The sequence below is a fragment of the Nomascus leucogenys genome, chromosome 19 (genome assembly GCF_006542625.1).
Source record: "Nomascus leucogenys isolate Asia chromosome 19, Asia_NLE_v1, whole genome shotgun sequence".
Lineage (NCBI taxonomy): Eukaryota > Metazoa > Chordata > Mammalia > Primates > Hylobatidae > Nomascus > Nomascus leucogenys.
The window spans coordinates 69,047,570-69,118,507 of record NC_044399.1 but is presented as its reverse complement, the minus strand read 5'-3'; the positions used below and the strand labels follow the sequence as shown (position 1 = coordinate 69,118,507).

The window sequence follows — 70,938 nt, the reverse complement described above, 5'->3', positions numbered from 1 at the left end:
GGCCACCATATACAGAAGTTCTGGCTATCCTGCTAGAGAGAGAGGTCACAGAAGGGACAACTGACGTGCCCCAGCTGACAGCTAGCCCCACAGCCTGAGTCAACTGAGTAAGGCCATTTTGATCCTCCAGCCCCAACCAGGGCTAACACTGCAGCATAGAGATGAGCTGTTTCCACTAAGCCCTGAGTTTCTGAACCCCCAAATTGTGAACAAATAAAATTGCTGTTTCAAGCCACTCAGTTTTGGGGTAGATTGTTATGTAGCAATAGATAATTGAAACAGACTCCTCGCCTACAAAATGGGGATAATAATGGTCTCCAGCCTCACAGAAGGACTGGGAGGATTAAGTGAGTCAATCTATGAAAAGCTCTTAGAATAATGTCTACACATGGCAAGATCGCAATAAACACTAACTCCTCACGACCTCAAAGTAACTTGTTTAATTTTTTTCTTGTTTCTTGTTCATCCCTAAATGCCTCTCACAGCAGTGCCTGGCATACAATAGGTACTCGGCAAACACAATTGGATATCAAACGTCCCCTTCCTTAAGCCTTCTCTGATGACATTCCATCAGCTTGCCACCACCCCTCCCTCTCCTGATTCCCACTGCACTTTATCGACTCTTCCCACAATGTAGGTTACATTCAGCCTGGAGCCCTGGCTGGTATGTCTCCTCGGTAGATGGTGAGCTTCTTGAAGACAATGACATTATTCATAATATATAAACAATAATGAATGAATTAATTAAAAATGGGAACAAGGCCAGGTGCAGTGGCTCATGCCTATAATCCCAGCACTTTGGGAGGCCGAGGTCAGCGGATCATGAGGTCAAGAGATCGAGACCAAACTGGCCAACATGGTGAAACTCGGTCTCTACTAAAAATATAAAAATTAGCTGGGCGTGGTGATGTGCGCCTGTAGTCCCAGCTACTCGGGAGGCTGAGGCAGGAGAATCTCTTGAACCCGGGAGGCGGAGGTTGCAGTGAGCCGAGATCGCGTCACTGCACTCCAGCCTGGAGACAGCCAGACTCCGTCAAAAAAAAAAAAACAAAAAGCAAAAAACAGTGTCACCTCCCATACCAGCATAACCAGGTTGTTTGTTTTTTGAGACAGAGTCTGGCTCTGTCACCCAGGCGATCTTGGCTCACTACAACCTCCGCCTCCTGGGTTCAAGTGATTCTCTTGCCTCAGCCTCCCGAGTAGCTGGGATTACAGGTGTGCGCCACCATGCCTGGCTAATTTTTGTATTTTTAGTAGAGACGGGGTTTCACTATGTTGACCAGGCTGGTCTCAAACTCTTGACTTCAGGTGATCCGCCTGCCTTGGCCTCCCAAAGTGCTGGGATTACAGGTGTGTGCCACTGCGCGCGACCCCAGGTTTGTAATTCAGAAGAGGTGATGAATGACTCAGGCGCCCTGACATGCCTTCCAGAGCATATCTAATTGTAGATCGTGGCTTCTGTGTCTTTCTGGTCCCATCTGTGTGATCTTTATACTTTAAAGCAGGAAAGAATCCAAACAGGACTCCTGCAGAAAGTCTCCCTATTTCCTGCCCTAAGAGCTGGTTGACCTTGAACTCTGGAAGTACAGAGTGTCACAAACCTAGGAAGGAACTAATGACTCCCAAGTCTGTTCCTATGGCTGACAGATGTCTGAAGTTCCTCCAGTAGATGAAAAACAGCTCATTCCTAAGCCATGATTTCTTCAGAGATCATTTTATCTCTAAGACTTGTGAAGTCCAAAGAGAGAGTAGAATTTGAAAGAATGTTGGATTCCATCTGGTTCAAAGATCTTCAGTGTTAGATATAAACAACTTTACCAGTTTGAAAAACCAAAGATGAGCAAAATCAGATCAGGTGGTAGAGCTTCCTGGGTAGGGGTGTAACATACAACTTAAATCTAGGTGTCCTGGTCTATGTGGCACTTTTTTTTTGAATTATGGGGTCACTGACACAGCAAGATAGATAAGGCAGAGTGATTGTTATGTAATCTCAGGAGAGTGGAGAAGGTACCCCCAAAACTGGAAATGATATTACATTTTCCTTGGTGAGAATCTTTTAACCCCAGGAGGGTTTAAAATTAAGTATAGAAAGTTGAAGGGAATCATGATATTAATGTTTTCATGTAAAAGAATCTATGCATATTTATGTATATATAATGTTTAATAGAATTTAGCCTATTTAGAGCAAAAATCTCAAAATTCCAGTTGAAAATTAATAAGTATTTAATTGATTCAGACTTATGACTTTAAACTGAAAACTTCTAAGCGTATATACAGTATTGGAACATTTAAGAGAACCCTAAGGTTGTCATATTTGCAAGTTTAATTTATCACATGAATAATCTAAATACTTGAAAAGGTTTTAAGTCAGGCCATTAAAGTACATAAAAGGAAACGGAACACAATAAGTGTCTCAATGCAATTTTAAATCTTTAAAAGGAATTTAACCTTATAATTAGAATCACACATCCAAAATCCTTTTAAAAGTGATAGGTAAAATATGTTGGACATCAACAGGGTAAGATTAGAAAGCTGAAGCTTAAAGAACTACGATTTTGAATTGTAATTTCAATAAATTAAATATTAATTGTAAAAGTCAGCTAAACTTCTGTATCATCTATGAAATGAGATTTATGGTAATAATTGCCGTGTAAGATCATTAAGAAGATTAAATGAGACATTAGTTTAAAAGCATCTGGCACTGTGCCTGTCACATGGTAAGCACGATATATGATGGCATTTAGTAATATTATTAAGTCTTCCTTAAAGGAGAGCATAAAGCCAGGCATGGGGATGTACACCTGTACTCCCAGCTACTAGGGAGCCTGAGGCAGGAGGATCACTTGAGCCCAGGAGTTCGAGTCCAGGCTAGGCAACATAGTGAGACTCTGTCTCAATTTAAATCAATCAATCAATAATAAGTAAATAAAAGAGAGTACAAAGATGTTTAGAAATGAGAGGGAATATGGGATAAGATGTGACTCATAGCACAGGTAATCCTGGTGGCAGGGGTGAGATATCCACCAAACACCTTTGCCCCTTAGCCCCTGTCTGGCTAACAAGGCTCGCCTTATCTTGTCTGGGTCTCCCCAAGCTGTGTTCAGCTTCTCCAGCAGGGTGATGTGCAATTTCTTACCATTGCATCACCCATAGCCCTTTGCTAAGATCCATGGGAGGCATTTTTCCTAAATTGCTCATTCTCTCACTCCATCCATCCTACGAACAATTGATGTTTGTACCAAGCACCATTCTAGGCAGTGGGGATAGTGCAGACAACAACAACAAAAAACCCTGCTCTCATGGAGCTTACATTTTTTTTTTTTTTTTTTTTTTTTTTTTTGAGACGGAGTCTCACTCTGTCACCCAGGCTGGAATGCAGTGGCCTGATCTTGGCTCACTGCAAGCTCCGCCTCCTGGGTTCACACCATTCTCCTGCCTCAGCCTCCCGAGTAGCTGGGACTACAGGCACCCGCCACCACGCCCAGCTACTTTTTTGTGTTTTTAGTACAGACGTGGTTTCACCATGTTAGCCAGGATGGTCTCGATCTCCTGACCTCGTGATCCATCTGCCTCGGCCTCCCAAAGTGCTGGGATTACAGGCATGAGCCACCACGCCCAGCCATGGAGCTTACATTCTAATAGTGGAGACAGACATTAAACAAAATCGGCAAGTAAGTTATGCAGTATGTTAGAAGAGGGTATGTTGACAGAGAAAATGCACAGGGCAAAAAGATGGGTGCGGTGGGGTAAGGATTGGAATTTTAGAAAGGGTAGCCACTCTACTGAGAAATTGACATCTCAGCCATTTGAGCCAAGACTTTAAGGAGGTGAGACAGCATTCTGTGCACAGGGAACAGAAAGTGCAAGGACTGTCAGCTGGGAGTGTTCCTCACACATCGGAGGAATGTGGAGGAGGCCCGTGAGACTGGAGAGAACAAGCGGGAGGGTAGGACACGCGATCAGAGAAGCCATCGTGGAACGTCTTGTGGCATTTGTTAGGACTTTGGCTCTTACTCTGAATGAAGTGGGGAGCCATTAGGGCACTTTTGGGACAACTGGGGAAATTCCAACAGGAACTGTATAATATTATTTAATCAGTATTAAAGTTTGTGGATGTGGTAAGTCTCAATAAGTTGAAATAATTTTCCTGGGTGTTGGTATGAACTGAAAGTGTGTGTCTTCCCACCCCCCAAATTCATGTGTTGAAGGCCTAACCTCCAATGTGATGGTATTTGGAGGTGGGCCCCTTGGGAAGTAATTAGGGTTAGGTTAGGTCATGACAGTGGGGCCCCCAGGACAGGATTAGTGCCCTTATCAAAAGATGAAGAGACATTAAATCTTCCTCTCTCCAAGCATACTACAAGATGACAGCCACCTACAAGCCAGGAAGAGGCCTCAGAATTAAACCCACTTTACCAGCACCTTAGTCTTGGGACATCCCAACCTCCCAGCTGACTATGACAGGTGTCACTGTTAGAAGAAACATGCTGAAGTACTTAAAGATGAAGGATCATGATGTCTAGAACTTATTTTCAAGTGACTGGGAAAAAAACGAAAAAAATCTAACCATTTGTCATTGTTACAGATTGTGTGCTCCCCAAAATTTGTATGTTGAAGCCCTAACTTCATGTGACTGTATTTAGACACAGAACCTTTAAGGAAGTTGGGGTTAACTGAGGTCATAAAGATGGGGCCCTAATCCAGTGACTGGTGCCCTTATAAGAAGAGGGAGAGACACCAGGTGTGTGTGCAGAGAAAGGGCCATTTGAGGATACAGTGAGAAGGCAACCATCTGCAAGCCAAGGAGACAGGCTTCAGGATAAACCAAACCTGCCAACACCTTGACTCTGAATTTCCAGCCTCCAGAACGGTCAGAAAATAAGCTTCTGGTGTTTAAGCCACCCAGTCTATGTGCTATTTTGTAATGGCAGCCCTACAAGACTAATCTACTGCACAACAAGTTACCTCAAATGTAGCAGCTTAAAATAGGATTACCATCTCACGTGATTTTTCTTTTTTTTTTGAGATGGAGTCACTGTCTGTTGCCTAGGCTGGAGTGCACTGGCATGGTCTTGGCTCACTGCAACCTCTGCCTCAGCCTCCTGGGTAGCTGGGATTACAGGCATGCACCACACCTGGCTAATTTTTGTATTTTTAGTAGAGACGGGGTTTCACCACATTGGCCAGGCTGGTCTTGAACTCCTGACCTCAGGTGATCTGCCCGCCTCGGCCTCCCAGAGTGCTGGGATTATAGGTGTGAGCCACCACGTGTGGCCAATCTCATGGTTTCCGAGGGTCAGAAATCTGGGAGACGCTCAGCTGCGTGGTTCTGGCTCCAGGTCCATCATAAAGTACAGTCAGTATGTTTTCCCCAGGGCCTCCATCATCTGATGGCTTATCTGACGTAGAAAGCTGCATTTCCAAGATCCACTCACGGCTGGGCCTGATGGCTCACGCCTGTAATCCGAGCACTTTGGGAGGCCGAAGCCGGGTGGATCACCTGAGGTCGAATTTCAAGACCAGCCTGGCCAACATGGTGAAACCCCGTCTCTACTAAAAATACAAAATACTAGCCAGGCCTGGTGGTGGGCGCCTGTAGTCCCAGCTACTCAGGTGCCTGAGGCAGGAGAATGGCGTGAACCCAGGAGGTGGAGCTTGCAGTGAGCCGAGATTGCGCCACTGCACTCCAGCCTGGGCAACAAGGGCGAAAGTCCGTCTCATTAAAAAAAAAGATAAAATAAAAAATAAAAACTCCACTCACGTGGCTGTTGGTGAGAGGTCTCAGTTCTTCACTATGTGGTCTTCCCCATAGGGCTGCTTAAGCGCCGTCCTATCAGGGCACGGTAGTTGGCTTTTCCCAGATTGAATAAACCCAGCAACAGAGCAAGAAGAAAGCCACAAGGCCTTTTACGACCCAGTCTTGTAAGTTGCATACCTTCACTTCTGACATGTTCTAATATCAGTGAATCACTAAGTCCACCCCACACTCAGGAGGAAGGGAGTTAAGCTGTGTCCCGAATTGGTGAGTTCTTGGTCTCACTGACTTAAAGAATGAAGCCACAGACCCTCACGATGAGTGTTACAGTTCTTAAAGGCGATGTACGGAGTTTGTTCCTTCTCCTGTTCAGATGTGTTCTGAGTTTCTCCCTTCTGGTGGGTTTGTGGTCTCACTGGTTCACGAGCGAAGCTGCACATCCCCTCGCGGTGTATTACAGCTCTTAAAACAGCACGTCTAGAGTTGTTCATTCCTGCTGGTGGGTTCTATGACTTCAGAAGTGAAGCTGCAGACCTTCACATGACTGTTACAGCTCATAAAGGTAGTGTGGATCCAAACAATGATCAGCTGCAAGAACAAAGCTTCCACAACGAGCAACAGAACCTAAACCTGCTGCCGCAGCTGGCTCCGGCAGCCTGCTTTTATTCTCTTATCTGGGCCCACCCACATCCTGCTGATTGGTCCATTTTACAGAGAGCCGTTTGGTCTGTTTTACAGAGAGCTGATTGGTCCGTTTTGACAGAGTGCTGATTGGTGTGTTTACAATCCCTGAGCTAAACACAAAAGTTTTGCACGTCCCCACTAGCTTAGCTAGATACAGAGCTAGACACAGAGTGCTGATTGGTGCATTTACAAACCTTGAGCTAGATACAGAGTGCCGATTGGCGTATTCACAATCCCTTAACTAGATATAAAGATTCTCCAAGTCCCCACCAGATGAGCTAGATACAGAGTGCCAATTGGTGCATCCACAAACCCTGAGCTAGATACAGGGTGCTGATTGGTGTGTTTACAAACCTTGAGCTAGATACGGAGTGCTGATTGGTGTAGTTACAATCCCTTAGCTAGACATAAAGGTTCTCCAAGTCCCCACTAGACTCAGGAGCCCAGCTGCCTTCACCCAGTGGGTCCCGCACTGGGGCCGCAGGTGGAGCTGCCTGCCAGTCCGACACGCCATGTGCCCGCACTCCTCAGCCCTTGGGTGGTCGATGGGACCGGGTGCGGTGGAGCAGGAGCGGCTGCTCGTCAGGGAGGCTCGGGCCGTGCAGGAGCCCATGGTGGCGGCATTGGGGGGGAGGCTCAGGCATGGTGGGCTGCAGGTCCCGAGGCCTGCCCCACGGGGAGGCAGCTAAGGCTGGCAAGATATCGAGCGCAGCTTGGTGGGCCGGCACTGCTGGGGGACCCGGCGCAATCTCCGCAGCTGCTTGCCTGGGTGCTAAGCCCCTCACTGCCCGGGGCAGCCGGGCTGGCCGGCAGCTCCCAGTGCAGGCCTCCAAGCCCACGCCCACCCGGAACTCTAGCTGGCCGGCGCGCAGCCCCAGTTCCCGCCGGCACCTCTCCCTCCACACCTCCCAGTAAGCTGAGGGAGCCGGCTCCGGCCTCGGCCAGCCCAGAAAGGGGCTCCCACAGTGCAGCGGTGGGCTGAAGGGCTCCTCAGGCACGGCCACAGTGGGCGCCGAGGCTGAGGAGGCGCTGAGAGTGAGCGAGGGCTGCCAGCATGCTGTCACCTCTCAGCTGCATCTCTTGAAGAGCAAAAAAACTCTTGGTACGTGCTATACAAGATTTGTTATTGTAATTATTATTATTATCAATATATTTAAATCCACAGATACCTCCCCTGGAGGACCTTCCTCTAACACGCCCTCAACCCTCTCTCTGTGATTAGGGGCCTGAGCAAAGCGTGAGAAGGGACACGCAGGACAAATTTGCAGGGAAAGAGAGAAGACTGGGCAAAAATTTGGCATGAGAACAGCCTTTAACCTGTCCCTTCATCACATTTGCTGCCTCGAGAAGGAAGAGGCCGCGAGGAGCTCCTGGTTTCTACTACAGCCTCCAGAGTCTCTAATTCCCTCCCCAAGGATGGTGTGGGCAGCATGGTTGGGGGGCATCCACTGTCTTCAGCGGCCCCACTCTGGAGCCTCCCACACCACACTGTGGGTATTGTGGACGTTCAGTAAGTATGTGATGGTGATGATCTTGAAGGTTCTCAGAGGCTGGCTGATCTTCCTGTCCGTATTCACACTTGTGCTTGTTGATTAGTTAAGGATCAAGGATCCCAATTTTTTTTTTTTTTGGAGATAGGGTCTCACTCTGTTGCCCAGGCTAGAGTGCAGTGACGTGATCTTGGCTCACTGTAACCTCCGCTTCCCAGGTTCCAGTGATTCTCCTGCCTCAGCCTCCCTAATAGCTGAGATTACAGGCATGAGCCACCACACCTGACTAATTTTTGTGTTTTTAGTAGAGATGGGGTTTCACCATGTTGGCCAGGCTGGTCTTGAACTCTTGACCTCAGGTGATCCACCTGCCTCGGCCTCCCAAAATGCTGGGATTACAGCTGTGAGCCACTGTGTCCGGCCAAGGATCCCAATTTTGATGAGAGACTGGTATTATGAGTTCAACCAACCAGCAGGCTTCCGGTGAGCACAGTGAGCCAGAATGATGGCTTGTGGCTTCATTCAACCAGTAGAATCACAGCAATAAAAATACTTAATACATCTCCTATTCCAGGTTCTGTTCTAAATGATATACACACACATTAATTGAGTTAGTCCTCAGAGCAACCCTATGAACTATGAATCTGTCCATTTTACAGATGAGGAAATAGAGGCACAGAGAGATTAAGAAACTTGCCCAAGGTCAGAGTTCAGAGTTTGATTCCAAGAGTATGTGTTTAAAACTGCTATGCTAGATTGTCTCTTAAAAATTGCACAATTCATCCTTAACATTTGAAGATATCTAAATATGAGCAGGAGGTGGTACTTAAATAATAGAAGTAATTAAGAGTAAGATTTAGGGACTAGAAAGTTCAGGTAACATAGAGTGCTAAGCAGGAAGGAACCTGTGAAATACCAGGGCTGTAAGTTTTCAAACTGGATTCTGAAGAGTCCCAGGATTCTTGTGGTATCTCCGGATCTGCTTGTTCAGGAGTGAGGGAAATCTTTGGACTCCACCACCCCAATTCCACCACAGCACCCACGAGGATCTGTTTCACAGGGTGTTCCTGTGCACAAGTCACAAGTCCAAGTTTGCCAGGACCACAGCCTCAGATTGTCAGGGAAGTTTGAAAATGGCTTTGAAGTGGCTGAAAATATTACTGGGCTTCCTTTCCATGATGTTGTCTCTAGAAAACCTTTCGGGGGTTGATTCTATAGGGATTTGTGCCTTTCTTTTTGTTTTTCTTTTTACTATTTTGCAACTCTGAACTCTGTCGAGACAAGAGTTAACTTACGTAGCAAGTGATTTCTGCCCTGTAGGAGACAACATTTTTGTATCTATTAGCAAATTAGTTTCTACGTTCCTGATTGTGTATATGTGTCTCTGTTCTGTGGATTCTTCTTCTAACGCAGTTTTATGTCACACTGGTTATCTCAACTAATGAGTTAGATAAAATCTTTTTTTTTTTCTTTTTTCTTTGAGACAGAGTCTTTCTTTGTCATCCAGGCTAGAGTGCAGTGGCATCATCTTGGCTCACTGAAACCTCTGCTTCCTAGGTTCAAGTGATTCTCCTGCCTCAGCCTCCCCAGTAGCTGGGATTACAGGCGTGCATCACCACGCCTGGCTAATTTTTTTTATATTTTTAGTAGAAATGGGGTTTCACCACATTGACCAGCCTGGTCTCGAACTCCTGACGTTAGGTGATTGGCACCCCTCGGCCTCCCAAAGTGTTGGGATTACAGGTATGAGCTACCACGCCCAGCGAGTTAGATAAAATCTTTGTGACATCTCCATTTATGTTTATATTTATGTGGCAGTCATAATTTTACTGTAAGAAACTTATAACAAGATGGTCTTCCTGCATTCATTCTGGCCTCCTCCTATTCTTGCCCCCTATCCAGTCCATTCTCCACGAAGGAGCTAGAGCCATCTTTTCCAAGAGCAAACCTGATCATACTCCGCCCCGGCTTAAAACTGATACACGGTATTGCCTGCTGACAGCAGTGCAGGCCTCGCTTCTGCTGGGACAACTGGATGCCATCATCCTGAATCGGATACCTCACCTGACATCAAACAGCTGGACAGGGCCCAAGGCAGGTACCCACAATACGCTGATTGATCAGCCCAGATCTCACTAGCAGCACTCACTTGCCTTTCTAATTTGGGACAGAGAAAGTTTGTGAGTTTTGTTTTGTCTTTTTTTTCCTCCAGATTTAAAGATCTATTCCCTTTCCTCTCCCCCAGACCTTATTCCCCAGATCCTAGATTCTGTGCCAAATTGGGTTTCCAAGCCTAGCAGTATAAAACAAAAAACAAATAAACAAACTCCTACCCAGAGCTTAATCTTTGGTCTCTTATTCTTTCTTTTTTTTTCTTTAGTAAAATCTCAGTGCTACCTGGAGCAGTGGCTTCTGCCTATAATCCCAGCATTTTGGGAGGCTGAGGTGGGTCTTGGTGCTAGGTGGAATTGCTTGAGGCCAGGAGTTCAAGACCACCCTGGCCAACATGGCGAAACTCTGTCTGTACTTAAAAAATACAAAAAATTAGCTGGGTGTGGTACGTGTGCTTGTAATCTCAGCTAGTAAGGAGGCTGAGGTGGGAGGATCACCTGAGCTCAGGAAGTTGAGGCTGCACTGAGCCATGATCCCACCACTGTACTCCAAGTGGTGGAGTGACAAGAGTGAGACTGTCAAAAACAAAAAAAAAAACAAAAAACCCTCAGTGCTCTCCAGTCCCCTTAGAATAAAAGCCAAAATCCTGGAAAAGGCCTCCCTGAAAAGTCTCACATGATCTAGCCCCTGCCTGCCTCCGTTCTCACCCTTGCACTCTCTGTTCCAGCTATCCTGACCTTTGGCCCATGCTTTCCAGACCCAGCCTCTTCCCATTTTGTGTTAGGACACTGTGACACCCTCTCTTTCTCCTCCTTCTCGCCATTGTCTGGCGGAAACAAAACAAAACAAAAATAACATGTATTCATTCTTCAAGTCTCTTGCTAAACCTTACCTTGCTGCCTCAACAGCCCCTGGTTGGTTCCCCACCTCCTTCCCTCATAGGATCCCCTGGGACCGGAACTTCCTAACAGCCAGTGCAGTGATGATTATTTAATGATTTAGCTATTTATATCTAGGGGTGGAATGTCTCTCCCAAGAGGCCAAAAGCTCCAAGAGGCAGGACCCAGATCAGTTGTTTACTACTTTGTCCCCTCTGCTTTGCTTGGTGCTTACATATAGGAGGCACTCAATAGAACCATTTTTTTTTTTTTTTTTTTTTTTTTGAGACGGAGTCTCACTCTGTCACCCAGGCTAGAGTGCAATGGCACAATCTCGGCTCACTGCAAGCTCCACCTCCTGGATTCATGCCATTCTCCTACCTCAGCCTCCCGTGTAGCTGGGACTACAGGCACCCACCACCACGCCCGGCTAATTTTTTTTTTTTTTTGTATTTTTAGTAGAGACGGGGTTTCACCATGTTAGCCAGGATGGTCTCCATCTCCTGACCTCATGATCCACCCACCTCGGCCTCCCAAAGTGCTGGGATTACAGGCGTGAGCCACCGCGCCCGGCCAGAACCATTATTTTTTGATTCCCAGAGGGTTCTGAGGTCCAGGTGTGAGGGTGGAGGACGGGGGCCTGAGGTGGGAAGGGGGATGGTGCATGTGGGAGCTCTGAGGCAAACTGTCACCTCATACAGTGAATTATGGGTTGGGCTGAGACGGCTGCCTGGTCTCTAATGCATGGTCAAGGCTCCTCTCCCTTGAAGACTGGCAGCTATAACTGGGGATTGTATTCATCAATTTATTTATTTATTTATTTAATTTGTTTTCAGACAGAGTCTCGCCCTGTTGCCCAGGCTGGAGTGCAGTGGTGTGATCTCAGCTCACTGTAACCTTCGCCTCCCGGGTTCAAGTGATTCTCCTGCCTCAGCCTCCCGAGTAGCTGGGATTATAGGCGCCCACCACCACCTCTGGCTAATTTTTGTATTTTTAGTAGAGACGGGGTTTTACCGTGTTAGCCAGGATGGTCTCGATCTCCTGACCTCGTGATCTGCCCACCTCGGCCTCCCAAAGTGCTGGGATTACAGGCGTGAACCACTGCGCCCGGCCACCAGGCCGATCTTCCTTTGTACTACTTTGCCATTAATCCCTGAAATAGAAATGCTCCTGACGTATCTCAAAATCCCGTCTAGCGGTTCCTCAAAAGGTTAAACATAGAATAACCATAGGACCAATCGATTCCATTCCTAGGTGTTTACACAAGAGAAATGAAAACCTATGTTCACACAAAAACTTGTGTAAGAATGTTCATAGCAGCCTTATTCACCAAAGGCAGAAAGCAGACACTACACAAATGTCCATCCACTGACTATTGGATCAACAAAATATACTGCCTTATATCCATACAATGGAATAGTATTCAGCCCTAAAAAGAAGTCATGTACTGATACATGTTGTAGATATCACATATGAACCTTGAAAATATTATGCTAAGTGAAAACATGCTAAGCCAAACATAAAAGATCATAGATTGGGCCAGGCATGGTGGCTCACGCTTGTAATCCCAGCACTTTGGGAGGCCAAGATGGGCAGATCACAAGGTCAGGAGATCGAGACCATCCTGGCTAACATGGTGAAACTTCATCTCTACTAAAAATACAAAAAATTAGCTGGGTGTGGTGGCGGCGCCTGTAGTCCCAGCTACTCGGGAGGCTGAGGCAGGAGAATGGCGTGAACCCGGGAGGTCGAGCTTGCAGTGAGCAGAGATTGCGCCACTGCACTCCAGCCTGGGCGGCAGAGCGAGACTCCGTCTCAAAAAAAAAAAAAAAGATCATAGATTGTATGACCCCATTCGTGTGAAATATCTAGAACAGGCAAATCCATAGAAACAGAAGGTAGATGAATGGGGCTGGGGGGTTGGGAGGAAATGAGATTAACTATTGGGTCTACTAATGGAACATTTTGGGGGTGATGAAAATGTTCCAAAAATGTGTTGAGAGTTGAACAATTCTGTAAATATGCTAAAAACCATGGACTGTACACTTTAAATGAATGAATTATACAATATGCAAATTATATATCAATAAAGCTGTTAATTATTATTATTGTTTTTTTGAGACAGAGTTTCACTCTGTTGCCCAGGCTGGAGTGCAGTGGCATGATCTCGGCTCACTGCAACCTCCATCTCCCAGGTTCAAGAGATTCTTCTGCCTCAGCCTCCCAAGTTGCTGGGGCTACAGGCGCCCGCCACCACACCCAGCTAATTTTTTGTATTTTTAATAGAGACAGGGTTTCACCATGTTAGCCAGGATGGTCTCGATCTCCTGACCTCGTGATCCGCCTGCCTTGGCCTCCCAAAGTGCTGGGATTACAAGCGTGAGCCACCGCGCCCGGCCTGTTAATTATTTTAAAAAGCAGTAGTTCCTAACCTTGCTGGGTTAAGATTTCTGGGAGAATTGGCTGAAAGCTGTAGAGTTTCTCTTGCTCCACCTCCATCCTCACCCACCTCAGCCGTGACAAATCCACATATGCTTATATATAAAAGTTTCATAAAAAATTAGGTGATTCCCAGTCTGAAGCCCATTTATTGACTCCCTAGAGATCTATAATCCCAGTAGAAACCCGTCTTGATAAAACTATCACTAGTAAATGTTAGCTCAGGTGCACATCTGAAAGAATTTTTTTTTTTTTTTTTTTTGAGACAGGGTCTTGCTCTGTCACCCAGACTGGAGTGCAGTGGTGCGATCATGGCTCACTGCGGCCTCAACCTCCCAGGATCAAGCGATCCTTTTGAGTGGGTTGGACTACAGGCAGGAGCCACAGTGCCCTGCTAATTTTTAAATAGTTTTTGTAAAGACAGGGTCTTGCTATGTTGCCCAGGCTAGTCTTGAACTTCTGGGTTCAAACCATCCACCCACCTTGGCTTCTAGAACTGCTGGGATTATAGGCATGAGCCACCATGCCTAGCCTAAAATGTTTTTTTTTTCCCATCCTTGTCATAGTCACTCTTTGCCCCCCCCTTCTTTCTTCAGAAGCTGTTTTGACATCCTTTCTCCATCAGTGTGGTAGGGTTTTAAGACAGTTCTCATGACCTTCGCCCTCTGGTATTAGGGCAAAAGGAGGAGATTATCTGGGTGAGTCTAATTTAATTGCAGGAGCCCTCTAAAAGCAGATAATTTCTCTAGCTGGTGTTGGAGGAGAGTCAGAGTCAAAGCCTGACGGGGACTCCACATGCCGTTGCTGGCTTTGAAGATGGAAGAGGCCATGCAATGAGGAATGCAGTTGGCCTCTAAGAGCAGAGGGCCCCTGGCTGACAGCCAACAAGGAAATGAGGGCCTTAGCCCTACAACTTCAGGAATTGGATTATGTCAGCAACCTGAAGGAGCTTGAAAGTGGATTCCTCCCCTGAGCCTCCAGGTGATGGCCCAGCCAGTGCATGGCATGGTTGCAGCCTCATGACACCCTGAGCAGAGCCAGGCCAGCCCATGGGGACTCTGAGCTGCTACCATGAAGTAACATGTGAGTGTTGGTTTAGGACCCCAAGTTTGCAGTAATTTGTTAGAAAACTAACACAATCAGCCTCGTATCGCTGCGCAGCTGGCTGTGTTTCTGTTGGATGTTTCTAGAGCCACCTCTTTTCCTCATAAGATTCCTAAAATGGTTATTTGTCCCTCCTCTACTCCCTAAGGGTGACATCACACTCCGGTTGCCTCCGAGCCTGGCTCATCATTCCACACTCCATGGCCTACACTGGGAGCCTCTTCCTGGTGTTTCAAAGGTGAAAGCTAAGGGGAACCTCAGGCCATTGCAGGTGAGGAAGCTATACTGGGCTGGTGTCACAGCTCTCAGCAGCTCTGATCTCCCAAGAGAAGAAGATTGGCCTGAGACAGGGGTCTTGTGGGACTCTGCTTGGCCTCAGCACCCTACTATGCACATGGAAGGCTTCTAGTAAACATTGCTGGGACTGAAATTCCAGGAGCATAGGAGCTCACTCAGATGCCCACGTGATCAACCCTAAGATGGCTTGAAAGGAGAAGCAGAAGGTTCTAGAGCCCTTCCAGCTGACCGAAGGCCTTTTCCGTAATATGTGGGACCCTGGCCTGGAAGCTGGGGAAAGGGCTTTGAGGGTAAAACCTTGTGAGGAGCAGGCTGATCCCAAGGGCTAGTAGCTGATCTCACAGAAGCAGAGGCTCTTCAGCTACTCCAGGGAGACCAGGATCACCTGGAAGGGTGCTCAAAGCTTGGTTCTAATGGAAGGGTGCTCAAAGCTTGGTTCTAATCCCATCCTCAGCAGCAGTTTGGAGGTTGTATGGCAGGGCGTTGTGACAGACATGCAGCTGTCTGCCCACCTGCCTGCCTACAGGCTCAGCTCTTAGTCCCCCAAGCCCCTCTGACCCCCTCTTCTGTCCCTCCCCTACTCCCACCCATTAGGAAGAGCTCACGGGTTTGGAGGGGAACCGAGTGCTCTACACTGAAAGCGAGCTCCCGAAGGGTTCCTTCCTCTTCCATCCCTTTATCCATAAAACACCCAGAGCCCTTCTTCTTGCCTTTGCTGATGAGAACCATTCATTTCTGGAACAAATCAGTTATTTCTGCTCTTGTGAGTTAGTGTCTTTTCTTGCTGGGAAAAACTCCAGTCAGGCCCTTAACTTCATCTTCTTGTTCTTGGAGCGTGATCTCATGCATCTGAGAGTCGGAATCCCTCTTGACTGGGTCGTCTTGGCTTCTTTATGTGGCTATAGGGCCCTGGGTAGCCATGCGGAAGGCCTGAGATGGGGCTGGGGTGGGGTAGGGAAGGAGCGAGGGCCTGCCATTACCCTCACGATGGGAAGACCCCGTCGCTCCGGCGCCTGGGAATCTCTGCACCTTTTGGATTTGTTCTCCCTGTTTCTGTGGGCTTGAGTAGGTTTGCGGATTTGTGGCTTCTCTTGTACTCAAGAAATCTGCCTAGACCCACAGAATTTCTTCTGCCCCAGGGCTGGACCACCCTTTTTAAGCATGAAATATGCAACAATATCAGAGTGAGTTATACACATATATAATACGCACATACTAGTTACACATCTGCAGTATCAGGGTGAGTGTATGCACACTTATAGCATGCACATGCATAGTTACAGGCAATATCAGCGTAAGTTATACACACGTGTAAACACGTGTCTCAGGATGAGCTTATGTGTGATCACAGGAGTTCTGAGTGTGACCCTGAGGAGTGCCTGTTTCAGTCAAGCCCTGGAAACTTGGTGGTGCAGGGTGGTGAAGCCGAGGAGGGAGCGCAGAGGAAGGAGGCAGAGGGAGGGCCTTCAGCTTCTGGCACAGGGCCTTGGGTGGTGCTGTAGGGCTGTAGGGGTGGTGCTGAGGGGGCCTTGCACACTCCAAGAGGAAGTGTGTTCAGGCCGAACAGCCTGGGCTTCTCAAACACCACCTTACAGAGGCAGCAGAAGACGGGGCTGTAGGGGGGAGTGTGTATATTGGGGAGTTGGGGAACTGCCTGTTCTGCGCCTTCTCCCACCTCCCAGGACCCAGTCCAGGAGGCTGAACGTGGGGAAGTTATTTCAGCAGCATATCCTTCACCCACAGCCGTTTCTGGAGAGCCCCAACCCCTCCATGCCCCTCTGAGCACCACCTTAGCACTCGCCATCCTGGGTGTGTGAGGTGACCTCTGCCCTCCATCCGCTAGAGACGCCTGTTTGGCCAGGGCCAGCCGGCAGGACTGCAGCCTCCAGCATCTGTTCCTCTCTTCCGAAGGCAGATTTGCCTCGGTTTCATCACCTGTGAGATGGCGATGACGATAGCATGGAGGCTTCGGGATAAGTCAGCTTGCCTAGACTGAATTGTATTCTCAGAATTCCTTTTCTTGGGTGTGTCCTGTTAGCGTGGGTCACAGAGAGCTTCCCGTAGGGGATTTGGGAGCAGACTCACTCTGATATTGTTGCATTTTTCAGGCTTAAAAAGGGGCCCAGCCCTGGGGCAGAAGAAATTCTGTGGGTCTAGGCAGATTTCTTGAGTACAAGAGAAGCCACAAATCCACAAACTTACTCAATGCCTGCTGACTCGCGGCATTGGTGTGAGGCGGTGGCCAGGCCTGCATTTGCCCACCCTCTCCTGGAACTTCCTTCAGTCTCCTGCCCCTGGGCCAGGCGTATGTGTTCATTTCCAGGACGAAGGATCCTGGCTTTGGCAGGACGCCCACACCACCAATTTCAGAAGCAACAAGAACTGACATGGGTTTCTGTCTGCCTGTCTGTCCTTGGGTCTCCAGCCTGTGCTATGAATTCTGACTCGTCCTTGGTCTCCCCCACTTTATTTCCATGCTTCCTTCCCAACCATCTCCCCTGCGAACTTCAAGCCCCAGCATCAGATGAGAAGACAGCTGCTTTATAGACACTGCTTACCCAGTACCCACGACTGCCTACAGTCAAATCCCTGAAACAAAGCCCTTCACACATACCAGAAGAATCTCTCTCTCTACCATCTATCTATCTATGTATCTATGTATCTATTATCTGTCTACCTATCTCTACTATCTATTGTCTATCTCCTATCTACCATGTATCTTCTATTTACTATTTATCATCTATCCATCTATTGATCTGTATCTGTCATCTATTTACTATGTATTGTCTATCTCCTATCTATCTACATATTATCTTCTATTTGCCATTTATCTCTCATCTATCTATCTAATTTATCATCTACTATATCATCTATCTGCTATCATCTCCTATCTACCTACTATCTATCTTCTGTTTACTATTTATCTATTCTATCTATCTATCATCTATCTATCTATCTATCTATCTATCTATCTATCTATCATCTATCAGTCTACTTACTTCTCTGGCTAAACGCTGACCCAGGTAGACACGTATTGCTTCTTGAGGTAGGAAATGAATGGAGCCCAGATGCTTGAAAGTGTTTGGTCACTGTAGGGCAGTGGTTCTTCAACTTGAGCACGCATCAGAATCGTGTGGAGGGTTTCTTAAAACCCAGAGTGCTGGGTCCCACCCCTGGAGTTTCTGGTTCTCAGGTCTGGAGTGGGGCCTGAGAATTTAACTGGTAAAGTTGCCAGGTGATGCTGACGCTGCTGGTCCGGGGACCACGCCTGAGAACCACTGCTGTAAGGTGTTGTATGTGAAGGTGAGGGGTTACTGCGGCCACGCAGCGATCCTGGCAGGGCAGCTGCAGCAGTGCCTTCCCTGAGGCAACAGGAATCCAGGCAGTCTGAGGGCCCTTTAGGATCACAAGGCCAGTGAGGAGACACGGAGCCTTGTTCAAGTCTGCTCCTCAGCCTGCTTTGGGGACAAAATCACAGGGCCTCTGCCTTCTGGGAGGCAGACTGGCGAGAGGGAGAGACCAGGCTCAGGAAGAGCAGACCCAAGGGTGAATCCTGGCCCTGTTGTCCTGTAACCAGTGTTCCCAGGCAAGCTTCCTGCTCTGTGAGTCAGGATAATGATGCCTCACTGGGTTTTCAAAAGGCGGATACAAATGAAGTCCTTGTTGAATACATGTTACTTCCCCACGGCTTTCTGTCTTGGCTTTTGCTATTGATTTAAAAACGTGCAATTGAATTTTTGAACCTAAGTTTGAGACTTTACATTGACCTCGATTGAGTTGAGTTTGGCTGGTTTTAATCCATCATCCCAGCCTGCTGAGGTGCTCCTGAGCTTCAGCTTGTCATTTGACACATTAGTGATCCCTCCCTAGTTACTGGTGGCCTGCCCAGTAACTAGGGCAGTAACTAGGGCTATTCCTTCCTTAGCGTTGCTGACGCTGGCTTGCATGTTTTAGCGCACACAGTAGGGCAGGGGAGCAGAACTTGCTCCTGAAGTCAGGGAAGAGTGCTCGACTCAGCACTTCTGCAGCTCTGACCTGGGAAGCTGCCTTCGTAGTTTCAAGTGGGTCTTTGCACCCAAATTAGAAACACCTCACGCCTGTAATCTCAGCTACTCGGGAGGCCAAGGCAGGAGAATCGCTTGAACCCAGGAAGCAGGGGTTGCAGTGAGCCGAGATCGTGCCTTGCACTTCAGCCTGGGCAACAAGAGCAAAACTCCGTCTCAAAAATAAAATTAAATTAAAATAAAAAATAAATAAATAAATAAAATAAAATAATAAAAAATTAAAATAAAATAAAAATGTTTGAAGTGGTGGATGAGAGAAGAGTCCTCTGTACTGACCCTACTGGTTTGTTGCCCACCTGAACACTGACTGTGTGTGACCCCAAAGCCAAGGGGACACCAGACCTAAGATGTGGTTTCTAGTTCCCAGGCAGCCCAGGTGACCAGCTTTGAGAGTGAGTGCTCGTTGGGGGGGGTCCCCCGTCGCTACACTCTTCCCCATGAATAAACTACCAAAGGGCTAGAGAGAACTTGAGAACAAACTTCTTAGAACATTCACTGTTTTCAGGGATAGAATGAGGCCCAAGTGGGAAAATAAGCAGGTGTCCCTCAGCAGGAAGGCACAGCGGGCATCAGTCCCGAGCTAGACTGACTGGACCGCAGGCTCACGACTTCTTCTTTTATGACCTCTGTCTCAGGACGTTCTGGAACAAGGCAGCCTCCTTAAATCCGGACTTGCTGTTGTTCCTTCTTTTTCACCTCTGCCCAGATGTCCGATAGGTCTTGGATAAATTGCTGGATCTAGAAAGGCAAGGAGCCTAGCGTTAACTCCGCCCCCCAGAGGCCTCTCCTGTCCCAAGGTGGAGCATCCCAGGCATTCACTTGTAAAGAGTTCATCATTGCTTTCCTGTGACCGACTTCTTTTTAAATTTTTATTTATTTATTTTTTTGATACGAGAGTCTTGCTCTGTCACCCAGGGTGGAGTGCAGTGGCATGATCTAGGCTCACTGCAACCTCCGCTCCCTGGGTTTAAGCGATTCTCGTGTCTCAGCCTCCTGAGTGGCTGGGATTACAGGTACCTGCAACCATACCCGGCTAATTTTTGTGGTTTTAGTAGAGATGGAGTTTCACCACGTTGGCCAGGCTGGCCTCAAACTACTGACCTCAAGTGATCCACCCGCCTCAGCCTCCCAAAAGGCTGGGATTACAGGCCTGAGACACTGTGCCCAGCCATGACTGACTTCTTGAGGAGGCCACTTTCTCTAATTTGACAATGTTTTGAGGTGAAATTGAGTATCGGGTGTAGCCGATTAGCAGCAACAAACAGGGATGGAGTTGGGAACTCCTGGAGGCAGACCTGGTGACGTATGAAGTCCAGGCTGAGAGTCGAGCAGGAGGGAGAAGAAAGAAAGGGTCACAAGCAGGCTAGTGGATGAAAAGGATTTAGCAGACAGGGTCCTGTCAGCGTGGGCAGACTGCCTTCCACAACTTCACCGCCCTCAAGGTGGTCGTGCACTCGAAACCCAGAGCTGATGCTCATCATGATAACCTTGAGTCATGAAAAGGAATGTAAATTCTGTTCACTGGCTTCTGTTTTTTAAAGAGCACGCAGTCAGCACAACACAGAAGTCATGCTCCAGAAGTCAGATGACCTAGCTGGGCCCCCGTTGCAGGTCTGGGGCAATCACTCCATCTTTCTGGGACTCAGTTTCTTCATCTTTAATAAGGAGAGAGGTAGAAACGATTGGCCCAGACAGCCTCTGAGATACCAGTTCTAATGCAAACCAAAACCACAGTGAGATACCGTCTCACATCACTCAGAATGGCTACTATTAAAAAGTCAAAAAATTACAGATGCTGCTGAGGTTGTGGAGAAAAGGGAACGTTCATATACCATTAGTGGAAGTGCAATTAGTTCAACCATTGTGGAAAGCAGTGTGGCGATTCCTCAAAGAGTTAAAATAGAACTACCATTCAACCCAGCAGTTTTATTACTGGGTATATACCCAAAGTAATATAAACCGTTCTATCATAAACACACATGCATGGGGATGTTTACTGAAGCACTATCCACAATAGCAAAGAGAATCAACTTAAATGCCCATCAGTGGTAGACTAGATAAAGAAAATGTGGTACTTATACACCACGGAGTACTATGCAGCCATAAAAAAGAATGAGATCATGTCCTTTGCAGGAACATGGATGGAGGTGGAGGTCACTATCCTTAGCAAACTAACGCAGGAACAGAAAACCAAATACTGAGTGTTCTCACTTATTAGTGGGAGCTAAATGATGAGAATACGTGGACACAAAGAGGGGAACAACACGTACTGGGATCTGCTTGAGGGTGGAGAGTGGGAGGAGGGAGAGAATCAGAAAAAATGACTATTGGATACTCGGCTTAATACCTGAGTGATGAAATAACCTGTACAACAAACCCTTGTGACATGAGTTTACCTATATAACAAACCTGCTCGGCCGGACGCGGTGGCTCACGTCTGCAATCCCAGCACTTTGGGAGGCCAAGCTGGGTGGACCACGAGGTCAGGAGATCCAGACTATCCTGGCTAACACAGCAAAACCCCATCTCTACTAAAAATACAAAAAATTAGCCAGGCATGGTGGCAGGTGCCCGTAGTCCCAGCTACTCAGGAGGCTGAGGCAGGAGAATGGCGTGAACCCGGGAGGCGGAGGATGCAGTGAGCTGAGGTCGCACCACTGCACTCCAGCCTGGGCGACAGAGCGAGACTCCGTCTCAAAAAAAAAAAAAAAAAAAAAACCCACAAAAACAAAAACAAAAAAACCTGCTCATGTACTCCTGAACCTAAAATTAAAAAAAAAAAAAAAAAAGGATTTCAGCTCTAAAACTTCTCCTTTTCAAGGCTGTCTCCAGAGATGGAACTAAACAGACTGTCCAAAGCGCTCAACAACTGTCAGCTGCTGATACTATTACTATTACCGATATCATTCCCATTTTGCAAATGAGAAAACAGAGAGTCAATGAATTAAAGCAGCTTTCCCAAGATGACAGAGAAGACAGGTCAGCATTTCCTGAGCTATGTTCTCATAATAAGTGGTCACATGCCCCAAAGGAATTCTGTGGTCAAGTCAGTTTTAGAAACGCTGCCTGCTGGGAGCATCTCAGGGCACAGAACTATAGCAAAGACTCCAAGCCCTGTTTGTTTTTTTAATCTTATCTTTGTTTAATTTAGAGTTTCTAAATGTATTAGTCTATGGAGTCCTTTTATTCCCCCTAGGAAACAATATCTCAGGATTCAGCTTGGAAAGTGCTTGTTCAGATAGTTTGGCTTTTCTTCAGGGATAACGCCAAACCTTCTATGACACACTCTAAGGAATTCAAATTGACTTGGCCTTCTGCAGAATAGCTTTTCCTAAGCTGTCCTGTGCACCACGTTCCTTGTTCTGTATAAGCAGCTGTCTTTCAAAGCCAGTGCCTGCATTAGTTGCAGGGATGCTGTTGAGAACATTATTCATAGAGTGTCAATGAAGGCTCATCGAGAAATTTCAGTGACAACTAAGTGCCGGGAAAAGGCGCGCTGTCTGGGAGGAAACCTTATTTTTTTCTTATGCTAGTATAAGAGCTACTGGTGGCTTTTCATTCGGGTTACCAGCAAGCTCAGAAACAATTACTGCCCCTGTCTAAGACCCTTAAGAACCAAGGGCAGTCTGTATTTCTCTCCATCCTTGACCTCTGAGTTCAACTTGAACTTTCCCAGGCTCTTAATTTTAAACCTTTAGGCTACTCGGTCATGTGTATTTCCGTGAGTAGGTTCATCTCCTACGGGAATGAAGTGAGATATTTTCAAATAACTTTTTGGGCAATCTGAAATTCTCCTGTAGAGGTGAATCCAAGTTGAGAGGGATTCAGAAACTCAAAATTTGGAGTGGATGGACTAGAAGGTATGGTCTCAGCAGGAGATGCACCTGTGGGAGTGAGCTGCTGGAGGGCAGCATCTCCCACTGAATCTTGAGACGGGGTCTTGCTCTTGTTGCCCAGGCTGGAGTGCAATGGCGCGATCTCGGCTCACTGCAACCTCCGCCTCCCAGGTTCAAGGGATTCTCCCGCCTCAGCTTCCTGGGTAGCTGGGATTACAGGTGCCTGCCACTGCGCCCGGCTAATTTTTGCATTTTTAGTAGAAATGGGGTTTCACCATGTTGGCCAGGCTGGTCTCAAACTCCTGACCTCATGATCCACCTGCCCCAGCCTCCAAAAGTGCTGGGATTACGGGCATGAGCAACCGTGCTGGGCCCTCCCGCTGCATCTTTCTTTACAACAGCTAAGGGCAAGGGCCCAAGGACCTCCGGGAGGCCGAGGGGAGGGGGCCTGAGGATTTCTGGGAGTCTCTGAGGCCCTATTCTGGGGGACAGGGGTTTTTGAGGCCAAAACTGTTTTTACGATAATATTAAAATGTTATTTGCCTTTTTTCGCTCTTACTCTCTCACGAGCACCCAGTGGCATTTCCCGGAGACGAGTTTCCGTGACATATGCTGTCACAACAGAATGAATGCAGGAGTGGACATAAGCACCTGCCTGTCCTCTGTTAAACCAGACATTAAAGGGATTTGTGAGTGTGTCAAACAATGCCACTCATCTCATAAAACACTTTTGAAACTTTTTTCATAAACAATGCTATTTCAGTTAACATAGTTTTATCATTATTTAAAAATGAATGAATGAAACAAATATTTTTAAATTTTCTGTTTTAATTTCTATTATGGCAATTATAAATAGATATAACCCCATAAAGAAAAGCTCTCTGGGAGTCCTCAATAAACTCTAGGAGTATAAAGGCGAAATGTTGAGAATTGCTACTTCCAGAACACACTTGCTTACAAATGCCCTTCTTTGGGCTATAAAATAATTCTGTTCAAACAGGCTTTAAGATGTAGGCTAATTATTTGTTTTAGGGAACTCCCTTTTCCTAGCTGTGTATATTTCATGAATTTCACCTTTTTTTTTTTTTTTTTTTTGTAAAAGTAGGGAAAGTGCCTCCAAGTCAACTGCTGTTTTTTTTTTTTTTGAGGCTGGCCTTGAACTCCCAACCTCAGGTGATCCACCCACCTCGGCCTCCCAAAGTGCTGGGATTACAGATGTGAGCCACCGCACTGGCCCCAATTTCTCTTTTTAACGAAGTGTGGGCCTCAAGCTCAAGCCTTCAGCAAGCCACAGTATCTCACTAGAATAAGGCTGTTTTGCACAACTAATGGATTCAATAGTGGGTCCCTGCTACTGCTCTGTAGACTGGGGCTAAAAAGGGTTTTGGTGCTAATGCAATGGTTCTCAAAGTAGGGAACCCTAAACCACTTGGGAACTTGCTGAAAATGTAAATTCATGGGTTCTCATCTCAGATCCACTGAGTCAGAGACTCTGCAGGTGGGGCCCAGTAATACGCCTCACCCTCCCAGGTGATCCTGATGTTGTTAAATTTTGAGAGTCCCTCCTCCGCTGCCCTGTCGGGTTCCTTCTTTCACCCAACCAACTGGCAACCTCCTCGGCCCAGCTGACCCCATGGGCCCAGTGCCTGTCCCCTCCTCCTACCATGTCCAGCTGCTTGTGGGTGTCCTCCAGTGCCACCTCGGTCACCTCCTTCAGCTGCTTGCTCACGATCTGGAAGAGGTTCAGCGTGGCCATCTTAATGGTGCCCAGCAGAAGGGTCTTCTTGGCTGCGGTGTTCTGGATGTGTGCCCAGCGAGATTCCTGGAGAGTGGATAAGGACGGGGCATGAGCACAGCATGTGGTGTGTGTATGTTTGTGTGTGTGTACGCTCAGGCCCTCACTCACCCAGTGCCCGGGAGCCCCCTGGCCCACCCCGGGCCCCTCACCCAGATGATGACATTGCTGCGGGCACGGTCGAAGCGCATCTGCAGCCTTGCCAGCTCATTGTTTTGCTGCAGGATCTCATCATCCTTTTCCTCCATGTAGCGCGCCAGCCGGGCCTTGGCGCGCTCAATCTTCTCCTGGCCCTCCTGTGCAGACTGCATGAGGTCGTGGTGCATGCTCACCAGCGTCTTGTAGCGCGCAATCACCTCATGGATCTCCTCGAACTGTGGTCAGGGGCTCAGGTCAATGTACAGCCAGCCCCTGGGGCCTGAGGGAGCCACCCAGTCCTGCCAACCCCCAGCCTGGATGCCTGGACACCTGGACACCTGGGCAGGGAGGCCCTTGGCCAGGGTCACAGCCAGAGGCTGTGAGGGACACTGGGGTCCCGCTGCCTCCTTCTCCTGGGTTTGCACGGGCCACGGTCCATTTGTTGGGCGGGGGGATGCACAACTGGGCCAGGGATTTTCGACTTTAACTGCATGTGAGAATCACCTGCAGGGGCTTTAAAAAGGACACCTCCCAGTCTCCACCCCCGGAGATTCAGATGAATAAACAAGTCTTCTGTGGTCTCTGGCATCTGAAGTTTGCAAAAGGTCCGCAGGTGGCTCTAGGCACAGCCAGGGTTGATAATTGCTGATGGAAGGTATTTTGCAACGTCTCCCAAGGCAAGAATTTCCTATTCAACAAGATTGTACCAGGAACCACTTACAAGCCAGGAGCTAAGCTAAATCCTAGGGAAATAGCAGGAGTTAGGAAAACCAGACTCTGCTCTTAGGAAGCTTACAGCTTGGGGGGTGGCACGGAGGGAGGACAGACAGACAAGTAAACAGTTACAACGGCAAGATAAGCCCTATCTATGACTGGGGGATGGGGCTGGACGGGACTCCGGGAAAGCCTTCACGTTGGTGATCTCTGGTATTTGTTCATTTGCTGAGGGAGAAGCAGGGGCTAGAGAGGGTGCTGGTGGGGCAGGTGGCCTGCCAGACTCAGCTCACCTCCCCCAGCCTGGTCCAGAACCATGCCACTCTGGCCCTAACCCTCAGGTCCCATTCAGTGGAACAGAAGCCCTAAAACCCACGCTCTTTAGAAGGCAGCATGAAAGCCAGTTCTGTGATGCCAAGTTGCCTTCCTAGGGGCTTATCAAAGCATGCCTTTCAGCCACCCAGGGGAAACTTCCCGAGCACCTTCTCCATCTCATGGCATCTCCAGTGATGGATGCATGTGCCAGAAAAGGTTTCTTGGGAGAAAGGGTGGCTGAAATAAGACGGGAGGTATATAAATAGAAGATAGCCAGCAAAAGCAGGTGTAGGGAGGTGAGGCAGTGCTACAGGTGAAGGAGACAGCCTGGGCAAAGATGAATGGAATAGGGGGTGGTATGTTCAGGATGCTCAAGGTAGCCTGAGTTCAAGATGGGGAGGGAGAGATTGAGAAGAAGAAGAAAGGAAGAAGAAAGAATAAGGAAGAAGAAAAAAGAAGAAAGAAAGAGGGAAGGAAGAAGGAAGAAGGAGAGGGGGGAGGGAGGAAGGAAGGAAGGAAAAGAAAGAAAAGAAAGGGAAGGAGGGAGGAAGGAAGGGAAAGGAAAAAGAAAAAGGAAAGAAAGAGAAAGAAAGAAGGAAAAAAAGAGCTCAGTAAACCTTGGGAAGGCGTGTGGACTTTATCCGTTGAAGGATTTTAAGAAACAGAGAGACAATTCACGTCTGCATTTCTGAAAGTTCATCTGGCACACAGTGCAACAGCGTACCACAGTTCAAATAAATGGACCACATCACAGCTACTAGGAACACACCTCTAAAACTTAATGCTGATGTCAAAAGGATTTAGGTGCCAAATCGAAACGCCTCCCACTGCCCAAAGATGAGATGATTTGAACATTAGTAAGAATAAGTGCAAACGATTAAAACATATCAAATATGTTAAAAATCCACAAGTTCACAATGATACTAGAAACATCACAGGTCAGTGCTAGAGAACCAATTCATTATTCTGAAAACTAAATAAAGTGTTTAACAAACTTTCTCTGTGAGACCCACATAGTAATCAAATGGTTGATGAAGGAAAGGGTCTCGTTATGAAGTCCTTTTCTTTATGGTAGTGTTCTAGCAAATAAATGAGGAAGGGTTGCTAGTGAGTGTCTTCCCGCGACCGTTGAGGAAACCAATATTCTGACTTCTATCAACAAAGATTAATTTTACCTGTTTTTAAACACGTCAGTGGAATCATAAGATATAACCTCTTTTGCGTCTGGCTTAAGAAGCATACCAACTAAGGGCAGTGTGAGGACCTTATATGGACTCTCATTGGAACAAACCAACTGTACAAAAAGCATCCGTGCAATAATTTGTCTTAAAAGACAGGGTCTCACTCTATTGTTCAGGCTGGACTACAGTGGCATAAACACAGCTCACTGCAGCCCTGACCTTCTGGGCTCACGCAGTCCTCCTGCCTCAGCCTCCCAAGTAGTTGGGACCACAGGTGTGTGCCACCATTCCTGACTGATTTTTATTTTTTAATTTTTTGCAGATTTGTGGGGGGGGCGGGTCTCACTTTGTTGCCCAGGCTGGTCTTGAACTCCTGGGCTCAAGTGATCCTCCCACCTCAGCTTCCGAAAACACTGAGATTACAGGCATAAGCCACCACGCTTGGCCCATTTTGTGCAATGAATGATACTGATATTTGATGTTAAGGAATTACTATCAATTTTATAGTAGGTGTGACAATGGTGTTGTAGTTATTTTAAAAAGAGCTCTCATCTCTTAGAGATACATACTGCAGAGAGACACAAATGGATGAAAATATACTGTTTGCTTCAAAATGGTAGAGGTGGGAAAGTGTGGGGGATGTGACTATGAATTAATAATTATTAGAATCAGGTAATGAGCAACAGGTGTTCTATAGACTATTGTCTTTACTTTTGTGTATGCTTAAAAATTCCGTATAAAAAGTTACAAAACATTAAATGTGACAAAATAATAAAAAGAAGCATGATTTGAGATTTTTTTTTTTTTTTTTTTTTTGAGACGGAGTCTAGCTCTGTCATCCAGGCTGGAGTGCAATGGCATGATCTTGGCTCACTGCAACCTCTGTCTCCCGGGTTCAAGCGATTCTCCTGCCTCAGCCTCTGGAGTAGCTGGGATTACAGGCACCTGCCCCCACGCCCAGCCAATTTTTGTATTTTTAGTAGAGACGGGGCTTCACTGTGTTGGCCAGGCTGGTCTCAAACTCCTGACCTCGTGATCTGCCCACCTCGGCCTCCCCAAAGTGCTGGGATTACAAACGTGAGCCACCGCGCCTGGCTATTTGAGAATTTTTGAAAGCAGAATACTCAAAAAGTTACAAAACGTTAAATGTTACAAAATGTTACAAAATAATAAAAACAAGCATGACTTGATAATTTTTAAAAGGATACTCGTGATGTCTGAGGACAGGTGAAGAAATGTAAGATTTGGAAGGACACAAAGGATTTCATTTACCGGATTTCAATTATCGGTAGCGTTTGATTTAAGACAAAAGAACTGGAGGCAGATGGGGAAAATACGAAGATTTAGCAAAGCTGTGTGATGAGTACTTGGTTGCTGTTATGTGTGTCTCTATACTTTCCAGTATTCTTAAAGTATTTTGAACAAAATAAACAACGAAGAAAAAAGAGAAAGAGAGGGGGGTTGGGGGAAAGCTGAACAGGCTGGCCAGGAACGACGCGGAGTTGAACTCCAGACGTGGTACCACTGGTGGCCTGGATGAGGAAGGGGCAGGGGCTGGATTCCAGAAATACTTCCAAGGCAGAACAGACCAGATCTGCTGATTGATAGCTGTGGCACTGAGCAGGAGGGAGGAGCCAAGGAGGCCCGAGTTCTGGCGGGGCTGTGAGTGGGTGGTCCTGCCTTTAACCAGCACAGGTCGCGCCAGCGGCAGGGCTGTCCTGGGGCTGGCAGGAAGCAGATTAGATGAGTGTGCATGGGATGAGTTAAATGTGGGGGTCTCAAGCTTAGGAGGGAGACACAGGCCAATTTCCTCCATTCTAAGATACATATTTTACCAACTCTGAATTCAAGACACATCTTACAATTATTTTTGGTTTGTTTGTTTTTGAGACGGAGTTTCGCTCTTGTCGCCCAGGCTGGAGTGCAATGGTGCAACCTCGGCTCACTGCAACCTCCGCCTCCTGGGTTCAAGCAGTTCTCCTGCCTCAGCCTTCCAAGTAGCTGGGATTACAGGCGCCTGCCATCACGCCTGGCTAATTTTTGTATTTTTAGTAGAGACGGGGTTTCACCACGTTGGCCACACTGGTGTTGAACTCCTGACCTCAGGTGATCCACCTACCTCGGCCTCCCAAAGTGCTGGGATTACAGGCGTGAGCCACCGTACCTGGCTACATCTTGTAATTCATCTGCAGTTTTAATCTGGTCGTCCCTCCTTACTTCCTGCCCCCCAACAAACCCCAACCGTGAAATGAGCCACTGACCTTATAGTACGTAGCACCTTTGAGTGGAGGAAATAGTGCAGGGTGGGACTCACGCATGAGTAAATTAGGTTAGTGGTTTGATATGGAAATTGTGGGAACTTTAAACAGTTGTGCGTCCTGTCGCCCCTTCCCTCAGAGGACATGGATCCACACCCCTGGAGGGGGTGCCTCCATCTGCCCTAGTGAGGGGATCTCCTGGCTGTTGGTCACATGGGGGAGGATATAATGTGACATGGGTGGCATCCATGGGAGGCCCTGGACATTGCTAAGAAGAAAAGTGGAGGATCGCTCACACCTGTAATTCCAGCACTTTGGGAGGCCAAGGCAAGCGGATCACGAGGTCAGGAGTTCAAGACCAGCCTGACCAACATGGTGAAACCCCGTTTCTACTAGAATTAGCTGGGCATGATGGCGGGCTTCTATAATCCCAGCTACTCGGGAGGCTGAGGCAGGAGAATCACTTGAAAACTGAAGGCAGAGGTTGCAGTGAGCTGAGATTGTGCCACTGCACTGCAGCCTGGGCAGTAAGAGCGAAACTCCATCTCAAAAAAAATAAAAGTGGGGGGAGGATCTGAGACAGAGAACCTGGACCCACCACATAAGAAGGAGCTGGGAAGAGGAGCCCCCGCCCGAGGAGCCTGAGAAGGAAGGGCCAGAGGTAGGAGAGAGAGGGAGGTGCCACTGAGTTGAGGGCAGAGGTGGGTTTCCGGGAGGGGCATCGGCAGTGTCAGATGCTGCAAGAGGTGCGGTGGAGCCAAGAGGTTCCCTGGGCTCCAGCCACAGAGTCTGCAGGGAGAGCCCTTGTCAATGACACTGTGGGGCCTACTGAAGCGTGGCTAAAAGCAAAGGCTCTCCCCACCGATGAGCTGTGAGACTCTGAGCAGGTGGCTTAACTTCTCGGAGCCTCCATTTCCTTCTCTGTAAAAGGATGATCAGCCTGGGTTCACCCTGGAGCTCACCAGCGAACTGAATGAAGTTACCCGTGTGAAGCATCAACCCCGGGGCTCAGCACATATGAAGCACCCCAGTTCTGCAGGAGGTTGAGTGTTTTTCCTACTCCTCTCCCTTACTCTCCCCAATTCACTCTCCAGTCAACAGAAGACACTGAGAGGAGGGGATGCAGGGATAGAGGGAGGCCACGTGCTGACACACATACACACACCCCTTTAGACAGACACAGCCATGGACACACATGTAGACATAGACACGCAACTCATGCAAGATATGTACACAGTTGTGACTCACACAGACACACAAAGACACACCACTAGGCCCCACCCCTTGAGAAACTCATCCAGCCTCACTAGAGGCTTCTTTTAGCTGCTCCCCAGTGCCCCCCCAGGGCTGGCTGCATCTCCTCGGAGCAGGGTGCCCACCCTGCAGAGCTCCTGGGGCCCAGAGGGTCCACAGTCCCCAGCCAGCTGACCCTGAACTCCACCCCATGGCCCCAGGCCCCGGGGAAGAGGAGGTGGGGCTGAGGAAGGTGCCAGGGCCGCCCCCCACCTCTGCCCCTGCTCCTTGAATTCACCTCGGAGTTCTCCACCACCTTCTCTAGGTATTTGCTGAAGATGGAGTAGTCCTTCAGCTTGGCGCTCAGCCGCTGGTGCTCCAGCCGCAGCGCCGCCACCTCCTGCTTGCCCTTGGTCAGCTCCTGCATGTGCTGGCGCTTTAGCTCTCGCTCCTTGTTGGCTTTCTTCATGGCGCGGATCCGTTTCTGGTCGTTCTCCTGGGGCCCGGGGAGGCGGCGCTGGTCAGGAAGCCTCGCCCGGCCCTCCCGGGGCCGAGGCCTTCCTGGGCCTGGTGGTGCCCTCAGACCCCTCTGTCTGCACAAACCATCCTGGCAACAGGCAGAGATTGCTGGGCCACCCATGGGGCAGAAGAGGGGTGAAGGAAAAGGCTCTCCAGGGTTATTTGAAGCTGGCTGAAGAGATTTCTGTGGACTGAGGTGGGGCTCAGGGGACTGTGAGGACAGAGGTTTAATCCAAAGTCAACAGGTGGCCCTGGGGCCGGAGGGGCAGACAGGAAATGGTTCTTTCCTGTGGGACTTGGGCTCTGGACTTCAGAGAGTGGACTGGGAAAGACCTGCATTGCATTGGGCTCAGAGTCTGGAAGAAGTCAACCCCCCGAGAAGACTGAGAAAGTCCAGAAGTGGGAGCAGGAACCCTCCTGACATAGCTTCTGTGGTTTCTGTTCTTAGTGGTGGCCATTTTCCATGGAGCAGAAGGACCCCTCCCGGACCAGAGCTGAGAGGCTGGAATTTTCTCCCGATTCGGTACTCCGTGCCTCCATTTTCCCAGCTGTGGAGATGGGAGGCAGAAGCCCCTCTCCCTTTCACAAGCTGGGGCAACAGGGCTAGAGCTCCAGGAAGATGAGAGAGGAGATGTGCCTGGTGCTGTAGGGCCTGGGGAGTAAGGCCACTGGGAGAGCATGCTCCTAGAAGCTCAGACTGGCATCCCGCTGAGGGAGGAGATGGAACAGGCAGTTCGATGCCCAGAGGACAGAACGAGGCTCAGTTACTGCAGTCAATCCAATCCTGCCTCTTCCTTCTGCAGAGCCCTCGCCTAAGATCAGGGGCAAGCCCACCCCTCGCCCTGTGTGGCTCCTTTCTCCCTTCAGAGGCTCCTGTGATTCCACGTGGACGGGCGTATGTGGTGGTGGCACTTGGAGGCCACTGAGGAAGGTGCATGCAGGATCTATATGCTGCCCCGTAAGCCCAGGAGAGGACTGAAGGGGTCTAAACCAGTGACTTTCAAATCCACTTGGTCATCAGAACTGCCTGGGGAGCTTTTTAAAAAATATAGAAGCCTGACCCCAACCTCAGACGTGCTGAAAGCAACAAGAGAAGCCCCCGGGGTCTGTGTTTATAGCAAACTCTCTGGGAATTGAAGCTACCGACCCTCTGAGAGCCATTTGGAGAATGCCTCACGCCCAAATCTCCTCCTGCCCCAACCACTCCATAAGTGTTTCGCTGGCTGCTAAGAAGAACTGGACCTCTGGAGAATGTGCCCAGTCCAAGGACTTCCTGTCCCACATGGCTTAGGCACAGAGCAGGAAGGAAGGTGCTTGAGAGCGGGGCTTCTTTGTGGCCGATGGCAATCATTACCCACTCCCGGAGCTGGACCAGGCCCTTCAGGGCTGCATAAGTGCTAACTGGAGTGGGTCTGGATAAATCTGGATTTTTAAGATGATTGAATTGCTCCACTAAAGACTGAAGTGAGAGAGGATGTCTTGGAATGGATTCTGGTGCCTGGTCCTTCAATCATCCCCTGCCTGGACCTTCAGTGCAAGGACAAGGATGGAGGCATGGGGTGGGTGGAGGGACTAAAACTCTGTCTCATTCATCATTGCATTCCCCAAGTGTTTAGTCCTGACTGTAGCACCTTCATTCATTCATCCATGCATTCATTTACTGGATAAACTGTACATCCTAGGTACTAGAAAAGAAATAGGAAACAACCATCTAGAGGGAGCAGAGACTGATAGGTAAATGGAAAATTACAAACAGAGACAGGTGGGGGACATAAAGGATGCCTAGGGAAGTGCCAGGCAATGTTGGAGCACTAAGGATGCTTTTAACTCAGGGCGAGGAGTCAGCAGAAGCAAGGAGGAGGAGCGGCAGTTTGCCCATCTGCCGAGTATGGATCTCCGGCTACTGCGGCCGCCCACACCCCTTCAAACCTGGATGAACTGCTCAAACTTCTGGATGTGAGCCTTCAGCTGGGCTTCCTTAACGCCCAGTTCTTCCCAGCGCAGGTTCAGGGTTTCCATTCTGCGCTGAAACATCTTTGGGGTGGGGGTGGGGGAGCAGAGAGGTCAGGAGGGCTCCTGACATGAGTACCAAGAAAGACCCCAGCATCCCTGCCCCAGAGGCTCCATCCCCAAGCCCAAGAGGGTCCATAGGAACCTCCCACTTTCTACCCCATGCCTGGCTCGGAGCAGAGCATCCCTGGACAGTGGTACCCCCAAGACCCAGATCCTTTCTGTTCTCCCCAAAGAGACCAGACCACCATAGAGGACTCCTGGCTCTAGCCACCCCACCCAGACAATGGAGGGCTGTCCACAGGCTCTCCCAGAGCCCCAGCCCACCCTCTTCCTTTCCTGCCCCTCTGCACTCCATCCCCGAGTCCCCACCTTCTTCTTCTGCATCATAGTTTGATGCATCATTTTCATCTCCTTTTTCTTCTCCAGTAGCCGGATGGATGGGGACTCCGACGCCCCCTCAACATTGGGGAGTTTCCTGTGCAAAATGTGAACACGAGAGGGCTGTGTTTCTGAGACGGCGTAGGCTGGGGCTGGGAGTAACCCGTGGAGACAGATACCCATGGGGAAGGAGAGGGGCCTCTCTCCCTTTCCGAGGGAAAGGAATGTTGTGTTGAGAAGCATAGAGGGCCATGCAGGAATGAGCTGGGGGAGGGTGACGGGGTGGAGACCAGCATGATGGGGTGGACTGGTGCCAGGGTTATTTGGGGCACTCGGTTACAGGAGAGGAGGGGACAGACAGGTTGGGAGATGAGGTATGGGGTGGGTGTGAGTGGTCCCAGGCACAGAGGGGTGGGCAAGCCAGGCCTCAGACACTCACTGGAGCATCTGCAGCAGCCGCTCCCCATACTGCAGCCGGAAGTACTCGGCCAGGTCTTCCTCTTCCATGATGCCCAGACTCATGGTGGCAGTGACCTCACGGCCCAGGCAGCTGACTCTTCACAGTGAAATTGTGGGTAGCAGAGCCACAGGTGGCTCAGGGGTGGTGGCTGTGCTCTTGTTTCTCCCTTTGGCCTTCAGGGTCCCACAGATGATGGTGTTTGCGACTCCACAGAAGGAGGCTGGAGACAGGATGGGCGGCTCAGGACGATGTGCTGGGGCAGTGATGGGAGATGTGGTTACCTAGCAACAGGCTGCCTGGTTCTGTGGCCGGCACGTGGAGTCCAGGCGCTGCCCTCTGCCCCCTGCCCCCATTGGTCCTCCCCTTGCTGGGGTCGTGCTCTCTGCTCCTGCCCTTTGCCCTCAGGAACTCTGGGAAGGCATTAGGCCTGGTTAGATGCTGGTTGCCATGGAGCCCAGGGCCAGGAGGCAGCTTCTGGAGAGTGTGGCTGAGAAGGGGCATCGGGTGGAGGAGCGGCCTTGTGCGGGCGCCCTGCTCTTGGGGCCTCCCTGGGGTTCAGGTGTGGGTGAGAGTGAGGGAGGGGCTGGGCCTTGGTCGGAAGGCCGTGAAGAAGAGCAGAGAAAGGAAGGAGGCGCTTATCGGCGGCAGGGGTGGAGTCGCGAGGAGGCGGGAGGTTAGAAGCTAGGTGGCAGGCCCAGCACGCGGTGGGGTGGAGTGGGGAAGGGGGGACGGGCGGGGGGTGCGCGTGGACAGGCACAGGAGGAGGGCCCAGGCCAGGCCCCTAAGAAGAAGAGACTCGGGGCCTGCGCCAGTATTTTTTGTTTTGTTTTGTTTTGTTTTTTGTTTGTTTTTGTTTTTGTTTTGAGACAGCGTCTCGCTCTGTCGCCCAGGCTAGAGTGCAATGGTGGGATCTCAGCTCACTGCAAACTCTGCCTCCCGGGTTCAAGCGATTCTCTTGCCTCAGCCTCCCGAGTAGAGTAGCTGGGACTACAAACGCCTGCCACAACGCCCGGCTAATTTTTGTATTTTTAGTAGAGATGGGGTTTCTCCATGTTGGCCAGGCTGGTCTCGAAATCCTGACCTCAGGTGATCCACCCGCCCCCGCCTCTCAAAGTGCTGGGATTACAGGCATGAGCCACCGCGCCCGGCCCTGCGCGTTTTTGTTTTCATAAACTTAAAATCGGAAGAAATGCCAAAACACGGTAACGGAAATGACCCTATTTAAAGTGTTGACTCCGTGGTGGCCTCCTTCTTTGATCCCGTCAGGCTGAGCGCATGAACTCATCTGGCTGGAGGTCGGACGTCTTCGCGTGGGACGGCGGGTGTGCGGCGGACGCTCTGGGGTCTCTGGCTGGACTCTGGCCGTGACCTTGAGCTCGCTCCCACCAGGCGCAGGCTCGCTCTGCTCTCCGCCTCCCTCCCTCCCACGCCTGCCACGCCGCCCGTTCCACTCCTCTCTGTCTGGGAGGGGGAGAGGGGTGGGGTGCGTGGGCTGCGGTGGGCTAGGGGTCTGGGGCGGGGGCGTGTCCCGAGCGCTGCCAGCCCGCTCCGCCGCATTGCCGGTCGTCTGGCGCCTCCTGCTGGCCGTCCGCCGCACCCTCCATCCCGACCCACCCCAGTCCTGCTCCGCTCCTACGCTCCGCCGGAGCCTCCCCTCCAGAGCGGACCATCACACACACCTGTCGCTTCTAGCCAGCCCAGTGGGCTCAGCGAGAAAGCAAGACAGCCCCCACCCCACGCAGAACACACCCACACAGTGCCCACCCCACCCCTAAACAAGAAGTGGTTCTCCACCGGAATCCCGGAGGAACAGGCCCAGCAGGGCGACAATAAGACCGCCAAGAACGATGCAAGCTCCTCGGAGGGGCATGCTTCCTTGTTTATCCAGAGAGGCTGGCACAATCAATCTGGGGTTCCCCTCCCTTTCTTTGAGGTCGTAACTCAGCCTGGGAGCTGTGCAACGCCAGCCCTTGAGGGGGAAGCCATCTGTTTCTGGAATCACCCCTCCCCGCCACGTATATGATACATATCCTTGATTGTCCGTGAAATCAGGTGGTCCAGGGCCAGGTTGGTCCATAGTGGTAGCTGTAAGACATCCTCTGCTCCTGCCCAGGGATCTCCTCGTATCTGGAAGCTCTTTCTGCTGCTTGGTTTGGTGCCTATCATGGGAGTTTTCGTAAACCTCGCACACCGCCATCCCTCTCTGGAGTCTCACTGCCCTCCCAGGGACCCTGAACAAGACGCAGGGCTGTCTCGGATTTACAGAGGTCTGTCCTATCCCCATCTTTTCCCTTCCCTTCCCTTCCCTTCCCTTCCCTTCCCTCCCCTCCCCTCCCCTCCCCTTCCCCTTCCCTTCCCCTTCCCTTCCGCTCCCCTCCCCTCTCCTCCCCTCCCCTGCCCTCCCCTCCCCTGCTCTGCCCTGCCCTCCCCCTCTCCTCCCCCTCCCCTCCCCCTCCCCTCCCCCTCCCCTTTCCCCTCCCCGCCTCCTCTCCCTCCCCCTCTCGCATTCCCACCCCCCTCTCCTCCCCTTCCCCCTCCTGAGGATATATAAGAACTGAACAGAGACTTACAAAATGTCTAAATGATGGTTCAATATGGTAAAGCTGTAAATTCCATCCAAATGAATTTAGGAATTTAATGCGATTGCAATAAAAATTTCAGAGAGTTTTTTTCCCCACAGATGTTGACAAAACAATGTAAAAGTTCATCTAGAGAACTGAGTACTTAAGGAACTATCAAAAAAGAATGAGAGGGAATGTCCACTGCCAGACACCAAAATGTGTTCTAAGGTGAAAGTGTTAAAACAGCATGTTGCTAGTGTCACTCCAGGCAAAAAACCTCAAGTGCTCTAAGGGCTTGGGCAAGTACCTTGCTCTAAGCTAGCTCTGACTTTGTGAGCTGCCTAAAGGCATGAAAATTCACAATTTTCAAACACACTTCTGACCAAAACCAAAACAAGATAAAAAACACATCTGGAGCCCTGAAATGGGGTACAAGGCCCCAGTTTATGATCCTTGATACAATAAACAGAATAGAAAATGCAGAAAGAGTCCCAAGTTTCTATAGGAATGCATTATATGCTATCATGGCATATCCCAGTGGGGAAAGTATAGATTATACCACAAATGGTGCTGGGATAACTAGCTAATTATTTGGAAAGAAGAAACACATATACAAATCAAATTCCAGATGGGTTTATTTAAATGGGAAATTAAATGTTCAATGTGAAAATTCATTATGTAGCAGAATATTCAATGGAAATGATACTTTTCTGGTTTTTTTGCCGATGGTGAGAGAGCTGCCAGAACAGAGCCGTGATCTCGCAAGTCATATGTGAGTCTCTGAAGACTTTACAAGTCTAATTTACAAGTTTAAATTCCAACCCAAAGCGTAGAGAGTCATTTTCCTGCATCCTCACTGCTGTGAACTGAATCTGTGCCCCCCTCAAAATTCATGTGTTGAAACCCTGTCTTAGTCCATTTTCATGCTGCTGATAAAGACATATTCAAGTCTGGGAAGAAAAAGAGGTTTAATTGGACTTACAGTTCCACATGGCTGGGAGGCCTGAGTCATGGCAGGAGGAGACAGGCACTTCTTAACATGGCAGCGGCAGGAGAAAATGAAAGGGAAGCAAAAGCGGAAACCCCTGATAAACCCATCAGATCTCCTGAGACTTATTCACTATCAGGAGAATAGCACAGGAAAGACCGGCCCCTACAATTCAGTTACCTCTGCCTGGGTCCCTCTCATGACATGTGGGAATTCTGTGAGATACAATTCAAGTTGAGATTTGAATGGGGACACAGACAAACCATATCAAACCCTAATCTCCAATATAATTGTACCTGGATATAGAGCCTTTGGGATGTATTAGTTCCTAAGGGTGGTACCCTCATGATAACTTTAGTGCCCTTTTAACAAAAGAGACAGCTTGCTTTCTCTCTCTTTGCTCTCTGCCATGTGAGGGAGCAACAGGAAGACAGCCATCTGCAAACCAGCAAGCTGACCTTCAGCAGATGCTGCTTCTCCTGGCACCTTGATCTTGGACTTCCTAGCCTCCAGAACTATGAGAAAGAAATGTTTAAGATTTCCAGTCTGCAAACCAGCAAATGGGCACTCACCAGACACTGCCTGTCCTGGCATCTTGATCTTGCACTTCCCAGCCTCCAGAAATGTGAGAAAGAAATGTTTTAAGTTTCCCAGTCTATGAGAATTTGCTAGAAGAGCCCAAACTGACTAAGACACTCACTAACATGGTATGTTACCAATCTCTTCTATTTTGCCAGTCTGTTAGGTGAAATTACTCATCTGCATACAGCCATTTCTTCTTCTGTGAGTCTCCTGTTCATGTTTCATGTGCATTTTAAACATTAAGTTGCTTTGCATTTTTATTGATTTATAGAAGGTCTTTATGTATTCTGGAAAGTAATCCTGTATTTTTGATGCTCACTTCTACTCATCCTAATACTTTTGAGTGGATTGGTTGGACCCTCATTGGATGCAGCAAGAGACAGAAAGGCAACTCAGGCAGCAATCCATGGCAGGCTGACCAATAGCCAGTCACACAGGCAGATTCACCATGTCAGCAGAAGAATTAGCTTTCCCTCCTTCTAAGCTTGGGATTCTCTAACGGCAGAGATGGCACTAAACAGGAGATTTGGGCAATATTTGGTCTGTTTACCCTGTGACTACATCATTGGGAGATAGATACAACAGACCTGCAGTCCCCAAGAATATTTTGAATTTTTTTTTTTTGAGAGAGGGTCTTGCTGTGTTGCCCAGGCTGGAGTGCAGTGGTATGATCATGGCTCATGCAGCCTTGACCTCCCAGGCCCAAGCAATCCTCCCACCTCAGCCTCCTGGGTAGCTGGGACTACAGGTGTGCACCACCACACCTGGCTAAGTTTTGTATTTTTTTTTTTTTTTTGAGACGGAGTCTCGCTCTGTCACACCTAGGCTGGAGTGCAGTGGCGTGATCTAGGCTCACTGCCACCTCCACCTCCCAGGTTCAAGTGATTCTCCTGCCTCAGCCTCCCGAGTAGCTGGAACTACAGGCACATGCCAGTATGCCCGGCTAATTTTTTTGTATTTTTTTTTAGTAGAGATGGGGTTTCACCATGTTAGCCAGGATGGTTTCGATCTCCTGACCTCATGATCTGCCCGCCTCGGCCTCCCAAAGTGCTGGGATTACAGGCGTGAGCCACCGCACCAGGCCCAGTTTTGTATTTTTATAGAGGTATGTTTCGCCATGTTGCCCAGGCTGGTCTTGAACTCCTGGGCTCAAACCATCTGCCCACCTGGGCCTCCCAGAGTGCTGAAATGACAGGCATGAGCAACTGCATGCGGCCATCCCAAGAATGTTTTGAGTGCTCAGGCTCAGTGCAGACCCTTGTTAACTCCCTAAGTTCATCCCATTATAAGTTCACCCATGGACGTTGCACAAACACTTCTCAAATTCCTCCCAGATCTTACTTGCCTCATTTGCATGTGGTTTATGGTATTGGAGACACGAGGGTCCTAGAATGAAGGTAATCTGTAACAATAGCTTCACGGTTCCATATGCTGGAATAGTAACTGCGTTCTAGGCTCAGCCACGCTTGTGGTTACGCAAACATCAACACTTTGCAACCTCCTCCACCTTATCTTGTGTGTCTGTCAAGCATCTCCTCAGAGTTCATCGACTTCAGTGATTTGATTTCTACTAACTAACCCAAGATACTTCCCTCCTCTCATAAATAGTTTTACTGTATGGGCCGAATACAATGCAGTGCCTCATGCCTGTAATCCCAACACTTTGGGTGGCCGAGGGGGATGGATCACCTGAAGTCAGGAGTTCGAGACCAGCCTGGCCAACATGGTGAAATGGTGCCTCTCCTAAAAATACAGAAATTAGCTGGGCATAGTGGCAAGTGCCTGTAATCCAAGCTTCTCAGGAGGCTGAGACAAGAGAATTGCTTGAACCTGGGAGGCGGAGGTTGCAGTGAGCCGAGATTGAGCCACTGCATTTCAGCCTAGGGAATGGGACAAGATCCTTGTCTTAAATAAATCAATCAATAAATAAAATAAAGGGCCGGGGGCGTTGGCTCACGCCTGTAATCCCAGCACTTTGGGAGGCCGAGGCGGACGGATCACGAGGTCAGGAGATTGAGACCATCCTGACTAACACAGTGAAACCCCGTTTCTACAAAAAACACAAAAAATTAGCTGAACGTGGTGGCCTGTGCCTGTAGTCCCAGCTACTTGGGAGGCTGAGGCAGGAGAACGGCGTGAACACAGGAGGTGGAGCTTGCAGTGAGCTGAGATTGCGCCACTGCACTCCAGCCTGGGCGACAGAGTGAGACTCCATCTCAAAAAAAAAAAAAAAAGATTCAGCATTATTTTCCAGGGTTAATAAATTTGTTCAAATAACTAAAACCCCATTAAACAAAAAATGTCACTGGACAACAAATAAGCAATCCAGACCAATATGGTCACAGTCGTTGCGAAGATGAGAAAACTCCATCTTTACTGCATTTTCCCAGGCAGCGCACTGCACTGTCCTCTTTCCAACACACAGCTTCTGTCCTCCTTTCAAACACACGCCCTCTTTAAAGTAACATGCAAACCTTTCAATACAAGCTAACAAATTATGTCTGAATTCTCACAATTCAATAACAAACACTCAACATCAAATAAAAATTTATTTTTACAAGAATTTCGGGGAAATGCCACGTAGCTATAAATATAATAGATATGTTATGTAACTACTCTAGGTAATAACAGTGCTCCCTTCAGCACCACATGTAATAACAGATAAAAAAGATTTAAAAATAAACATTTAGGATAAAAAGAATCCTCTCTTAAAAACGAAAACAGAATTATATTTATGTGTATATAACAGGTGTAACACCCATCACACAACTTGATAAGAACAGTGTCTTTTAAAAAATACTTGTATTTCTAAACTAGTTAAATAAAGGTAGTAATAATGCCATGCCCATCATTTTCAAAATAAACAAATAAAATGTATAGTATATATTGCACATGTTAGTATATATGGAAGGCATGTTAAAAATCACAACTGAATTCTCACAATTCAGTAACAAACACTAAACAGAAAATAAACATTTCTATTTACAAGAATGTAGGGGAACTACCACCTACCTATAAATATAATGCATATATTAGGCCAGTATCATAGATAACAAGAGTGCTCCCTTCAGGAGCACATGTAATAATAGATAAAACGATTTAAAGAGAAAACATTTACGATAAAAATAATCCTCTCTTAAAAACGAAAACTAAATTATATTTATGTGCATATAACACCCATCAGAGAACTGTATAGGAACAGCATGTTTTCAAAACTACAAAAACTCCAAACTATTTCAAATCAACCTAGTAATAATTCTATGGCCAACATTTTAAAAATAAACCAATAAAATGTACAGTAGCTATTAAACTATCTCTTAAAATCCTATGGCAGTAATTTCATATTTTACAAAGAATTCTGTGACAATCTGAGCGCCCGCGCTGTGCCTTCAAATGCTCTGGACTGTGGCAACCAAGTCCATAGGAAACAGGAACTCCAGCTTCCAGCCCAGGGGAGGCTGGGATTCAGCAACGTGAGAAGGGAGGTTTTGCCGCAGGAAGGGGTGGAATCAGAAACACCCCTGCTTTCTCACTTTCCCTCCACTGACTCCTAAAAGTACCTCCATGGCTCCTAGGAGGGAAACCTGGTCACTCTATTTTGCCCCTTCTAGAAGAGTCCAGCTTCTTCTAGATGATCTGCATAGGAGGCTCCTCTCTTCCTTCCTGGTGTCTGGCATTAGCGTCACGATAAACTTCCTGCTGAAAATTCCCATCTCCCCTGGGCCCAGTGTTCTGTAAGTGAGAGAGAGGATGTCACACTTCAAGGAGGGAGATCTCTAGACAGGAAGGTTATTCCCATCCCACGTCAATCCTAACTAGAGTTCAGAGCAATGTATAAATCCGATTTTATCTCTAACCCTTTATTGTAAACCCTGATTCTGAACCATCATTTTTGATTCTGGTACTCACACTTTGGTGAGCTGGACTCCAAAAATCACTTAATACACCCAAGGTCAGCCCCAGTGATCTGCTTCATAGCAAGGACTTTGGGTGGGTCCACCCAGGGAGTGAGCACCCTTGGAGGACGTGGCTTTGGACTTCATCACACTTGGGGCCTTTTATGTTGCTTAAGATCTAAACTTTTAACCACGCTACAAACATGTCTAACACGACAACCTCAGGAACCAGCAGACCAGATTCCTAATCCTGAACTTTAATCTGTCATGTTTAAGTCTAAGGCTTGGTCCTAAATGTGGTTAGCTGCACAAGATGTCAACCAAATCTTCACTGAATCCTTTCCCCAAATCAATAACTCAAGTGTGTCAACCATGAGCCTCCCTGGACCTAGGTAGTATTCTCATTTTTGAGAAAGTGTCACTCTGACGTCCCGGCTGGAGTGCAGTAGCAGAATCACAGCTCACTGCAGCCCCGACCCCCGGGGCTCTGGTGTTCCTCTCGCCTCAGGCTCCTGAGTAGTGGGGACTAGAGGCCTCACCAGGACGCCCGGCTAATTTTTGTATTTTTTGTGGAGATGGGGTGTCGCCATGTTGACCAGGCTTGAAGCCAGATCAAGCAGTTAGGTTCCTCGGATTTTCTTATAGATGAGAATATTCTGCCTTTACCCCGGAGGATACACACGTACCTTCCCTCAGGCCGATGACCTCAGGCCTCCACGTCCCCGGAGCTCTAGGAAATGAGGGTGCGATCTCGGGACCACACCCAGTGCTCTGGGTCATAAGCCTGGATCTGGAAAAACACACACCACTTGAGAAGCCAGGGATTCCCCAGGAAGACCCCTCCCTGCCCTCCTCCAGCCTCCAATCCACCCCATCTCTCCCCACCACCACCTCCTCATATGGCCCCACCTACCTCCTCCATCTCCTCTGGGGAAACCCACGTCCTCCAGCGCATGGAACAGAGGAGCTGGTATCGAAGCTTATGGAACAAGGGTCGCTGGGAGTAGTTCTTCCCATAGAGGAAGGAGAAGATGTCTTGTTTGGGGGCCTGGTTGTCCTCCTCCATGTCACTGGCCAGGTAGCTGGGGAGAGAGATCAGGTTGCTGCTCAGGGGCACCACAAAGAGGGACCCCTGCCTGAGGGCAGCTTCCCAGAGAGAAGTGCAGGGGACCATCCTCAGCTCAGCACCAACACCCATCCTGCAGAGAGCCCTGCCTTCCTCAGGAGGCCTCGCTGGACAGAGACCTCCTAAGGGCGCCTCTCACACCTTCAGGAAGGAGATGATCCAAGTGGTGGCTGGGAGTGGTGGCTGTTGCCTGGAATCCCAGCACTTTGGGAGTCCAGGCAGGAGGATCACTGGAGGCCAGGAGTTAGAGACCAGTCTGGGTAATATGGTAAGATCCCCTCTGAATTTAAAAACAACCCAAGTCTTGTCCTAAGATGTGTCCTGCTATCCTTATACAAGACAGATGACGTCACCTCATCCTAGTCCCCATCCCTGTTCCTCCCAAACCCCCCTTCCTTGTCATGTATGCACACACCTGTCTTCCCCCTCCATCATAAGTGCCTCCAAGGACAGGAACTGACTGGTATGTTTCTGTAAATCATCTCTCACCTACCAAAAGGCCACTAGAGGGCTTTGTTTATCTTGGTGCATTAATTCAACAAGCATTGCTGTGAACTCTCTCTTCCCATCCTTCCTATTCCCTGGCACATATGATGTACTTCATAAGGTTTTGTTGAATAAATGAATACATGAATGAATGAAGGAAGGAAGGAAGGAAAGACTTATCTTATAGGCAAATGCCATATGAATTATTTCATAGAGTCAATATAACACAAGCACTTGCAAAATGAAAAGAATTGCGCTGTTTCAGGAATACTTTGATATTTTGGCTGATTGGGTGGCTCATGTCTATAATACCAGCACTCTGAGAGGCTGAGGTGAGAACCCAGGAGTTCCAGAACAGCCTGGGTGACATAGCAAAACCTCATCTCTACTAAAAATCATAAAAACTCGCTAGATGTGGTGGCATGCACCTGTAGTCCCAGCTACTTAGGAGGCTGAGGTGGGAGGATCACTAGAGCCTGGGAGATGGAGGCTGTGGTGAGCTATGATCTGGCTACAGCACTCCAGCCTGAGGAACAGAGCAAGTCTCTGTCTGGTAAAAACAAAAACAAAAACTTTGATATTTTGACAAGACCCTGCCTTCAACAGGGGTCTAGTCTGATGGGTTTGGGGAAAAGGAGGGCAGATAAATGAATCCAAAATGTCACATTATCCTAGGATGTCACTAAAGTGCTGCGGCCATGCAGAAGCTGGAAGATCAAGGGAGGCATCGCAAAGGCTGTGGGGTTGAACTGACTTGAAGGAATGGGTCATTCCCTTCAGAGCCACATGTGTGCAGGACACCCAGACAGAAAACACAAAATCAAAATGGAGTGGAGGGCATTTGGGAGGAGTGGCGAAAGCAAACAACGAAACATGAAGATGGTGGGCAGGTTTGGTGGTAGAAGGATTGCAGAGAGGGTTGAATTCGCCCTGTGGACCCGGGCCTCCATTTAGAGACAAATCAGCTAAGGAAGTTGTTCAGGTGGGCAGTGAAGGGGTGGGAGCTGTGCTTTGGAAAGCTATTCAGGCAGCACTAGGAAGCCCCCTGGCTTGGGGCGGGACTCGCGGGAAGCCCCAGCAGGGAGTATTTGATGAAGGATCCGTGTTATGCGAGGACGACCTGAATTTCGGCCTCTGTCATGGGAACCTGGAGAAGGATGGAAAATTGCATTTGGTGTTGATATGGGAAGGAGAGAGATGGGAGAACCAGAAATGGCTGTTTGCTTGGGGAGTAGGGTCGTGTCCACGGCTTTCCTTTTCCTTTAGGACGGGTTCATGTTTCCTTTTGTTTGATTCTACTATTTGTCAACTGCATTTGTGTTTGATTTTAGAAAGAACAGACTAAGAATGCCATAGTATAATCTTATCGTTTTTATACACAGAGTCAAGAGGAGAAATAGGGTAAAAAAATAGATGGAAGGTTGGAATCCCACTTCATCCACTGTCCCAGGGTGTTGGATATTGACAGGTGGGAAGAAGCAAACTACTCACAGAGCCAGGAAGAAATGAATGCGTCGGTATTGCCATGAGAAGAGGCCGGCACGGCTAAAATATGCTATGACCATAGCCAGGAGATACTGATGGAGAGAAGGGAATACAGAGAGAGAAAGGTTGGTCACATCCTGGAAGAGGAAGATGGTGGAGATAAGGGAACAGGGGCTGGGGCGCGGTTATCTATCACAGAAGGAACCTCAGTGTTGGGTGACTATGCTCGCTGGGGGCTTGCAGGTGGAGAGTGTTCAAAGTCAGCTGCAAATCCGGGAAGTCGGAGGAAGGGAGGTCTGTGATGCTCCCATGATGATGAGCTCCGATGGGATCATTGGAGGGAGTGTGTCTAGGGCGGCTAATGTCAGAAGGGTCTTAGTGAGCTGGGGCAAAGGACTGTCCCAAAGATCTGAGAGGATAGGGGTAAGGAGTTTCAGGACTGTGGCCCAGGGCCTGGATCCCAAAGGACCCTGAGCAGAGGCAGGGGCCACCCATCCACTATGCAATAGGCCACCAGAGCCCTGAGGGAGATGTTGACAAATTATGAAAAGACCTAGAATAGCTGGGGACCGTGACTCATGCCTGCAGTCCCAGCTATTGGAGAGGCTGAGGCGGGAGGATCACTTGAGCCCAGGAGGCTGAGGCTACAGTGAGCTGTGATGGCACCACTGCATTCCAGCCTGGGCAACAGAACGAGACCCTGTTTCCAAAAAAATAAAAATCAAAACGTGGGCGCCCAAGAGTATGGAATCAGCAGGTGGGAGATGATAGAGGGAGAGAGGAGAGGAACTGTGGGTTTAGACGCTGCACCCTCCCCCAGGACGTGTGTTAAAACAGGAACACGGTTGAGTGGAGAACAAACTTACCTTGTCTGACACCCTCAGATCTTTGTCCCAGGCCAGGAATTTTTGAACAACAGGATCCCCTGTGAAAAGAGAGCCTGTGTCAGGGTGAGAAGCAGAAAAGGGTTGCCGTGGGAGCAACAGAGCAGAGAGGAGAACTGTGCCCCTCTGGGGGAAGTCTCAGGATTGTGACCAAGGGTTAGGTGGATGGGAGAGGAGAGAAGGACTTTCACTGGGCGAGGAGGGAGGCTCCTGCTCTGAGACTCCCCTGAGGAGAGGCTGAAGGAGGCCTTTGGTGTCAGAGTCTACAGGATGAAGAGCTGTGAATAAGCCATGATGTCCTCCCATGAGACACGAAGGGACCACCACAGAAGTCATAATGGAATTCCCATCATTGCTTCCTGAGATAGTCACAGCTGGGTGTGCTCATGGCCTTGTTATCCCCTTCCATGGATGGAGACACTTAGGTTTAGAAAAGTCAGCAAGAGACATAGAGTTTCAGAGGGTACAGCTGAAACCAAGCTTTCTTTTATCTTTTATTTTATTTATTTTATGACAAGGTCTTTCCCTGTCAACCAGGCTGGAGTGCAGTGGTGCAATCATAGCTCATTGCAACTTCAAACTCCTGAGTTCAAGAGATCCTCCCGCCTCAGCCTCCCAAAGCACCGAGATCTCAGGCATGAGCCACTGCACCAGGCCAGAAACCAAGCTTTCTTATTTCAAGTGCAGACCTTTATTAAGACTAGCCTAGTCCTCTATCTCCTAAGCATCCTCCTCCCGCATGGAGCGCTCACCCCCCAAGGAGGGCATATTCTTCTTATTGGGAAAGTGTGACTATTGAAAGGTTCCACTTTTTTAAAAGAACCGGGTTGGAGGTGCTTTTTGGGGTATCCTCCTACCAAGCAGTCTGTTGAAGGCCTCGTGGTGCTCAGGAAGCACGGAGGATGCTCGCTTTCGCTTCAGCTTCATCTTGAGCCCACACAGCGTCTCCACCACCCAGGTGTCCTCGGGCTCAGGGGTGCGCTCCAACTCCAGCTCCTCCTCCGACTCTTCCTCGGATTCATCTGACCATTCCCTCCTCCTTTTCAGGCCAAGGGATTGAGGCCGGGGGCTGGGATCTACCCAAGGGGCTGAGTGAAGAAACCAAGCCATGGTGTCATGTTTCTGCCATTGATCACCTTAGACCCCCGACCCAGAAACCTCAAACTACTCTTCCATCCTCCCCAGACTCGCAGACTGTCGGCTTCTCCAAGCCATGTTTCCACCTTTCTCCTTTGCTGATCTCCATCTGCCTCTCCCTCACCTCCCCATTCTTCCAGCTCTCTGTCCTCAAAACATTTCCTCATCACAGATAAGAACTTTCAATTGGAGAAAAATGGAAACCTTCCCTTGAGTTCTGTCTCTTCTCTCTCTCTCTTTTTTTTTTTTTTTTTTTTTTTTGAGGTGGAGTCTCCCTCTTGTTGCCCAGACTAGAGTGCAGTGGCGGGATCTCGGTTCACTGCAACCTCCGCCTCCTGGGTTCAAATGATTCTCCTGCCTCAGACTCCTGACTAGCTGGGACTACAGGCGTGCGCCACCATGGCCGGATCATTTTTGCATTTTTGGTAGAGGCAGGGTTTCATCGTGTTAACCAGTATAGTCTCGATCTTCTGACCTCGTGATCTGCCCGCCTCGGCCTTCGTCTGTCATCTTTTGAGCGCATCTCCTGACCCCCTTCATTGCTCCTCAGACTTTCTTTCCACGTGGCCATGCTTGGCCGCACTCCCTGCACCCTCCTTCCCAGATCCCTGGCTTTCTGAGTCCCTCCTTTCTTTCCCACACACCCTACTCAGGTGCTCCAGATTCCCAGTAACTGGCCCCCTTCCCTCTCCTCAGCCAATCATCTCCCATCGCTTCTCCCTCCAGTCACCTCACCTGATGGTCCTGGCACTTCGTCATCCACCACCACCTCAGGGGACCACACCGTTGTGCTAGGCTGGGGGCTCTCCTCCTCAAATGGGGGGTGCGCTTGACCACTGGCCATAATCTCTCCCAAACGCTTTGTTTCTGTCCACAGAACCTAGTCCCTGTTCTGTCCAAAGCCTTCTTCCAGACTCCGTTAGGACCCAGAAGAGCGCGTTTCTCTTCTAGAGGCTCAGGAGAAGTTAGGAGTGAAGAGCAGCTCTGAGAAGTTACTGTTGCCCACCTGAGCTCCGAAGCACCCAGGGTCCAATCAGGAAGGTCGGAATCTCTGATGTCATCGGTCTTTCCAACCTGGCAACCAGTTTGAAGAAAAACACATGTAACTGCCAAACTGATCTCTTTTCCTGGAGTTCCGGGGTGAACGGTATCTCCTGGCAATGTCCCAACCTCTGAGCATTGTCCGAAAGCATCCTCAGGGTCTCCGCATTCCTCTTTTCCCTGTCCCAGCAGAGGCTGTGTCCTCTCCACTCTAAACTTGAGGGGTGTTGGGCTCTCCTCCCCGCTGGTCCTTCCCATTTCAGAGTCCAGTCTGGTGGGAGAGGGAGGAAGGGAAGGAAATTTAGGGTATGGGTCACCTAAAGCCTGCCCCTCCAGTTCAGCTAAGGAACTCTGGTCTATATATCAACTATTACAACATATCTATTTTACTTGACCCCCAAATTTTCCTACTATTTATGTATTTTATGAATAAAATATCCTGTGTACAAAAAGACTAAGGGGAAAAATCTCAGCCAGGCCCAGGGGCTCCTGCTCATAATCTCACTCCTTTAGGAGGCCAAGGCAGGAGTGTCACTTGAGGTTAGGAGTTCAAGATTAGTCTGGGCAACATAGCAAAACTCATCTCTACAAAATATAAACGAAGTAATCAGGAATCGTGGCACACACCTGTGGTCCCAGTACTTGGGAGGCCGAGGCAGGAGGATTGCTTCAGCCCAGGTGTTTGAGGCTGCAGTGAGCTATGATTGCACCACTGCACACCAGCGTGGAGGACAGAGTGAGACTCAGTTTCAAAAATATTTTTTTAAGAAAAAGTAAAAATATCAGAGCAGGATAGTATCTCAGATACCATCCAAAAAACCTGTGAGTTCTGGCCCAGCTTCCTAATGGGCTCCTAGGAGTCTCTCACTGATGGGAAAGGCACAACTGAACGAGGACGCAGATCCCGTCGCTGTGGAAGTCCAAATGTCAGGAAGCTCTGCTTACGTTGAGTGGACCTTCACATTCATGATGCTTTCAACCATCAGAACTGGTTGGATCCTTTTACAACAAAACAGAAAATCATCTTTCTCTCCTATTTAATAGGCTTTCAAATATCAGAAGGTCAATATTCTGTTGCCATTAAAATTTCTCTTCTGTACCACGTAAAGTTCTGATTAATCACTCTTCAACCCAGTTTTGCATATTCCTCTGTCTTCTAGGTACCTTCTGTAGACGGGCTACAATAAGACAACCATCTTAAATTATGTCAATACATTGTCCAAAAACGAGCTAAACAGCCCAGGTTTCATCTGATATGCTCAGGGAAAAGCAAAACTATCACTTCTCCCCTTCTCTTTTCCTTCAGTGATGCAGGTTAATACAACAATGGCTGTAGGTATGCACCAAAAATATCATTAGAGTGAAACAGAAGGGCTTTATTGGCTGGGCATGGTGGTTCATGCCTGTCATCCCTACGCTTTGGGAGGCCAAGGCGGGAGAATCACTTGAACCCAGGAGTTGGAGATGAGCCTGGGTAACGTTGTGAGACTCTGTCTCTCCAAAAAAATTTAAAATTAGCCTGGTGTGGTGGTACACACCTGTAGTCCCAGCTAGTTCAGAGGCTGAGTTTGGAGGAAAAGAATTGCTTAGCAAATACCAGCCTTTTAGCCTAAGGATCTCAACTAGGAATATTAAGATACAGATGCCAGGACCCAGCCCCATAGATTCTAATTCCAAAGGACTGAAGTGGGGGCTGATTTAACTTCATCATTGGAGTCCATTCAGATTTGGAACTCTCTGGGTGGGGCAGCGCAATAGAGATCCCAAAGAAAGCAAAATCACTCTCAAATGAAATGAGCAGGAAAGATTTTTTGAGCGAGGTAAATAAGACCTGGTCCTCACATGGGAGGGCTGTCACCAGGCTTTGTATCCTTGGCTTAGTGGGAATTTCTGAAGCAGCCTCCAAGGCCCCTGTATGCTGGTCGACAAGCCCCCTAACATTGGCTCACAACTGTAATTCCGGCACTTTGGGAGGCCAAGGCAGGAGGATTGCTTGAGCGCAGGAGTGCAAGACCAGCCTGTGCAAATTGGCGAAACCCTGTCTCCACCAAAGCATAAAAAGCTAGGAGGGTATGGTGGCACCTGCCTGTACTGCCAGCTACTCGGGAGGCTGAAGTGGGAGGATCATTTGAGCCTGGGAGGTGAAAGCTGCAGTGAGCCGAGTTAGCGCCACTGCACTCAAGCCTGGGTGACAGAGTGAGACCACGTCTCAATTAGAAGAAACACTAAAAATTTTAACTAAGAATATAAAATAACTGAATAGAGACTTACAAAATGTCTAAATGACGTTTCAATATGGTAAAGCTGTACATTCCATCCAAATGAATTTAGGAATTTAATGCGATTGCAATCAAAATCTCAGAGATTTTCCCCCACCCCCCCCCACAGATGTTGACAAAACAATGTAAAAGTTTATGTAGAGAATTGAGTACTTAAGGAACCATTACAAAAGAAGAATGAGAGGGAATGTCCACTGCCAGACACCAAAATGTGTTCTAAGGTGAAAGTGTTAAAACAGCATGTTGCTAGTGTCACTCCAGGCAAAAAACCTCAAGTGCTCTAAGGGCTTGGGCAAGTACCTTGCTCTAAGATAGGCCCGACTTTGTGAGCTGCCTAAAGGCATGAAAATTCACAGTTTTCAAAGACACTTCTGACCAAAAGCAAAACAAGACCAAACACAAATCTGGATCTGGAGGCCTGAAACAGGTTACAGGGTCCCAGTTTATGATCCTCGATACAATAAAGAGAATAGAAAGTTCAGAATAAACCCAAGTTTCTATAGGAATGCATTAAATGCTGTCATGGCATATCCCAGTGGGGAAAGTAGAGAATGTGCCGCAAATCATGCGAACACAACTAGCTCATTATTTGGAAAATAGACATATACAAATCAAATTCCAGATGGATTTATTTAAATGGGAAATTAAATGTTCAACGTGAAAATTCATTCTGTAGCAGGATATCCAACGGAAACGATACTTTTCTGTTTTTTGCCACTGGTGAGACAGCTGCCAGAATACAGCCTTCATCCTCAGAAGTCACAAGGCTCACAGGTCATATCTGAGCCTCTGAAGACTTTACAAGTCTAATTTACAAGTTTAAATTCCAACCCAAAGCGTAAAGAGTCTTTATTTCCCTGCTCCTCACTGCTGTGAACTGAATCTGTGCCTACTTCAAAATTCATATGTTGAAACCCTGTCTTAGTCCGTTTTCACACTGCTGATAAAGACGTACTCAAGACTGGGAAAAGAAAGAGGTTTAAATTGGACCTACAGTTCCACATGCCTGGGGAGGTTTCAGAATCACGACGGGAGGTTAAAGGCACTTCTTACATGGCGGTGGCAAGAGAAAGTGAAAGGGCAGCAAAAGTGGAAACCCCTGATAAACCCTTCAGATCTCCTGAGACTTATTCCCTATCAGGAGACTAGCACGGGAAAGACTGGCCCCCACGACTCAGTTACCTCCCCCTGGGTCCCTCCCATGACACATGGGAATTCTGGGAGATACAATTCAAGTTGAGATTAGAATGGGAACACAGACAAACCATATCAAACCCTAATCTCCAATGTAATGGCACTTGGATATTCAGCCTTTGGGAGGTAATTAGCTCCTAAGGGTGGTGCCCTCACGATGGGTTTAGTGCCCTCTCTCTTAGAAAAGAAAGAGCTTGCTTTCTCTCTCTTTGCTGTCTGCCATGTGAGGGAGCAATAGGATGACAGCCATCTGCAAACCAGCAATCTGACCTTCAGCAGACCCTGCCTCTCCAGGCACCTTGATCTTGGACTTCCCGGCCTCCAGAACTATGAGAAAGAAATGTTTAAGATTCCCAGTCTATGATAATTTGTTAGAGCAGCCCAGACTGACTAAGACACACACCAATATGGTATATTACCAATCTCTTACACTTTTGCCAGTCTGATAGGTGAACTTACACATCTGTATACAGCCATTTCTTCTTCTGTATCTTGTTCATGCTTGATGCATATTTTAAAAATCAAGTTGCTTTGCATTTTTATTGATTTATAGAAGACCTTTCTGTGTTCTCGAATGTAATCCTATATTTTTGATGCTCACTTCTGTTCATCCTAATACTTTTGAATGGACTGGTTGGACCATCATTGGATGCAGCAAGTGACAGGGAAGGCAATCAGTGCAGCAATCCATGGCAGGCTGACCAATAGCAAGGCACCCAGCCTGATTCACCAAGTCAACAGAAGAATTAGCTTTCCCTCCTTCTAAGCTTGGGATTCTCTAAAAGCAGAGAATCCCACTAAATAGGAGAGGTGGTACTAAACAGGAGAGGTGGGGCAACATTTGGTTTGTTTACCCTGTGACTACATCATTGGGAGATAGATACAACATATCTGCAGTCCCCAAGAAATTTTTTTTTTGAGACAGGGTCTTGCTCTGTTGCCCAGGCTGGAGTGCAGTGGTATGATCACGGCTCATGCAGCCTTGACTTCCCAGGCCCAAGCAATCCTCCCACCTCAGCCTCCTTAATAGCTGGGACTATGGGTGTGCATGCCCACACCTGGCTAAGTTTTGTATTTTATAGAGGTGTGGTTTCACCATGTTGCCCAGGCTGGTCTTGAACTCCTGGGCTCAAACCATGTGCCCACCTGGGCCTCCCAAAGTGCTGAGATGACAGGCATGAGCCACTGTGTCTGGCCATCCCAAGAATGTTTGGAGTGTTCAGGGTCAGTGCAGACTCTTGTTAACTCCCTAAGTTCATCCCATTATAAGCTTACCCCTGAACATTGCACAAATGCTTCTCAAGTTCCTCCCAGATCTTACTTGCCTCATTTGCATGTGGTTTATGGTATTAGTGACAGAAGGAAAGGTCCTAGAATGAAGGTAATCTGTAACAATACCTGCACGGCTCCATTTGCTTGAATACTAATCATGTTCTAGGCTCAGCAGTGCTTGTGGTTACACAAACATCAACACTTTGCAACCTCTTCCTCCTTATCTTGTGTGTCTGTCAAGTGTGTCCTGAGAGTTCACTGACTGCAGTAATTTGATTTATACTAACTAAACCAAATATACTTACCTCCTCCCATAAATAGTTCTACTCTATGGCCCAGATGCAGTGGCTAATGCCTGTAATCCCAGCACTTTGGGAGGCCGAGGCTGGTGGATCACCTGCAGAAGGGAGTTCGAGACCAGCCTGGCCAACATAGTGAAACCCTATCTCTACTAAAAATACAAAAAAATTAGCTGGGTGTGGTGGCAGGTGCCTGTAATCCCAACTACTTGGGAGGCTGAGGCCAAAGAATTGCTTGAACCTGGGAAGGGGAGGTTGCAGTGAGCCGAGATTGTGCCACTGCACTCCAGCTTGGGCGACAGAGCAAGGCTCTGTCTCAAGAGAAAAAAAAAGTTTTCCTGTATGATGAACAATGTGCAACATATATATGCAGGTATTTTCTGCCAGCCTGCTGTTTGTATTTTAACTTATGTTGTCTTTTATCATAGAAATGTAAAAAATATATATTTTTTGAGACAGGGTCTTGCTCTGTTGCCCAGGCTGGAGTGCAGTGGTATGATCACGGCTCATGCAGCCTTGACTTCCCAGGCCCAAGCAATCCTCCCACCTCAGCCTCCTTAATAGCTGGGACTATGGGTGTGCACCCCCACACTCTGTCACCTAGGCCGGAGTGCAGTGGCACAATCTCGGCTCACTGCAACCTCTGCCACCCGAGTTCACGCCATTCTCCTGCCTCAGCCTCCCGAGTAGCTGGGACTACAGTCGCCCACCACCCCTCCCAGCTATTTTTTTTGTATTTTTAGTAGAGACGGGGTTTCACCGTGTTAGCCAGGATGGTCTCGATCGCCTGACCTTGTGATCTGCCCGCCTCGGCCTCCCAAAATGCTGGGATTACAGGCATGAGCCACCGCGCCTGGCCAGAAATGTAAAATGTTTATCTAGCTGAATCTGTTGATCATTCTTTTTATCTTCCTGAGTTTTGTGTTTGCTTTAAAACAGTCTCCTGCACTCAAAATTATAAATATATTTACGTTTAGAATTGTATTTTTAAATGTTGTTCATTTTTAATTGTAGTAAAATATACATAACAACAAATTTGCCATCTTAAGCATTTTTAACTGTACTGTTCAGTATTGTTAGGTATTATTCACACGATTGTGCCACCAATGTTTAGAACATTTTTGGCCAGGCGCGGTGGCTCACACCTGTAATCCCAGCACTTTGGGAGGCCGAGGTGGGCGGATCACAAGGTCAGGAGATCAAGACCACCTTGGCTAACACAGTGAAACCCCGTCTCTACTGAAAATACAAAAAAATTAGCTGAGCGTGGTGGCACGCACCTGTGGTCCCAGCTACTTGGGAGGCTGAGGCGGGAGAATGGCGTGAATCTGGGAGGCGGAGGTTGCAGTGAGCTGAGATCATGCCACTGCACTCCAGCCTGGGCAACACAGCGAGACTCCGTCTCAAAAAAAAAAAAAAAAAAACAGGAACATTTTCATCTTGTAAAACTGAAATTCCATTCCCACTGATGAATAACTTTCCATTTTGCTCTTCCCCTGGCCTCTGACAACTACCTTTCTACTTTCTGTCTCTATGAATTTGATTACTCTAGGTACTTCATATAAATGAAATCATACAGTGTTTGTCTTTTTATGACTGGCTTATTTCATTTAGCATAATGTTTTCAGGGCTCATCCACGGGGTAGCCTATGTCAGAATTTCCTTCCTTTTATAGCCTGAATAATATCCCCTTCTAGTAATACTGTATTTTGTTTATCCATTCATCCACTGATGGACATTTGGGTTGATTCCACTTTTTGGCTATTGCAAATAATGCTGCTATGAATGTGGGTGTTCAAATATCTCTTTGAGACTCAGCTTCCATTTTATGGAGTGTATATATTTAGAAGTGGAATTGCTAGATCATATGGTAATTCTATTTTTAATTTCTTGAAGAAACCGTACTGTTTTCCACAGTGGCTGCTCCATTTTATATTTTCACCAACAACGTGCAAGGGCTCCAGTTTCTCCACATTCTCGCCAACACTTGTTATTTCTTTTTTTTTTTTAATAGTAGCCATCCTGATGGATGCGAGGTGATATCTCATTGTAAAATTATGTTATTTTTTAATTACAAAGCTAATAAGTGACTACATTCTCATTATACATCATTCGAACAATAGAAATACATCTGGAACCCTATTTGTCCACCACCCAATCCCATTCCCAGAGGTGACCGTGCATTCAACAAATACTTACGTCGAGTATCTGTGATGGGCCTGATGCTCTTCTGGGCTGGGGATGCATCAGCGAACAACACAAGCTCCTCACCGTTATGGAAGTGGGAGGAGGAAACAACCAATGAACAATGACCATGGGTGGGGAGGCATGAGGAATTGAGACAAAGGAACCAGTCAGTGCCCACAGACACAAGTACATCCCATAAAACCTTCTCACTGGGTTGCTGATCCTCCAGGCCTGTGGGCACAGAGCCTAGGCCCTATGAGCTTCTCGGGAGCCTATACCAATGTTTCCAGCTTGAAAATAATCGCTGGCTCTAAAATGCAAAAAGGAAGCCACAAAATAAAGAATACATGTTTAATTAGATGCTTACAAATGTTAACACACCAGCTTCATGAATTGCTAACTTTAGCATTCATACAACATTTCACACATTTGAAAGTAATCTGTGGATTTAATTTCCTCACTTCTTGAGAATTCTCAATTATGCGCAGATTTTTGGGGGAAAAAAGCAAAGCAAATTGTGAATTAAATGAGTTACTCAGACAAATAATTTCAAAAGCAAAATTAGAAAAATCTTTTTGCCTTTTTTTCTCCCAAATTATTTTTAATGTCGACGAAAGTGAATTTTAATCTGTTTGTTATGGCAGCATTTAGGGCTTAGTTAAGTTTGCTGCAGGGCTGGGTTGTCTAAAGATGGCCCCAGTGGGTTTTCAAGAATACAATGGTGCAAGGCTGGTGGCCTCTGTGAACCCAACCATCTTTTCGTGGAATGATTCTATGATTCCATTTTGGCAGTTTGCTGAGGCTGAGGAAGACAGGATCCCTCAGAGGCAGTTTCAAGGGCCCCTCCCAGGGAAAGGATGAGGCAGAACACTGGTTGTACTTCTCTCACTGGGCAGTCATGCCTAAGTCTGGTCTTGGAGACCGGCCTCAAACCTCAGCCTGTGCTGTGGCTTGTCCCTGACATGTTAAATGGCCTCCTGTTCTGTTTTCATGACCAATTTCCCAATGCTGGGATTACTGAGAAGAGAACGCCCACGGGTCCAAACTAACAGCTCTGCTAGGCAGTAGCTGAAATAATGGCTTTCCTTCTGACCTTGGGTGTTCTGGGAGTGTGGCTCTCTGCCTTCACCAGGAAGCTGACCGATGCTCTATGTCCACATATGGAAGTGACTACTAGTGACCTCTTCACCTGGAAAGACATAAGTGGGTAAAAGGAAGCTTCTCATGCTCTGCCCCTAGTTATTCCATCCATTTTCTTTTTCTCCTTGCCCAGACCCCTTCAGCGAGGACACCTTTCTTTATCTCAAGCATTTCAATAGTCATACTTCTCAGTCTTCAGACATCAAATTTGATTCTCTTTTATTTATTTGTTTGTTCGTTTGTTTGTTTTTTGAGACAGCATCTCTTACTGTTGCCCAGGCTGGAGTATGAGTACAGTGACGCAATCATGACTCATTACAACCTCGACCTCCCTGGGTTCAGGCGATCCTCCCACCTCAGCCTCCCGAGTAGCTGGAACTACAGGGATACGCCACCACAAAAAAATACAAATTTTTTTTGTATTTTTTGCAGAGGTAGGGTTTCTCCATGTTGCCCAACCTGGTCTTGAATTTGCAGCCTCAAGGAATCCTCTTGTCTTGGCCTCCCAAAATGCTAGGATTACAGGTGTGAGCCACCTCGCCTCGCCCAAATTTGACTTACAAAAAGAAAATGTTGTCCCTGAATACATCCCTATGTAGTGGAAGTGTACAGAATAACAAATTTAGCATAATAGTTACCATCTCCTGGTGATGGTGGAGGGAAGGACATGGCACCGGGGAGGCTTACTGTATATTGGTAATGCGTAATAGTTTAGATTGAGCTCTGGGGACACGGTGCTCATTATTATTCTGTGTACCTTTTGCTATATCTGCAATATTTAATAATAAAAAGAAAATACTATAATTGCTTACATGGTAGTTAATCGTTTTTGTCATTCTTCAGTCTTGCAGATTCTCCTCTGAATCTCGTTTCAATCAGTTGTTTTCCCCTTTCTTTTGTGAACCTTGACTAACATCCTTCGCCTTCTTCTCATTCCCTGAAACTTGATTGACATTCCACCTTCTAAATTTGACATCCATTCTTGCTAATAACTCTCTCTTGTTGGGTATTCCCCCACTATGTCTCTTTATCTCCTTGGAAACTGTGTAGTCTTAAAATATCTCAATGTTCCTTATCTGTCACTTTTTCACTTACCACACAGAATCCCAGAATTTTGGAGCTAGAACCACCTGAGATCATCGATTCCAAGCTTTTCATAATAGAAGAAAAACAGTGGAGGCTTGGAGATTAAACTTCATCTCCAGCAATGGCAAAGCTGGGAACTGAAATGAGGCTAACTTCAGGCTTCCTGTGAGATTGCAACCAGGAAAGGCTCTTAGCTCCTGTCCCTGGAGATGCTACAGAAATGGGAGGGAGGTTGATGGGTCCTGGAACTAAACAGAAAACAAAGAGGGAACCCTGAGGAGTTATATGGCTAATGCCTCTCTCTCTCTCTCTCTCTCTGTGTGTGTGTGTGTGTGTGTGTGTGTATGTGAGAGAGAGAGAGAGTGTGTGTGTGTATGTGTGTAATGTAAGTCTAAAGCAGAAGAGGAACAGATATTATGGATGGGGGCTAGTGTGGGATATGATGCGGTTTCTCTTCAAATAATCTGATCAATCTTTTATTCTTTAATTTATATACCCCCCCCATTTTTCTCCCTTTTTCTCTTTTTTTCCTTCTTGGCTTGGTTAGATGCCCAGGCAGGCCACAGTACCGGGCATTATCAGTACCAGCTCACATTCCTTTCCTTATTTGGAAAGAGGACTAACTTTCTGGCTCATTACAGACACCCCTTCCCCTTTCCCTCCACTTTCTTTTATGTGCCCACCCTATCTAAAAAAATCAAATGTTTAGCCAACCGGGATTAGTTTACATTGTATGACCTGACCCCGGCCAATGGGGAAAGGGTACAGGGGCAGGACTTGCATCAGGAATAAAGGCTCTCGTGCCCCTTTGTTCAGGTGTGCTCTCATGGCAACTGGCCAAGGAGGCACTCCTCTGCGCAGAAGTAAAATTGCTTTGCTAAGAATCCTTTTTTCGAGTGTTCAATTTCCTTAGGATTTTGAGCATTATTCCTAACAGTAGGGGATGTCAGACTGTTGATCTCTTGCCTTCGTTTTGCCCTGGCAAGACCCCGGCACACCCTGTTGCCACTGTATGGCAAAAAAACAGCATTAGCCCAGGGTCAACTTAATGCCAACTCAGAGCAGCGAGGTGAGAAGGGAGCAGTGTTACAGCAGATACAAGGGCCCTCCAGTGGGAGAAGGCTGACTACCCCCTCTTCCACAGGTGCTATAGACTGAATTGTGATCCCCCACCACCACTCCCAAATTTGTATGTTGAAATCCTAATCCAGTATGACTGTATTTGGAGACAGGGTCTTTAGGAGGTAATTAAGGCTATATGAGGTCATAAGGGTTGGCCCTGATCTCATAGGATTAGTGTCTTTATGAGACACCAGAGAGCTCACTTGCTCCCTCTCTCTGTGTTCACGCACAGAGGAAAGGCCATGTGAGCACACAGTGAGAAGGCAGCCATCTGAAACCCAAGGGAGAGCCCTCACTAGACACCAGTCTGGCCGGCACCTTGATCTTGGACTTCCCAGCCTCCAGAACAGTGAGAAATAAGTGTCCGTTATGGAAGCCACCCAGTCTGTGGTATTTTGTTACAGCAGCCTGAGCAGATGAATACAATGGGACAGGCAGTTGCAACAGAGGGAGGCAGCCCTTGGAAAAGAATAATATCTGAGAAAGAGGCTCTGGAAGACTTGCTGAGGAAAAGTATTGCCTGATTGGGGGAGACAAAAGGGAAGTGGTTGGTTTCAGACTGCAACACCAGAGGCTCTCTCAATCAACACATATGCATTGGCAGCCAGTGTAGTTGGTAGTCCCAAGGACAAGAACTCATAAGGAAAAAGAATGGGATGTCTGAGGAGGGCAACGGTCACATGAAGGGCGACGGTTCTATGACAAAGATAAATGGAACAACCTGTATCAAAGGAAACAACCAATCAATTAATGGAATCGAAATTTGAAATAAGCATAACAAATGTGTTTAAAGACATGAGGGAAGGTATCAGAAATGTGAAGCGGAAGCAAGCCCAAATGTCGTCGAACAAATTAGATGGACATCCTGAATGTGAAGACTGAAAGAATCAAAGAACTCAATGAATACATTGAGTGGCAGGATGGATAAAGACAAAGAGCAATTAGCGAGTGGAAGACCACGTTAGCAACTCTCCTAGAGACATCAGGAAGAGATAAAGAATAAAAGCTAGGAAACAGGAGTGAGGTAAAAATGTACGATTTAAGTAGTAAGATGAGTCTCATAAAAAGAAAATGGAGAGGGATGAAATAATTTGAATAAAAAGTGACCAAGAATTTCCAAGACAGACTTCAGATTCACCAAAAAAAGCTCATATCTAAGAAGACAAAACAAAACATTCTAGCCAGACCTAGACATATTACAGTGAAACTTAAGAATAGCAAAGACAAATAGAAAATTACTTTTTAATTCAATTTTGGGCAGATAGTTGATTCTCATGGTGCAAAAGATTCAAAAAAGGAGTATATAGTGAAAAGTTTAACTTTCATTTCTTCTTTTATCCATCCATTTCCCACCCATTCCCCATAGATAACCACTTTTATTACTTTTGGCATATTTTGCAGAGTTTGTTTATGCAAATACGAGCAGACATGAATATAATCTTAGTTTTTTTCTTTCTATACAAAAAGTGGCATATAGATCCTGTTCTACATTTTTATTACTTTTTATTTTGTTAATATACATTAGGGATTTTTCCGTATCAATACACAAAAGGTGCTTTTAATTGCATAATTTTTTTTCATTGTGTGGACAAACCCTAATTTATGTAATTGGTCTCTTACTGATGGACATTTGGGCTATTTTCAGTTTTTTTTTCGTAATAGATAACCTTGTATAAATACCATTTAATGAATAGGCAGGTGTATCTGTAGGATACATTTCACAAAGTAGGATTTCTGGGTCTACCCACTTGTTTTTCTGTTTCTGTGAACTGCCTGTGATATCCTTTGCCTATGAGTTTATTGAGTTTATTTACAAATCTATGCCTTTTCCTTATAGATTTGTAGGAGATTTGCAGGAAGAATAGCCTCTTGGACGTGAAATGAGTCGCAAATATTTTTCCCAGTTTGTGTTTTGACTTATGCTGAGGTGTTTTTTTTGTTTGTTTTTTTTTTTTGAGACGGAGTCTCGCTTTGTTGCCCAGGCTGGAGTGCAATGGCACGATCTCGGCTCACTGAGAGCTCCGCCTCCCGGGTTCACACCATTCTCCTGCCTCAGCCTCCCCAGCAGCTGGGACTACAGGCGCCCGCTGCCACGCCCGGCTAATTTTTTGTATTTTTAGTAGAAACGGGGTTTCACCGTGTTAGCCAGGATGGTCTCGATCTCCTGACCTCGTGATCCACCTGCCTCGGCCTCCCAAAGTGCTGGGATTACAGGCATAAGCCACCGTGCCGGCCAGTAGAATTTTTTTTTGGGGGGGGACAGGGTCTTGCTGTCACCTAGACTGGAGTGCAGTTTCATAATCATGGCTCACTGCAGCCTCAACCTCCCAGGCTCAAGTGATCCTCCCACCCCAGTCTCCCAACTAGCTAGGACTACAGGCATGTGCCATCACACCTGGCTATTTTTTTCTATTTTTTTTGTAGATATGGGGTGTCACTGTGTTGCCCAGGCTGGTGGTCTCAAACTCCTGGGCTCAAGTGATACTCCTGCCTCAGCATCCCAAAGTGCTGGGATTATAGGCATGAGCTACTATACCTGGCCAGTATAATTTTTTCTTTTTATGTATTCAAATGCATTAATATTTTTTATGGCTTCTGGATTTTGAGTCATAATCAGAGAAGCTTTCTCTATTGCAAAGTTATTAAGAATTATTTCATGTTTTCTTTAAATACTTTCATGGTTTCATATACTTTTTTTTTTTTTTGACAGCTCACTTTCTCACCCAGGCTGGAGCACAGTGGCATGATCTCATCTCACTGCAACCTCTGCCTCCCGGGCTCAAGCGATCCTCCCACCTCAGCCTCCTGAGTAGCAGGTACTACAGGTGCATGCCACTACTCCTGGCTAATTTTTGTATTTTTGGTAGAGACAGAGTCTCACTATGTTGCCCAGGCTGGTCTTGAACTCCTGGGCTCAAGCGATCCTCCCCACCTTGGCCTCCCAAAGTGTTGGGATTACAGGTGTGAGCCACTGCACCTGGCCTGGTTTCATGTCATTTTATAGTTTCACTTTTTACATTTTTGTTTTCCAGCCAATTGGAGTTTTTCCTGGTGTAGGGTGTGAGTTAGGAATCCATTTTTCCCTCCTATCCTATGGCTGCCCAATTGTCTCCAAATCACTCACTGACTAGTCCTTTCCTTCATGAAAATTTTCTGTTCTGTCAGTCTGTCTATTCATGTGGTTTTATATCTTTTAGGGCTGGTCCAATCTCACTGTACTTCTCTTTTAGTCTTCATAGCTATTCTTGTTTATTTTTTCATATCAACTTTAGAATCAGCTTTTCTAGTTCCAAACAGAGCAATCAACTAAACAGCAGCAACAACAAAAGCCAGCTAATATTTTTATTAGTATTGCATTAAATGTACAAATGAATGTAGACCATCTTTGTGATGCTGAATCACCTATTGAAAATGGTAAACTTTTTCTTTTGTCTTAATTTTTTTTTTTTGAGACAGAGTCTTGCTCTATCACCCGGGCTGGAGTGCAGTGGCACAATCTCAGCTCACTGCAACCTCCATCTCCCAGGTTCAAGCGAGTCTCATGCCTCGGCCTCCTGAGTAGCTGGGATTACAGGCATGTGTCACCATGCCCAGCTAATTTTTTGTATTTTTAGTAGAGACAGGGTCTCGCCGTGTCGGCCAGGCTGGTCTCGAACTTCTGGCCTCAAGTGACCCACCCGTCTCAGCCTCCCAAAGTGCTGGGATTACAGGCATGAGCCACTGTGCTGGCCAAGGCCTGTTTTAATTTTTAATTTTAATTTTTGTGGGTACATAATAGGAGTATATATTTATGAGGTACACGAGATGCTTTGATATAGGCATGCAATGTATAATAATCACATCATGTAACATGGGCTGTCTATCCTATTAAGCATTTATCCTTTGTGTTACAAATAATCCAATCATACTCTTATTTTTAAATGTATAATTAAATTATTATTGACTATAGTCATCCTATTGTGCTATCAAATACAAGGTCTTATTCTTTTCAACTAAACTTTTTCATTTGTTTCAGTCTTCTTTTTTTGTCTTTCAATAGAATTTAAAAGTTTTCTTTACATAGGTCTTGTATATTTTTTGTTAAGTTCATTCCTAAATATGCTATTATTTAGTCATTGTTGAGACAGAAAATTCTAAAAGCTCCCAGAGAAAAAGAAACAATAACCACATTGACATCAAACTTCTCAACGTCAAACTGAAAACAACTGAGTAATATTTTCAAATGACTGAAGGACAAGAGCTTTCCAAAACCTAGTATTTTTTATGGATTCTAACTATTAAAATGTGATTATGAATTAAAAATATTTTCAGGCACAAAAATTCTCAAAACATTTACCACATCAAGATCTTCTTTGAAACCATTTAACAAATTGTTTTCTTAGTGGCTGCTCTAGGGATTACAATTAGCATTTTAATTTCCAAAAAAACTACTTCAAATTAATACTAACTTAATTTCAGTAATCTACAAAATCTTTGCTCCAATATACCTCCATTCCCTCCCTGCTTCTTTGTGCCAATATGGTTATGCAAATTTCATCTTTATACTTTATACAGCTATCAGTACAGTTTTATAATTATTGCTTTATGCAGTTGATTTTAAAAAGAGAAAGTTAAATCAGAAAAAGGGAAAAGTTATAAACAAAAATATGTTTATGCTGCCTTTTATATTTATCCATTTAGTAACCTTTACTGGTGCTTTTTATTTTTTCATGTGGATTCAAGTTACTGTCTAACGTCCTCTCATTTCAGCCTGAAGGGCTCCCTTTTGTATTTCTGATAAGCTCTACTAGTGATGAGTGCTCTCAGTTTTTGTTTATCTGGAAATACCTTAACATCTTTATTTTTGAAGTAGAGTTTTGTTTTATATAGAATTCTTGATTGAGAATCTTTTGACACATTGAAGTTGTCATCTCACTGTCTTCCTGCCTTCATGATTTCTAATAAGACGTTAGCTGTCAATCTTATTGAAGATCTCTTGGACACAATAGGTTGTTTTTGTCTTGCTGTTTTCAAGGTTTTCTTTTTGTCTTTGACTTTCACCCACTTGACTATGATGTGTCTAGTGTGGATCTCTTTGAGTTTTTCTAGTTGGGGTTTGTTAAGCTTCTTGGGATATGTACACTAGTGGTTTTCCCCACACTTGGGAAATTTTTAGTCATTACTCCAAATATTTTTTATTTCTCTTTATGTTTCTTTTCTTCTTCTGGAACACTCATTATATATATGTTGGTATGCTTGATGATATCCCACAGGTCTCTGAGTCTCTGTTTATTTTTCTTCATTCTGTTTTTACTCTGTTCCTCAGATAGATAATCTTTACTGACTTATCTTCGACTTTGCCGATTGTTTCTCTTGACAGCTCAAATTTGCTATCAATACCCTTTAGTGAATTTTTCATTTCAGTTCTTGTATTTCTCCACTCCGGGATTTCTATTTGGCTTTTTTGGGGTAATTTCTATTTCTTTGTTGATATTCTCTGTTTGGTGAGATATTGTTGTCATCTTTTTCTTGAATTCTTTAGGCATGATATTCTTTCATTCTTTGAACATATTTTTCATAGTTGATTTAAAGTCTTTGTCTACTAAACTTGACATCTGTGTGCCCTAAGGGATATTTTCTGATGGCTGTTTATTTAACTGTGTATGTGGCATACTTTTCATGTCTTGTAAGACATGAAATTTACAAGACATACTTTGCATGTCTTGTAAATTACTGATGAAACTGAACTTTTTTTTTTTTTTTTTTTGAGATGGAGTCTTGCTTTGTCACCCAGCCTGGAGTGCAGTGGTGCGATCTCGGCTCACTGCAACCTCTGCCTCCTGGGTTCACACCATTCTCCTGCCTCAGCCTCCCAAGTAGCTGGGACTAGAGGTGCCCACCACCACGCTTGGCTATGTTTTTGTATTTTTAGTAGAGATGGGGTTTCACCATGTTAGCCAGGATGGTCTCCATCTCCTGACCTTGTGGTCTGCCCACCTTGGCCTCCCAAAGTGCTGGGATTATAGGCGTGAGCCACCGCGCCCAGCCGAAACTGAACATTTTTGATAGTGCTATGGCTTGGTTGTATTTTGTCCTCGTCAAAACTCTTGCTGAAATTTGATCCCCAATGTGGCAGTGTTGAGAGGCGGGCCTAGTGGGAGATGTTTGGGTCATGAGGGTGGATTCCTCATGAATATATTCATGCTTTCCCATGGGGGTTAGTGAGTTTTCTGTTTTGTGGGAATCAATTAGTTCCCATGAAAGCATGTTGTTTAAAATAGTCTGATTTCCTCGATTCCTCTCTCTTGCTCCCTTTCTCGCCATGTGATCTCTTTGCACATGCTCACTTCCCCCTGGCTTTCTGCCATGAGCTGAAGCAGCCCAAGGTTCTCATCAAATAGAGATGCCCAATCTTGAACTCTCTAGCCACCAAAATCATGAGCCAAATAAACCTGTTTTCTTTTTCCTTTCTCTTTTTTGAGACAAGGTCTTGCTCCGTCACCCAGGGTAGAGTGCAGTGGTGTGATCACAACTCACTGTAGCCTTGACCTCCTTGGCTCGTGCAATCCTCCCACCTCAGCCTCCTAAGCAGCTGGGACTACAGATGTGAACCACCATGCCTGGCTAGTATTTTTTTTTTTTTTTGTAGAGATGGAGTCTCACTATGTTTCCCAGACTGGTCTTGAACTCCTGGGCTTAAGCACTGCTCCTGCCTCAGTCTCACAAAGTGCTGGGGTTATAGGAATGAGCCACTAGGCCCATTGTCTTTTTAAAAATAAGCTACCCACCCAGTCTCAGGCATTCTGTCATAGCAATACAAAACAGACTAAGATAGATAGTATATTGTAACAACATGGTATGAGATACCCTCCCCCCAGGTTTGTTGCTATTGCTGCTTTTTATGTCATTGTTTTCCTGTTTGCTTCTTATGTGCTTAGTGCCTTTCCTGGACTAATTCTGTAGATTCTATATTCCCTGCCATATGCAGGTCCTGAGTTCTCTGTTAGCATTTTAAAGAAGGGTTATTATTTTCATTTTTAAGTCTGGTTTCCTAGGGTTCAGTCCTAGGTCAGTATAATTTAGTGGTCAGCCAATAATGATTGGTCTGAAGATTTCCCTAAATGCTTTGTCTGTATATCTTTCACCATTTGCCAAGGGGATCTGTATCTGAAGGCACAGCTTCACACTTCAGGCAGTTTATAAGACAGCCTTAGCTTTCACTTTTTGCTTGTACAGGGACTCAGGGTCACCCAGAGGTGAATGACTGGGGCCTTCTTCTTTCCACGGTCTCTCCCAAGCATGCATATGAGTACAGCCTTCTACATCCCCAGGAACATGTTGGAGCTTTTTAAAGTTCCCTGTGGTTTTCTAGTTCTCAAGAACTTCCTTTTAAACTTTTATTGTTGTTGGCCAGGCTCTTGTTTGCTGCAACCAGAATCACAGACTTAGGCAGCTGAGATATTGCCATCAGATTGCTATTGCTTTTGGCAATGCCCTAGGGACAGATTTTTTGTTGTTGTTGTTGTTTTTGTCCATGAGCTGAGTTGTGAATCAAATGAAATAGCCACAACATCTTGGGAACAGAGATTTTCCAGGTAGCTGCTAATTTGGACAAAATATTGAGTGTGCTCTAGGCATGGGGCTTTTAATGGAGCTCCAAAAGAGGTCAGTCATCTCCATTAGCTCCATGTCTGCTGGCTTTTCATGGCTACTGGGCCACCAAGCTGGAGAGGGAGAGAGGATGGGAATAGCTTCCATGCCACAGACACCATTGTCTTATTGAAGTTCAGTATTTTTCTCTTGGATGAATGATTTTCAGTTCCTTCTGTGGCTTTGGTATACTTCCAAAGTTCTGAAATGGTTGATTTTAGTTGTTTTGCCAGTATTTTTGTTGTTTTTAAGGGATAATGGCTCACCAAGGTCCTCATTTCACCATTTTAGAAGGCAATCTCCCTTGATAGCATTTTAAAAAGAGAAGTACCCCAGTAAGATAGGAAATGAATACAAGATGAAGTAATGAGATATGCAAGGTAAAGGGGAGAAACATATCTTACAAAAGTATATTGTTACCTAAATTAGCAATCCCTCCTCCTGAAAAATTTATGTATCATAGATAATTCAGAAATATAACCTGAAACCAGAAGTGTGGTGGGGAAGAGGAGTGGGAAACTGCTAGTAGGAAAGTCGAGAGGGTGATGGGAGTATTCCAATGCACTTGTTCTGTTTAAGGAAGAGTTATTAAGCTTAAAATGCTGTTAAGCTTAAGAAGTTGACAAGGGAAAGAATAAACACAAGTAAGGGTCATAATAAGTTACGGTCAACAATGAGAAGAGTATACATAGAATGTATTATATTCTAAAAAATAAATTCGACATAGTCAATGGAAAGTATAAAATCCAGACATTTCGGAGGGTGGAGCCAAGATGGCCGAATAGGAACAGCTCCAGTCTCCAGCTCCCAGCCCCAGCGACACAGAAGACGGGTGATTTCTGCATTTCTGCTTGAGGTACCGGTTTCATCTCACTAGGGAGTGCCTAACAGTGGGTGCAGGACAGTCGGTGAAGCGCACTGTGCGCGAGCCGAAGCAGGGCGAGGCACTGCCTCACTCGGGAAGCGCAAGAGGTCAGGGAGTTCCCTTTCCTAGTCAAAGAAAGGGGAAGCAGACGGCACCTGGAATATCGGGTCAGTCCCATCCTAATACTGAGCTTTTCCAACGGGCCTGGAAAACGGCACACTAGGAGATTGTGTCCCGCACCTGGCTCGGAGGGTCCTATGCCCACGGAGTCTCGCTAATTGCTAGCACAGCAGTCTGAGATCAAGCTGCGAGGCAGCAGCGAGGCTGGGGGAGGGGCGCCCGCCATTGCCCAGGCTTGCTTAGGTAAACAAAGCAGCCAGGAAGCTCGAACTGGGTGGAGCCCACCACAGCTCAAGGAGGCCTGCCTGCCTCTGTAGGCTCCACCTCTGGGGGCAGGGCACAGACAAACAAAAACTTTGCAAGAACTTCCACAGACTTAAATGTCCCTGTCTGACTGACAGCTTTGAAGAGAGTAGTGGTTCTCCCAGCACGCAGCTGGAGATCTGAGAACAGTCAGACTGCCTCCTAAAGTGGGTCCCTCACCCCTGAGCAGCCTAACTGGGAGGCACCCCCCCAGTAGGGACAGACTGACACCTCATTCAACCCGGTACTTCTCTGAGACAAAACTTTCAGAGGAACTATCAGACAGCTGAATTTGTGGTCTCACGAAAATCCACTGTTCTGCAGCCACCGCTGCTGACACCCAGCCAAACAGGGTCTGGAGTGCACCTCTAGTAAACTCCAACAGACCTGCAGCTGAGGGTCCTGTCTGGTAGAAGGAAAACTAACAAACAGAAAGGACATCCACACCAAAAACCCATCTGTACATCACCATCATCAAAGACAAAAAGTAGATAAAACCACAAAGATGGGGAAAAAACAGACCAAAAAAACTGGAAACTCTAAAAAACAGAGCACCTCTCCTCCTCCAAAGGAACGCAGTTCCTCACCAGCAACGGAACAAAGCTGGATGGAGGATGACTTTGATGAGTTGAGAGAAGAAGGCTTCAGATGATCAAACTACTCTGAGCTATGAGAGGAAATTCAAAACAACAGCAAAGAAGTTAAAAACTTTGAAAAAAAATTAGAAGAATGGATAACTAGAATAACCAATGGAGAGAAGGGCTTCAAGGAGCTGATGGAGCTGAAAGCCAAGTTTCGAGAACTACGCGAAGATTGCAGAAGCCTCAGTAGCAGATGCGATCAACTGGAAGAAAGGGTATCGCTGATGGAAGATGAAATGAATGAAATGAAGAGAGAAGGGAAGTTTAGAGAAAAAAGGATAAAAAGAAATGAACAAAGCCTCCAAGAAATTTGGGACTATGTGAAAAGACCAAATCTACGTCTGATTGGTGTACCTGAAAATGATGGGGAGAATGGAACCAAGTTGGAAAACACTCTGCAAGATATTATCCAGGAGAACTTCCCCAATCTAGCAAGGCAGGCCAGCATTCAGATTCAGGAAATACAGAGAACACCACAAAGATACTCCTCGAGAAGGGCAACTCCAAGACACATAATTGTCAGATTCACCAAAGTTGAAATGAAAGAAAAAATGTTAAGGGCAGCCAGAGAGAAAGGTCGGGTTACCCACAAAGGGAAGCCCATCAGACTAACAGCTGATCTCTCAGCAGAAACTCTACAAGCCAGAAGAGAGTGGGGGCCGATTTTCAACATTCTTAAAGAAAAGAATTTTCAACCAGAATCTCCTATCCCGCCAAACTAAGCTTCATAAGTGAAGGAGAAATAAAACACTTTACAGACAAGCAAACGCTGAGTGATTTTGTCACCACCAGGCCTGCCCTAAAAGAGCTCCTGAAGGAAGCACTAAACATGGAAAGGAACAACCGGTACCAGCCACTGCAAAAACATGCCAAATTGTAAAGACCATCGAGACTAGGAAGAAACTATAGCAACTAACGAGCAAAATAACCAACTAACATCATAATGACAGGATCAGATTCACACATAACAATATTAACGTTAAATGTAAATGGGCTAAATGCTCCAATCAAAAGACACAGACTGGCAAACTGGATAAGGAGTCAGGACCCATCAGTGTGCTGTATTCAGGAAACCCATCTCACGTGCAGAGACACACATAGACTCAAAATAAAGGGATGGAGGAAGATCTATCAAGCAACTGGAAAACAAAAAAGGCAGGGGTTGCAATCCTAGTCTCTGATAAAATAGACTTTAAACCAACAAAGATCAAAAGAGACAAAGAAGGCCATTACATAATGGTAAAGGGATCAATTCAACAAGAAGAGCTAACTATCCTAAATATATATGCACCCAACACAGGAGCACCCAGATTCATAAAGCAAGTCCTGAGTGACCTAAAAGGGACTTAAACTCCCACACAATAATAATGGGAGATTTTAACACCCCACTGTCAGCATTAGACAGATCAACGAGACAGAAAGTTAACAAGGATATCCAGGAATTGAACTCAGCTCTACATAAAGTGGACCTAATAGACATCTACAGAACTCTCCACCCCAAGTCAACAGAATATACATTTTTTTCAGCACCACACCACACCTATTCCAAAATTGACCACATAGTTGGAAGTAAAGCTCTCCTCAGCAAATGTAAAAGAACAGAAATTATAACAAACTGTCTCTCAGACCACAGTGCAATCAAACTAGAACTCAGGATTAAGAAACTCACTCAAAACCGCTCTACTACATGGAAACTGAACAACCTGCTCCTGAATGACTATTGGGTACATAATGAAATGAAGGCAGAAATAAAGATGTTCTTTGAAACCAACGAGAACAAAGACACAACATACCAGAATCTCTGGGACACATTCAAAGCAGTGTGTAGAGGGAAATTTATAGCACTAAACGCCCACAAGAGAAAGCAGGAAAGATCCAAAATTGACTCCCTAACATCACAATTAAAAGAACTAGAAAAGCAAGAGCAAACACATTCAAAAGCTAGCAGAAGGCTAGAAATAACTAAAATCAGAGCAGAACTGAAGGAAATAGAGACACAAAAAACCCTTCAAAAAATTAACGAATCCAGGAGCTGGTTTTTTGAAAAGATCAACAAAATTGATGGACCGCTAGCAAGACTAATAAAGAAGAAAAGAGAGAAGAATCAAATAGATGCAATAAAAAACGAAAAAGGGGATATCACCACCGATCCCACAGAAATACAATCTACCATCAGAGAATACTACAAACACCTCTATGCAAATAAACTAGAAAATCTAGAAGAAATGGATAAATTCCTCGACAAATACACCCTCCCGAGACTAAACCAGGAAGAAGTTGAATCTCTGAATAGACCAATAACAGGTTCTGAAATTGTGGCAATAATCAATAGCTTACCAACCAAAAAGAGTCCAGGACCTGATGGATTCACAGCTGAATTCTACCAGAGGTACAAGGAGGAACTGGTACCATTCCTTCTGAAACTATTCCAATCGATAGAAAAAGAGGGAATCCTCCCTAACACATTTTATGAAGCCAGCATCGTCCTGATACCAAAACCTGGCAGAGACATAACCAAAAAAGAGAATTTCAGACCAATATCCTTGATGAACATTGATGCAAAAATCCTCAATAAAATACTGGCAAACCGAATCCAGCAGCACATCAAAAAGCTTATCCACCATGATCAAGTGGGCTTCATCCCTGGGATGCAAGGCTGGTTCAACATACGCAAATCAATAAATGTAATCCAGCATATAAACAGAACCAAAGACAAAAACCACATGATTATTTCAATAGATGCAGAAAAGGCCTTTGACAAAATTCAACAACCCTTCATGCTAAAAACTCTCAATAAATTAGGTATTGATGGGACGTATCTCAAAATAATAAGAGCTATCTATGACAAACCCACAGCCAATATCATACTGAATGGGCAAAAACTGGAAGCATTCCCTCTGAAAACTGGCACAAGACAGGGATGCCCTCTCTCACCGCTCCTATTCAACATAG

General features: G+C 46.7%; 2 protein-coding genes across 3 annotated transcripts; both read right to left on the bottom strand.

Annotated features, from left to right (window-relative positions):
- Nucleotides 1–19,287: 19,287 nt before the first annotated feature.
- Nucleotides 19,288–33,952, bottom strand: CCDC42 (coiled-coil domain containing 42). Of its 2 annotated transcripts, XM_030799955.1 has the most exons (7): nt 33,643–33,952; nt 33,195–33,300; nt 32,742–32,846; nt 30,592–30,789; nt 24,607–24,828; nt 24,323–24,481; nt 19,288–19,561 (listed from the first exon to the last, which is right to left on the bottom strand). In XM_030799955.1, the coding sequence occupies exons 1-7, from the start codon at nt 33,723–33,725 to the stop codon at nt 19,484–19,486; spliced, it is 951 nt and encodes a 316-aa protein (XP_030655815.1). In that variant the 5' UTR covers nt 33,726–33,952; the 3' UTR covers nt 19,288–19,483. The 2 variants fall into 2 exon arrangements, with proteins under 2 accessions (XP_030655815.1, XP_030655816.1); XM_030799956.1 differs by lacking the exon at nt 24,607–24,828 and having other exon boundaries at nt 19,311–19,561.
- Nucleotides 33,953–36,841: 2,889 nt separating this feature from the next.
- On the bottom strand, nt 36,842–47,829 carry SPDYE4 (speedy/RINGO cell cycle regulator family member E4). Its single transcript, XM_003274663.2, has 7 exons — nt 47,544–47,829; nt 46,529–46,759; nt 45,654–45,712; nt 44,794–44,879; nt 42,604–42,772; nt 42,377–42,480; nt 36,842–37,174 (listed from the first exon to the last, which is right to left on the bottom strand). Exons 1-6 carry the CDS (start codon nt 47,650–47,652, stop codon nt 42,421–42,423), a joined length of 714 nt encoding a protein of 237 aa, XP_003274711.1. The 5' UTR covers nt 47,653–47,829; the 3' UTR covers nt 36,842–37,174; nt 42,377–42,420.
- Nucleotides 47,830–70,938: the final 23,109 nt, after the last annotated feature.

Coding starts and splice junctions, on each gene's coding strand:
- CCDC42 (XM_030799955.1), bottom strand. CDS start 33,725: ATGAGTCTGGGCATCATGGAAGAGGAAGACCTGGCCGAGTACTTCCGG. Junction 33,301..33,642: donor CGGCTGCTGCAGATGCTCCA/GTGAGTGTCTGA, acceptor CATTTTGCACAG/GAAACTCCCCAATGTTGAGG. Junction 32,847..33,194: donor CTATGATGCAGAAGAAGAAG/GTGGGGACTCGG, acceptor CCCACCCCAAAG/ATGTTTCAGCGCAGAATGGA.
- SPDYE4 (XM_003274663.2), bottom strand. CDS start 47,652: ATGGCCAGTGGTCAAGCGCACCCCCCATTTGAGGAGGAGAGCCCCCAG. Junction 46,760..47,543: donor CGAAGTGCCAGGACCATCAG/GTGAGGTGACTG, acceptor TTCTTCACTCAG/CCCCTTGGGTAGATCCCAGC. Junction 44,880..45,653: donor ATCTGAGGGTGTCAGACAAG/GTAAGTTTGTTC, acceptor TCTCTCCATCAG/TATCTCCTGGCTATGGTCAT.